Source organism: Eurypyga helias, unplaced genomic scaffold (genome assembly GCF_000690775.1).
Source record: "Eurypyga helias isolate BGI_N326 unplaced genomic scaffold, ASM69077v1 scaffold12858, whole genome shotgun sequence".
NCBI lineage: Eukaryota > Metazoa > Chordata > Aves > Eurypygiformes > Eurypygidae > Eurypyga > Eurypyga helias.
The window spans coordinates 1-60614 of NW_010265083.1; the positions used below are offsets into that span (position 1 = coordinate 1).

The 60614-nt window shown below is 37.7% G+C and overlaps 1 protein-coding gene across 1 annotated transcript; it reads left to right on the forward strand.

Annotated features, from left to right (window-relative positions):
- Positions 1 to 3548: 3548 nt before the first annotated feature.
- LOC104513294 (biotin--protein ligase-like) lies at positions 3549 to 44793 on the forward strand. The gene is made up of 5 exons (XM_010156602.1): positions 3549 to 3698; positions 8791 to 8953; positions 12915 to 13864; positions 17329 to 17511; positions 44518 to 44793. The coding sequence occupies exons 2-5, from the start codon at positions 8902 to 8904 to the stop codon at positions 44791 to 44793; spliced, it is 1461 nt and encodes a 486-aa protein (XP_010154904.1). The 5' UTR covers positions 3549 to 3698; positions 8791 to 8901.
- The last annotated feature ends 15821 nt before the right edge of the window (positions 44794 to 60614 follow it).

Below are 60614 nucleotides of genomic sequence, written 5' to 3' on the forward strand. Positions count from 1 at the left end.
TGCCACGGCCCTGCTTGGCAAGGGCTTAGGTAAGACCCAGGTGACTGCCGTGGTGGGAGGTCTTAGCGCGGTTGTAGTTACCGCTTGTCACTACTATGGGCTTAGGGGGTGGACGGGGGCGTGTTTGTTACTATATGCGTGTATAGTGCAGCATTGGAAGTACAGCTGTGGCTATAGGAGCCCTTAGGAGAACTTCTCCTACAAGGAAGCTGTGGGGGGGCTTTTTACAAGGACCTGTAGTGACAGGACAAGGGATAACGGGTTTAAATTGAAAGTGGGGAGGTTTAGGTTGGATATCAGGAAGAAGTTCTTCCCGGAGAGGGTGGTGAGGCACTGGCACAGGTTGCCCAGAGAAGCTGTGGATGCCCCATCCCTGGATGTCTTCAAGGCCAGGCTGGATGAGGCTCTGAGCAACCTGGTCTAGCGGAAGGTGTCCCTGCCCATGGCAGGGGGGGTGGAACTAGGTGGTCTTTAAGGTCCCTTCCAACCCAAACCATTCTGTGGTTCTGTGTTTGTCAGTATTCCCGTGCCGGTAAGGTACTTTTAGCACGTGCAAGGATCTAGTCCAAAAGTGTTTGCCGTGTCTCTGCGTTCAAGGTTGGTGACGGAGATTGAAAACGTAGCTGAACCCGCAGTGGAGCCTGAGCTTTACGTTATGGGGAGCTGCGTGCTCCTCCCGCTGCAGAACGTTTCTCCGAGTGAGGAGAACGGCACGAAAAAGAAGTGAAAATCACTGCGGTGCGAATGGGCAGGGGGAGGGGAGCGTGGGGCGAGGCTGTGGTAGCCCCTGACAGCGGGGAAAACGCGGTGCCCGAACAAATTGCACTTGCCGTCTCACGCTGTAAAACTGAAAGCAGGCTTGCCTATGACTTTCAGGTTTGTCAGGGGAACTCCTCTGGCACACCCCCACTCATCTGAATTTAAGTGAATGTTGGATTTATCTAAATTTGTCACTAAATACCGGCATTTGTGTGATTAGGAGTTGTCTTGGTCTCCCGTTTTCTGATGTTTATATGTGGGTTTGTGGAAATTAACTCAGTTGTTAAACATTTTACCTAGATGGTCGTCACTGAAATCCCTTTATGAAGCATGCCGTTGGATTGGCGTTACTCTTGAAGAAGCAGAGCAGCTTGCCTAAATTCAGTGTGTAAAGAGGTTGTTTCCAGTGCAGTGAGAGTAAGGTTGCAAATACTAATGGAGTTTGTTCAAAACCAGTCTTTTTGCTATCTAATGACCAGACTGTTTCATACTTAAAAGCAATGGTGACAGTGTTAGAATTTCTCACATGGAATTAAATACTTAATACACATTTTGATAAAGCTCTTAAAAACAAAACTAAGTAATTGACCATGTGTTTAGAGGAGTTCAGCTGCACTTGGCCTGGATTATTATTTTGTAAATCATATTTTAACTAACTTATGCTGTTCTTTGCTCCACTTACGTTCATTTCTGAAATAGCTTCTCCTTGGTCCTTGCACAGTAAGCACATTTTTTTTCTGTCTGTCATATTATTTATGCAGACTGACTTTATAAGCTTGTTAGTTTATTTGCGTTTTTTGGGAGTTGGAAAGCCCTTTGGGGAACTGTTGTTTGACTTGATGTTTGGTGTAAAGTCAACACTCTTACTCAAAATGTATTTGTTTCTTTAAAATATTTCTAGAAAGTGACCAGTTGTGTTTGACTCTGAGAATCCCAGTGGAAGATGCCTGCCACAATGACCTTTGGTACTTGGCCATATAAGGGCTCTGATCTGGCTTCTTTAAAGGTTGAGGCAGCTATAAAGAGAGGTTAACTAGCATGCTTTTCTGGCTTCTATGAAGCTGAGTGACTGCTGTCTGAGTAGGGCTAACTGCCTCTGGACTGTAATCAGTAGCTTCCTTAAGGTACCACCAAGTCATAAATTGTAACCTGTGAAGCTTTTTGTTTGGTCTTTAATGACGTTGTGTGCTTCAGATAATATAAGGCTTCATGAGTTCAGTTCACCTTCCTGTGGAAGGTAGCAATGATGACTCTTGATTACAACTTCTGTGCTCAGTAAAGCTGGATAATTGGCTCTATACTCGTAGACTTAATGTTGTGTGGTTTCATTTTGGATGTGGAGTGATATACACATTTAGTGTGCTATAGGGAGATTCTCTTACGCTTCCATGTAAAATTGCTGAAGGTGTGCAAAGCATGTGTTTCTAGTATAGTAGTAGCAAAATATCAGTTTCTGCCGTATTTTACAAGTGGGAAACATTAGAAATAAAGTTCAATGCAATACCTGCATAATATCTGGTGTAATATGCTGTGGGATCAGACTATGTATTGAGAAGTTTTCAGGTTCTTAATACTGTTCGTTGGTCTACTGATTCCAGCTATTGAGCTGTATTTGCTCATTTGTGAGGACGAGAGAGGGAACCATTTTATGACTTAATGAAGAGAATGTTTGTACAATGGTCTGCTAAGTGGATAGACTAACTTATGGACAAATTTATTTTGAATAAAGTATTTCTTCAACTCTAAATTTAGAGTTACATAATGAATGAATAATTTTGGTGTAAATTCATGAGAGCTTAGTGTGTGTGTGTGTGTGTGTATATATGTATATATATATATAAAAGTACCCTCTCCTTTTATTTCAATTTTTTTTTAAGATTTTTCAAATCTCTTTTTAGCAAATTTGTCCTGAGGTTTTACATGTCCACAAAACATAACTGTCTTTATGTAACTGGCTTTATAAAGGCTGGAATTTTGTGAATTAGGTCTAAAAATTAGACCTGTGTATAGTTCTTGGGTTACTCATGGCTAACAGGTTGGTTTGTCCTTTGGATGTAGAGACAGGGTATATGTTTTAGCAGTGGGACTTGTTACCCAACCAGAATGAATGCTGCCCGGATTACTGTCTGGCTAGGTGGGCTGTAGTGACTGACCGGGCAGGCTGGGTGTTGTGACTGGCTTCTCAGTCCCTGCCAAGTAGCAGATGGTGCCCTTCAGCCCCCAGAACTGAGACAGCAGTGCCATGGGTTTGTGTAGTCGAGGAAGAAGGAAGAAAGGAAGGGAGAGAGGCAGGGTGAACTGCAGTGTGAATGAGAGGGGAGAATCGGGTTGAATGAGGGATGTTGCCAGCAGCAAATGGCCCACAACAGTCACAGTGCCGATGACATCGTGGTCTTGTGGCCTGCTCAGTTGTGCACTCTTCCTGTAAAGCTGAAAGTGGAGTCCGAGTTGGCTTCAAGGCCAGGCTGGATGAGGCTTTGAGCAACCTGGTCTAGTGGAAGGTGTCCGTGCCCATGGCAAGGGGGGTTGGAATTAGGTGATCTTTAAGATCCCTTCCAACCCAAACCATTCTGTGTTTAAAAACTTGGTTGTCACTTTTAGTTTCACTTCCGATGTGTTCCTGCTTAGTGATTTAGACTTTTACCCTTTTTTTCCTCCTGGGGAGCATGTACCCCTCATGTATGGCTGAAGGGTCATATTTGAAATTAGGCTAGGCTTAATTTAAAAATTAATATTAAGTCAGATGCTTGCTATACTGACTTATTTTTCTTTCTTGTCTCTTTCAGTTCCTTGATGACTTAAACAGATGGAGTCTGCTTCTTATTTCTCCTTTTATTTATCCTGATAAGGTACTTAAAGCAGAACATATAGCTTTTGTGACAGAAAGCATTTCATCACAGACAGATACTTCGCAGGAAGTACCAGGCTCTTCGAAAGAGGTAAGTAGTTCTCTTTGTTTCTTGTGTATAAAGTAATACAGGTGGGTTGCTTGGTAGGTATAAAACTAAAAACTTTAAGAAAAAAAATTCAAGGGCAGATAGATTTTGTATTTTTATGTTACTGGGAATAAAAAGGTAATCTCTTCATTAAAATGCATCAGTGTTATTATTCTAGTTATATTTTATGCTTCAAATAGGCCTATAGACATTTTATTGATTTTTTTTTTTTTTTTTTTTAATATCACACTTCTCTGGATGTGGATGGAAACTGCAGAATTCCATTATGACTTTGGATAAGGCATGTATGGTTAGATGCACTGAATAGGGAAAAATGCCTCAGTAAGAATATACAGAACAAGCATATATTAAGTTATCTGAAATGCCTTTCAAACCTTCAACCAAGTCGTTGTGAAAAGTTGTAACTGAAAGGAAATCTCTCTTGGAAGCATCTTTAACTTGTACTTATAAATCACAATGAAAAGTGTTATACACTTGGAGAATTTTGTCAGTCTGCAGGAGTAAGGCCAAATCAAGCTTTTAATCTCTTTGCTTTTCTATAAATGCACTGGAGGAATGGCAATCCTTCTTGGTTGGAATTTTATAAATTTTGCTTGCCTTTTAATGCATAGAACTTACAAAATGTTATTGAAGCATCCAAAGATATAAATTAAACTGGTACAGAAATCCTCATGGCAAACATACTTAAAAAATATTCATGTCCTAGATACTTAGAAATCTAAAAGCTGTCTTCTCCACTACTGTACTGAAAGTGTGAAGATGTGAATTTAAATGATGATGTTTTAAAACTTGGATTACTTGGAATGTATAGTATCTCTAAACAGATTATGCATTAAAATAGTATCCAGATGCTATCAAAACTTACAATGTACTTGAGGTACCATAGGATCACAGAATGGTTTGGGTGGGAAGGGACCTTACAGACCGTCTAGTTCCAACCCCCCTGCCATGGGCAGGGCCACCTTCCACTAGACCAGGTTGCTCAAAGCCTCATCCAGCCTGGCCTTGAACACTTCCAGGGATGGGGCATCCACAGCTTCTCTGGGCAACCTGTTCAGTGCCTCACCACCCTCTCCGCGAAGAAGTTCTTCCTGAAACAAGTCTCTCTTGCCTAAATTTTGTTGGTCTTATAACTTTTTCCTCACGTGAGGAATGCTTGCTGCCTAGGCATCTCAGTTTGGATGCAGGTCTGAAGGGGGAGGAAGCTTGTAACCCAAAGCAAAAGATAGACTTACGTTCCAGGGAGGAAAAATCTTCTAAGAGGTAAAGGTTGTCATGGTTCTTTCCTAAGGAAGTCAGCTGTGTGTGCTTTCCATAATGGACAGGACAGAACGGTCCTCACTGCTTAGTGGAAGGAGGAGAAATGGAAAGATGTGCAAGCTAGGAAATCACTGGGTTGGCAGTAAAAAACTTCTGGCCTGGTCGCTGGGGTACCATAAAATCGATGGAGCCCTCCCATTAGACAGGCTGGGGGCCATCAATAGGTGCCTTCCTGAATGGCCCCTGTGTAGCACCTACTAAAGGGCCATCTGTCATCCTTTTGAAGTTAAAGGACACCTGTCACATACGCAGGTGCTTGTGGCCTGTCTGTTTCCCTGGATGAGGAACCTACATTTTCCAGGCCACTTGTTCTGGGAGATGATCCAGGAGTCCTTTGCTGGAGTGAACATTGAGAGCAAAGTGGTTGGTAAATAGTCTTATCTAACTTGAATGCAAGAAGAGAAGGACAGACTAGGAATGGGCGCAATTCCAGAGTTGTGCCTGCAATCAAATTTTTAGTACTTTCGCCCTCCATGGAAGCCTGTCAATTCTAGAACAGAGCACGCTTTTGGAGCATGTTGGTCTTTGCCCTCTAGAGGAGCAATGTCCAGGTCAAGTGTCAGGCCAAAATCGTTAATTCCATGAAGGTCAGAGTGTGAGGAGGACTGGAGTCACTGAAAGCTTTTTGAGAACTCTGAGACCTTTTCTGCCGAAACCTGCTGATCTTGCTTCCCCTGGCCGCACATTTCCTTGGAGCATGCAGGAAATAGCCCCATTGGCTGGTTTGTAAATGTTTTTATTGCCTTTGCTGTAAGGCTGTGCACTCCACCCAGGTGGGCCCTATTTCTAGGAGGTAAACTAGAGTGCATGCTGTGCTCTCGACATTGTCTCGGCATGCACCTGGTGAGTGCTGGGCCAGACAGAAGGCTAAGGGAGATTTTGGTAGCAGAGAAGTCCACAAGAACATCGGAGTTGAAGCTCTAGGTTGTTGTTGTTTTGGGTTTATTCTTCAGCAGATTTTTTTTTTAAATCTTGTTTGTTCTGTTTGCATTTTATTTAGAATGGAAAATGGTTGCATTCTTATGTATACATTAATAATTTATTTGATTATTTGATTATTCAAGATCATCTTCGATAGTCCAGGCAAAAGACTGAAACTAAAAGGGAAGAGGACTGCTGATTTATTTTGTTTATTGTTCTTCTGTGTACATGTCACTTCTAGCAAAGTGTTTTAATTCTGCTTCCTCTGGCAGCCAGCTGTTGACACAGACAGGGGGCTGTAAGAACAGATTGCTCCAGTGACCTATGATAATTTCTAGACAGAAAAGCCAGGCTTAGTAGGGCTCGCTGTGATCTGTGACTGGTTTCTGTTGAAACTGAGATGGACACAGAAAGCAGGAGTATAATAATTTCTCATCTCTCAGTAAGAGCTGATGTTTCATTTTGTATTCTGTCAGAATTTTGATGATTTCTAGTCATAGCCTTGGCCTGTTTGAAAGTAGTCTCTGAGGGGTTTTGTTATGTTGTGAAGCAAATGGATTGTTGCATGAGCAGGATTACAGGCCCTCTGTCTTGGCAACAGCCTTTGTGAGATTCTTTTGTGGATTTGCTTTATTTGCACTAGACAGCAATAACTACTTTTTACTTGCTAGCATGTCTAATGTTTTGCTTGGTGCCAAGAAATAAAGCTCAAGAGCATCCATATGTCCTCCTTGCAGTTTCCAGGTGATGTGTGGGTGTTACCTGTTTGTGCCTGTTCAGTGGGTGAGAAAGGATATCCACATGCGGTGTGAGTCCCTTATCCCGCACCACAGAGAGTAGCCCAGAGTCCTGTGCTGAGGAGAATAGCGAGGAAAGCTGGCAACCTATACCATAAATGTATCTGCCATGTTTGTCACTGGTGATTGTGGATTGCGTGCAGTTCGCAGCAGGCCCTTAGAGTTTTGTGCCTTATGACTGAAACTGGACACTTGCATTCCATCTGTGGATGTAACAATAGACTAGACACAGTTGGGAATACTTTCCATCTGGAAAGCGATGGTGTTGCCTTAAGTGATGACCTGGATAGTTTGCTGGGGAAATTCTGGCTGATTTGGTCAAAGACTCCCCCAGTGACAGCGTGGTGAAGTCTGGTGATCCAACTACAGTGATTCACATCTATCAGGTCTGGTGTAGCTATCTTCCAGCAGGAGATTTTGTTGTGCTTCAGAACTGGTCAATACTAATGTGCCCAGAAATACATCCTCTAACTTCGGAGCTGGTATTTGTGGCACAGTTATGGACATGACCTTTCAGAAGGTCATGGAGGTGGAAAATCGCTGTTGTTGCTCTTACTAGTGGGTGATTATGTCTAGGAGTTCAGGACCCGAGTGATACATGTGTCATAAATTTGGGGCTGGCTCTCGCCAACGGTGTGGCTGATTTGAAGCTGCCACTTGGCAGCTGTATCACTATGAAAGTGGTTTGGTAATAGCATGAGAATTGTGCTTTGTCTCCCGGTATTTGGAACATTTTACATGGCAAAGGCTAATTTTTTCTTTTAGGTCATGAAAACAGGTGGTGCTTCATTGTCTCTAAAAATGCCTTCACATGAGAACAACTGGTCTATGTAACTCCTATAAAGGATAAAGGCTGTGGTATCATTTGCACAATTTTTACTGAATTTGGGTGCCTTATTTGTTCTTTTTTTTTCTTTCAGAATTGACTCATATCAGAGTGTTGTCAATTGTCTGCATATTGTTTTGTTAGGTACTGTTGTTTTATAAACATGAGGTTTAAAAGGGGTCACTTTTAGTTATCTGTCAGCAGACAGATTTGTAGTCTTCATTTAACGTCTCCCCCTTTCACCTACTTTTCCTCCATCTGTGTCTCTTATAGTTAAACTTGAAGCTTGTTCTCCAAGATGGTACAGCTGTTTAGTTTGGGTTTAACAAACCTTTTGAAGGTGACAAACCCAAGGTTGTGGCTTTTGTAACGCTTCTTTCCTGGACAGTGGAGTTTTTGATGTGGATAACCAGCTTGAATCTTGTGTGTTCAAGTAATGCTTCTGATAGTCCTTTTGTTAAACCTTAGTAGGTTGCTTTTGCTCTTTTTTTATTGGCCTTTTTTTTTTTGTTTGTTTTAGAATTTGTGCTGAAAGCCGTGTCTTGGAAATAAATACAAATTTAATTTTACTTGTAGAACTTGATAATGCTTTCCTGACATTTTGTGTGTTACTTGAAGCTTTTATAGCCTTGATCTTTGGGGAAGATGTATTTGTACTTCCAGCTGGTTTCAACACTTATTGCGGGCGTTGCTTTGTTTACTTATCTCTGGACTGAATCTTGTAACAAGTATTGCTTGCTACACAACCCTTCCTCAGTGGTTCTTTTGGTTGTATTCGGTCTCATGCCTTTGTAATCGTGAAGGGCATGCTTTTGTGTGAAAGGAACTGTCAACTGAAAGCATTCTCTAGTTGTCTCATGATACTATTAAATGTGGTACTTGTTTTAAACACATCAGGCATCACAGAAACAAGTCTTAAAAGTAGTTCTGCCAATTTAGTATTCTATAATCCTAGTAGTTGCATTTTTTTTTGAAGTACTTACTTTAAAATCACTTCCAGCACTTGGGTTTGCCAGTTGTACCATTTTGGTTTGATAACGTCTCTCTGGCTCTGCCTGCTGTTGGGCTGCTTTTTAATAGAAGAATCCTTTGGAAAGGAAGGGTAGTTTTTATTTGCAGTTCATCTTGCAGACTCCTAAGACCATTGGTATTTTGATATTTTTTTCTGTAACCTTTTCAAACTGAAAAACATACATATGCTTTGTTCTAGATTGTGAAGTGGTCAGACTATTGTTCACCATTGGCGTATAAACCTGGTGAGCCTTATAAGTTAATTGCTGAAGCAAGTGTAGATAATTTCAGTAACCTTGGAATAGCATTCATGGAAGACAGGCTTCAAATGGATAATGGAATGGTGCCACACAAGATTGTTTGTAAGTATCTTCACAAATTGTTTTTAATGGTAGAACATGTCTGTTTCATGGTTATTTTAGGATTCTGTGTATGGTCATACCCACATAAAACCCGATGCTTTTATTTTGGCATGATGTTTGCTTCCTGTTGTCATTCTAGGAAGTTAATCACTTGGTTGCACTACCGTATTTTGTAACAAATACTGTTAAATATAGAGAACCTTGAAAAGTTAGACCACTTTTTGAGTGAGTTTCTCTCTTTAGAGAATGTCTTTCAATGCAGCAGCAGAAGTAACAGAAAATTGGATCTAAAGACTTGGAATAAAACCCCCTCTTTTTCTTTAATGCCTCATAAGCTACTGCCAATAATTAATCACAGTATGATGAGATCTCTGAGTATCCAAGATAGTGTTTAACCTTCTGCTGAATGTATAAATGTCACAAAGGTGGTTAGAAAATATTGTTTCTGTAAGTTTCGTCTGTTAGAATAACTTATCTATTTAAAAAAATTACACAAGGTTTCAGGCAATTGTTCTCTTTCTTCAGATCTGAAATAAAAATGTATCCAAAGCTAAACATAGGTTGAGAACAGTTGCTGTAACTTGGGCATCTTAATCCTTTAGATCCCTGAGAGAAAAGCTCACAGATGCTCTCTAACCAGAAGGATATCCAGGGGAAGAAAAGGAGGATGGTGTCATTGCTAATGGAATGTTGAATTTTTGGTGGATGATTTCTTTAAGGAGTGATTTTAGTGATATGAAAACTATGAGCTATTGTGTCCTCATTAGTGTACTAGTTTCAGCTAAGGCAAGGAGGGAGTTCGTGGCTAGTTCCGCAGAGAGGCGAAGGTAGTAATCATGGTTGCACTTGTAACATCGTTCTTAAATAGAATTGTTGTCTGGGCTGTGGGAAGTCCAAGTTTCACCTCAGGAGATTTGAACTCTTTTCCAGCACTGTTCTAAAAGTGCCATAATATGCAGTCTGTAGGCTGTGCTAGAGTAGTGGGCTTTCCGGGCTAGAGCCACGCTTCTATTTTTTGCTTTTGTTCAGAAACAGTATAATTTCTTCCTGCCTAGGGGATTGGGTTGTGGTTTTTTTTTTTTGTTTGGTTTGGGTTTTGTGTGTGTGGTTGTGGGTTTTCTTGTTTGCTTGGTTGATTTGATTTTTTTTTTTGTTTAATGTAAATCATAGTGCATTTTGAGAACAGCTAGCTAGGTGCAAGAGGGTAGGAATACGTCCACAGATGTATCTGATGTGAAACTCTGTCTCTTGTTGCTGTTCTGCAAAAATAGTCACTCAAGGAGGGGATGGAGGCTGAGAGAGTGCCCAGTCTTTTACTTTTCAGAATGTTATCTGGCTCATTTTGCTTACTGTGTGCATGTTAGAACTGCTCCAGACCAGGCTGTTTGAGCTGTTGGTGGAATAGCATATAGGCTGGTAGCTGTGAAATTCGCCTGGGATGTGAAAAAAAATCTTGCTTCAAATTTCATATCCAGCCTAGGTAAATGGGATATAGTTTCAAGGGAATGCCGGTGTTGTTCAGCAAAGAAAGCGACTGAACTTGGGTCTGGTGTATTGTGCACCAGTTGGTTGTTTTGTTAAGTGTCTCACTGAATTTCTTTGAGAATATAGAAACAAAACCATAGTAAGTTTATTTGGCCTTATGGGAGTGGAAAAGGATTCAGCAAAATTTTGCAAACTTTGATTTGAAGTATTTTCATGCCTCAGCAGCTGGGGAAAAAAAAAGAAATAAAAACCCTCATGAAGAGTATTTTTTCTTTGCTCTGGAAGCTTCATGCTGACAATAATCATCTTTGCCCTTCTTTTCTCACTTATATTTGCCAGAAGTTATTTTATCTTTGCATTTACATCCTTTTCAAGGGGCGAAAGGGGAAGGTTTAACAGTTGTTCTTCTTTGCTAGTTTTCCCTCAGATTCTTAACTCCCAAATCTTGCTATGGGTGGGTATGTCTCTGTTTTTGCAGACTGAAAGCAGTTTGGATTTTGGCACAAGTGAAAGGGAATAAAAAAATCCAAAAAACTTATATACAGCCTTCTGCAGAGACATGGTTCAGTGTCTCTGTCTTACCCAATATCATCACACCATTAGCTTATTTCAAAATAGCAGCAAGAAATTTTCCACTCTGCCCTCTGTCACCAGGGAGAGTGGTTTAGGCTGCTTAAAAGATCAGGGTCAAAAATATTAGAGGGAAAAAGCTATTTTTAATATGAATTTGTGAAAAGCACAACTTATCAGAATTTGATGGCAAGGTTCACTCTGTTACTTACTCGACATGGGGAAGTGTGCAAAGGTGAAATCAAATTAGCACTGGATTAAAATGGTTTATACACGAATTAAAAATTATTTACACAGGGTCAGGGGAAAATGAATCCAAATTGGGTTAGTATGATTTTTTAATATATGTATGTGCACATATATATATGGATTAGGGGAAAAAAAAGGTAAGGAAATCCCTCCTGTTGGGTCACGAGGTTCAGAGTGGACCCCCTTGCTATCTAAACTCCTCAAAGAGAAGCCTAGATGCAGCTGAATCCACTCCTAGTCCCAGACTTGGTCAACAGTTCATGTCTGAGGGATTAGGTGTAGGGATCACAGTGTGGTGATTTTTGTTTTGTGTAACTTTGGGATAGCAGAAATTTTAAAGTATCAGCAATTCTAAGTTCATTAACACTATTAAGATACATCACACAATTAGATTCTCTAATTTCCTAGCGAAAACTAACTATCAGTGAATCAATACAGCAATTTAATCAAGGACTTAAAGTTATTAGCATAAAAGTTGCATACACACACAGATACAGAGATGGATACATACAAAGGTACCTGTTAAAATTACCCCTTGAGTTTGGCGAAATTTTTCACATATGATACCTGTGCATCTCTCTGGGCAAAGATTTGAGTCTCAAAAAGGTTTCAGCCAATGTTGTGAGACCTTCTGATTCCACAAACTTGAGAGTGTGTGATGGGGACATCTCCAAGAGGTGTCCCCATCAGAGGGAGATGCTGGGTGCACCCAACTGCGGTCCAGGAGAGCTCAAAGGCCCTCACTTGGAACCGTTCTTTATAGGATTGCGACAAGATTGACTTTAGACATGAGTAAACTTCCAACCCAGTTACAATCTGGGTTGGTAATTACTGGCACTCTCTAATTGCCAGTAATCACTGGTGCTGATCTTTCCGACTTGTCTCAGGGCTGTCAGCGAAATGATTAGTTATTCCATCCTTATTCCCCACTGAGGCAAGGTAACAGAATTTGTAACCAAATTCCTGGTACACACCATGGCCAGTCAACTGAACGCTGGTATGGTCGGTGCCGTTCCCTACCTTAGCACTGCAAGCGTGTTTGATGGGATCAAGGGACACTTAACTGCCAAACTCCCTGCACAATGGCCAAGGCTTATCAGGAATCTCTAAGGCCATAGAGCGGTCCAGGAGCTGGAGGGGGGAATATGCACCACCACACCCTCCTTAAGAGACCAGTATTTTTTCAAAGGTACTTCCCTTGCTTCATTTTGTCCTTTGCCTGTCCCTCTGTCCCCAGCAAAATAACAAGGTGATGAGACGATGATGAGCGCCGCCTCAGCTTCCCACCCATAGGCTATTGTTCCATTAAGAACAGCTCGGCATTGTGTTCGGTAGCAGTCATGTTTTACTTGTGTGCAAATACTTATGCACTCACAGTAAATGTTGGTTTCTGTAAATGTGCCCTGTAAATACTGTGTTGTGCTCTCAGTCTTCTCTGAAGCAAAGGGTCATTAGAGTAAATAACTCATGTTATGAGTGCAAATTTATTATGTTCTTGGGGGAGGGTTAGGATTTGGTATGTCAATCAAATGAAATTCTTGCTATTATAGATGATTCGTACTGAAATTAAATCTAATTTCTGCTGTGGCAGTGATATTCATCATAGCTCTTCATCTCATTTTTATAACCCCTTTTTCTTATTCTTTAATTCTTCCAGCTGTCCATTTACAGGAATCTACTCTGAAGGAGTTGGCACAGGTGGCACCATCTGTAAAAGAGCAAAGTGTAAGCAGCACACAAATGGATGAAGTAACTCCTGCTGCTACTTTTGGGACTACTGATAAATCAGGATTAGGAGTAGCTGAGTCTGCAGGACAAGGTGAAGAGGAGAAATCCAAGCTAGAAAAAGAAAGTGAGGATGGAAATGAATCTACCAGCGTATCGGACAAAGACACAGGTGCTGGAGAACATCATCACTTGCATCTTTCCAGCTGTCATGAATGCCTGCAACTTGAAAACAGTACTATTGAATCCGTCAGATTTGCCTCTGCAGAAGACATTCCAGATCTTCCTGATGATGGCAATAGCAAACTGGAAGAGAAGAATGATGACTGTCTAGCAAGAGGAATAAAGAGACTAAACCTTGCTGGAAAGCCCCCTAATATATTGATTTATCTTGGCTCTGAAACTGCAAAAGTGAAATTTGAGCAGGTAAAATCAGTGCTTGAGGAATGCCTTGACACAGACAGCTACACCATCTACCAGCTGCGTGAAGAACAAGTTCTGCAAGCACCATGGGTCAATAATGCACTGCTGTTGATCGTTGCCACAGAGGAACCTATTTCAGAGGAGAACCACAAACAATTTATGAATTTTTTATCTAAAGGTGGAAAGATTCTAGGGTTTTCTTCATCTTTTACATTTGATGGCATACAAATAAAGAAAAGAAAAAACAGACTGAAGACTGTTTGTGAATTAGTGGTCTCTAAGATGGACAGCACTGAAGTTAAGTTAAATCTTTTGGTCAGTGGCTGTGTTTTTGAGGAGGTGATGAAGGACAGTACCAGCAAAGTGAAGACATTGAGTCGATTAAATAATGCTGATAAAGATCCGGTTATTGTTTACCTGACTTACGGAGACAGTGGAGGAGAAGCAGTTCTTTCTCAGGTAATGTGTATGCGGAAGCATTAATTTGCTCAGTGCTACATGATGTTGTGGTACGCTAAAAAAGTTCACTTGTTCCTGTTGCATGCTCTTGGGGATGTTTGCCAGGGGCAGGTCTCGTGAAGATGGATGCCTCAGTGAACGTGTAAGGACTCAGGATGGTTTTCACTTGATCCTCAGGAAACTTAAAGAATGGTGGAGAATGTCACTGCTGTTCCTTTTCCTTGTTTTCACCATGTAGCCATGCACATGTAGATCATGCAAGACCACAGTGGTGGTAGAGGAGAGAATCGATTTGGGTAGTAAGCAAGCTTCTTCAAGGGCAGAGCTATCCTTTTCTGCCTGCTGCAAGTTGTGCAGTGATGCAACTGTGAGTTTTGCAGACTTTGGGAGGTGGGAGCAGGAAGAGCAGAGTTGTTGGTGGCCTTGGGGTCCCAAAGCTTATACTGGCAAGGTAAAAGAAGAAACGTCCTGACAAAAAATATGAACCATAGTGAAGCAGAGAGTCAGGAGAGGATGTAAAATAAGCCTTGCAAGAAACTTGGAAGACTTCTCCTCCTTAGGGTTAAGGTAACCAGCACTTCTGGAAATCTGGCTAGTGAATGAAAGTCCAAGCCTCTATTACATGTTGCATGCCATGTCTAGAAAAACGGCCATACAATTCTTGCTTGAGCATGTGACCACAGAGTAAAGGTTAGTTTCTGACTGCACTGAAATGGCACTGTTCATTTAATTCTCTTGGTTATTTTTTTGCTGGTATTGCTGCCGTTTTCTCAGTTATATTCTGTTTGTATCTTAGTGTTGTTAATCAAGCAAGCCATTTTATGGGTTTTTTTATCAGTGTTTTGATTAAGGCTAACTTCTAGATGGATGCTAGGTTCATGATGTTGGCCTTGCTGTTCTGTCATTTAAAAAAAAAAAACTTTTATTCAACTTCAGTGCATTTTTTTCTATTTAATAGAAAAATTTAAATTCTAAAACTTGTTTTTTGTTTTCTAAACCTTGACGTGTTTTCAGTCAGAGATGTTGCTAGGGTGTTTTTTGTTGGGTTTTTTGGTTTTTTTTTTTTGTGGGGAAGGAGGGAGGATGGGCCAGGGGGAGGAAGAAGTGGGGAATGTAGTCTGCTGGAAGCTTGCTTTCCTGTTTTCTGAGTCTTCCTCAAGACTTTAAACTTTTAAATGCTTAAATGTTTCTGTGCCTGAAAAGAGCTCAGGGTACCTTGGGGATAGAAGTGGGAGAGTCTAGAATGAGCCAAAATTTAATTAATTCCACTTAAATATAATAATATCCCTTTAAATGGGTACTTTTCTGGAATTATGGTTAGAAAACTCACAGCCTCTCAAAAAGTTACAGATAAATTCAAGTATTTATAATAACTTTTGTTATTATTACTCACTGTCTTCATGGTTAATGGGTAAGTTTCCATGGCTTTGTTTAATGGTGAATGCTGGTCACTGATTATGTAAATATTCACAGATACCTGGCTAAAGGTTTGAGTGATAGACAGGCTGATAAGAGGTATCATGAAGTTTAGAAAATGTCTATGCCCTGGACGTATGCATCTACCTGGGTGTATAACCTGTGCTGTTTAATCTAGAGAGATTTCAGCCATTTCTTCGTAAAACTTCTAAAGTCTGCCTGAAGGCAGCTTGCACGTTTTGAGCTAGCCTCAGTAGGAGCAGAGGTAACCATTTTCTTTTTAGCATGGCTAAAATTGTATCACTTTCCTACTCTGTCTCTGCTACAAGCAGCACACTGAGGAAAGAGACCAAGATTTATCTACTAGTATTTAGGCAGATGAGGAGTATAATGGAGACATAGCTGAACAGATGTTATGAAAGATGGTGGGACCTATGTTTACCAATATTTTAGTTACAGGAGAACTTTCTCAGAAGCCCAGAGCACTTAAATTTAACTGCTCACGTATCAGATGCCACGTGCTCTTGTAGCAGTTACGTAATTCAGAAGTATTCATCTGGTTTCTTAGAAGTGTTTTTCTCTCTTATCAGTTTATCAGATTAAACCTGCTAGCTTTTTGGAAGCTCTCTTATACATAGTAGCATGTTTATGGCTTTATGTACGAAGCTTTGCCACCCATGTGCTGTATGTTTGTACTAGAAAATTGATTAGATACTGTTGCTATCCATTTCTGCAAGTTCCACGGTAAAACCTGCTTTGCTGTACGGTTTAAATGGACCCTTCTGCTGCAGTAAAACTTAATACTGCAGAGGTTTTCCCCAGAAAAAGGGCATTACAGCATAGCTTCAAAAATCAGATTAAAAGGATTAGTGTGTCATTTTATAATTCTAAATGACTTCCAGTCTGGATTTGAAAAGCCTTATTGTTTTCTCTTCAGGGGACTGGTAGTGACATCAGCCATTAAATATTCTGTCACAGACCTCTTGTTTCCCTTTCTTCTGCATTCCTTTGTCATCCTTCCCCCCCATTTCAGCATATATCCCTGAATTTCAGTAAAGTAGATCGAATATGAAAGATGAAAACATTAAAATATGCAAAATTGGAGAAATTAACAAAGATAGTAACTTGTGATTTTTCGTTACATGAATATACATATAGCAAGTAGATCTAATATGAAAGATGAAAACATCATTAAAATATGAAAAATTGGAGAAATTAACAAAGATAGTAACTTGTGATTTTTCGTTACATGAATATACATATAGCAAGGTACAAAGGTTTCTATGTATCTCAGAACACTTATTTAAAAAAAAAACAAAATCTCCAAAACCAAAGAAGAAATCCCCACACCATACAGAAAACAAACCATAAAGGAGGTGTAGATGGGCTTTTTTTTTTTTCCTTCTGGATTCAATTTCTACTTTTAAGCATTTGCTTCAGGCTTGGGATGTGCTTCTCTACAAGGTGCTGGTCTAGGTTTCTTAGTCCTCTCATGGACAGAAGCTTTTCTTTATCTGCACTGACTGCAACTTCATTCTTGTGACACAGTAAGAACTTGCTCAGCCTGAGTTCTGCGTATCTTGTGCAATCTCTGATAAAGCTTTTTCAATTTTGATGTAAAACTGCTCTTGTACAAGCCAGAATATGACCTGCTGTTGGTTCTAGGTTGCTAGCAGGCACAAAAAGCAGAAGTAGTTGAAACTTCTAATAGCTTGCTTAACTCTTCCAGGAGAAGACAAACTTTACTAAGAAAGCATATTTTATGTATGTTTTGGAAAAATTGTAGTGTACTGGCAACTATGATCCCTGAATTGGAAACTGTAAATATATAGGTATTCCTTAGCTTATTAGGATAATAAGGCCCTAGTTGTGTCGACATGATGAAGACATGAGAACCTTTTATATTGCACTAGTAACACTGGATAGTTCAGCAACCACAGCCAGGACAAAGCTGGTTTTGGAACTGTTGTGCTTATCTCTCTGCCACGCTAAAATGGGTAATACCAACAAAATCTTTTTTTTTATTCCCTTTGCACGTATCCTGCCAGGCACACTTTGAACTGGATATCAATTCTATGGATGTCCAAACTGAAGAGGATTTTAATTTGCTTAAGATAAGCAATACCAAGAGATATGAAGTTCTCAAGGAGATCCTAGTATCACTTGGCCTGAGTTGTGAATTAAACGAAACTCCTATGCTAACACCTATTTACCTTCTCTCTTCTGATGAGGTAAGGCTTCCACTTACACTGCAGGTGTTTGAGATTTACCTCACAAGAGAAATTCAGTGTTCACTTAAATAGACCTTGTTTCTTATGTGGTATTTTTGTTTGGAGGGGTTTATGTATGTATAACAGGTAAGCAAAAAGTTGTATTTCTACTCTGTCACTATTTTCTTACCTGATAGTAGTGGTTTTGATTTTAGCCACGGGGGTCAACTGTTCAGATATATTTGCTGTATTTCTGTTAAGAACTCTTATGCGTATTTGCATGCTTCTATAATATCAAAACACAAGGCTGTGTAAGCTGGAGAAAGAACTGATTTAAAAGACAGGATTTGTTTTTCTTTAAAAATGTGTAGTAGAAAGTTCTGTATAGGCTGGCAACAAAACCCAAATTATGGAGAATGGTGTGTGAGACCAGAACTGAAATACCCGAGTAAGTAGAGGAGTGTGTGATTACACAATTAAGAGCTTTATTCCTGAGGAATCTGGAATGTTTACTGGAAATAGAATAACTTCTTGTAATTCAAATAGTCACCTGACTATTCCGAATGTCTCAAGTTGAGACATTTCTATAAAGAATGGTGAAGAACATATAAGGCAGTAATTTTAACTTCTTTTTTTTAAACATGACTTCAAATACATGAGAAACTTATTACAGTGATCTGAAGGGATGAAGCAGTAGGTGATTAAAAAGCAATACAGGCTAATCAGACTCTTTGAGGTTGAGGTTTCCAACCGATATAGTGCTGTCACTACTTGTCTCTAGCATGCTTCTCTGATTCCTGCTCCTTTTCTGTACCACCCTTACATTAGTACCAAAATGAGATGTGTGTCTTTAACTTCACAGAATCACAGAATGGTTTGGGTTGGAACGGATCTTAAAGATCATCTAGTTCCAACCCCCCTGCCATGGGCAGGGACACCCTCCGCTAGACCAGGTTGCTCAGAGCCTCATCCAGCCTGGCCTTGAACACTTCCAGAGATGGGGCATCCACAGCTTCTCTGGGCAACCTGTTCCAGATAGGAACTTATAGATTGGGAATATGCAATATGTGACTATATTGCATGGCAGGCAAGTCAGTGGTAGATTCAGGCAAACTGACTAAAATACTATTAATAGGTGTATCTGTAAATGCAAATCTGCATTTGTCTTCTATGTCTGAAGATACTGCTGAAACTCTGCTGGTGCATTAAGTAATGCCCTCGTATGGCAACTCTGATTGGATGTAACAGTTGATCAAAATTAGGCAAAATGCAGAGAGCCTTTTTTTTTTTAATTCCCCTTTCACGTGTGCCAAACTCTGCCAGATCTACTTTACAATGGTGAAAATGCTAGTTGAAGTGCTTCCATCTAGCCTTCTGCTTGAAGCAGAGCTGTTGCCTGCACTAGATCAGGTCAGCCGTGCCCTTAATCTGGTTGACTCTTGAAAACTTTGAAGGGTGTGTGCTACAACCTGACTGCAACCTATTCCAATACTGCTGTACCCTTCTAGTGAATATTTTTTTCCTGATGTCCAGCCTGAACCTCTCAGTCTGCAGTTTATGGCTGTTGTAACTTTAATATACTGTCTGGCACTACAAAGAAGCATTTGGCTCTGTCATTCTTTTAACTCTAAGTAGTTACAGGTTGTTATTAAATCACTCCTTAGCCTTCTCTTCGCCAAACTGAACGATTCCAACTTTCCCATCCTCTTCTTACAGATGTGTTGTGTACCCCTAACCCCTTTGTGGTTATTTTCCAAGGAATTATAATAAGCAATTCCTTGCATAAGCGCAAGTCTGCTTTCCCAAGACCTAACTCTGCTGCTTCCCTTCTCAGCCTCCCTCCAGATCTTGGATTCTCGTGCTTGCTACAGCCAGTGCTGCTGTCTGACCAAGTAAGAAACAAGTTCTTCCCTGTCTGGGATCAGGAAATCTGTAAAAATTATCTGTTTGTGTGGCAGATGTGGAAACAAAACTAAAACCTGTGTAGCCTTTTTGACTAATATTAAATGTGCTCTATACAGAAGGCTTGTATTTTATTGAACTCATCCTATTTTGTTCTCTTCCTTCACTCTTTTTCATGATTGTTTTTCCTATGCACTTGCAGTTTTCAAACATGCCATGCATAAAAACAGTTAGCTAATTTCTATCCGAACTTGCCATCTAGTGGCATATTACAGGTTGCAGGCTATCTATTAAAGATACTTTTGCAGTGTATACTGTATAGTTAAAATTTATACCAAAAATAGGTTTTTTTAAATCTTGTGGGTTTTTTTTCAATATGGTAGTGTTTCTGTGCTTTTATGTGTAGTCATTGAGACGATGTCTTTCACTTTGGCCATGATCTGCTTCCAGAGTATTGTGTGAAATGGAAGTTACAACTTGTGTGTAAAAACTACAGTTAATAATGAAGAGATAATGTATTAAAATAAATAAGGTGTATGTAATAGTTCAGCTTTATAACAGGTTACTTCTTTTTCTCCATATATCGCGTTGTACGTAGGTCTTGCTTTCCTAGAGAGCAAGGAGGTACCATAAATGTACCTGACCAGTGAATAATTTGAGGTAATACTTGAACTTGTTTAAGATCAGAATGAGTAGTATTGGAAATGGAAGAAAATGTCCTGCAAGCCCTAGTACTCTTGAACTTCCTTGGGTTTTTTAGCACTGTTTGTTTGGAGACCCTGTCCAGTACAGGTTACTGGGGTTGTATTGGATAACATGTTCCTTCTCTGAGAGATTATCCAAACAATGCTTATTGACAGCAAGTGATTTTTCTTTGGGTTTTTTTATGCTTCCCTGTAATAAGAAATGTCATAATGAGTCAACTAATCCACCCACCAAAGGGGTGGATTGGAAACATTTTTCCTCCATGGGATTCATATTCTCAAGTTTTATTTTCAAGTTTATGTGGTTATCATGTATCTTAAAATTACGGTCTTACTACATGGATTAAAAAAAGCCAATAAAATATGAGCAGAGCTGGCATTATCTTTCTGGAAATCAGTGTAACTTTAGAATTTAGGGAGACAATTTCTTTAATTCCTTAAAAAACCCAAACTACCTCTGAGGAGAAGAGTTGAATTTTGACTTTGTGTCCAGGATTTAATATATGTTATCTTTTACTTTTTTGTAAGTTTATATCCATTAAAAAACTTGGGCCTAGTTTGATGTATGAAAAAATAAGTGAAGGTGTAATTATACATAATTTAATTTGAATGTAGTCTCATTTTCTTTGAAAAAAGACTTGGAAAGGCAGATGTTAATGTTTCATGAGGAGTTGTGAACTTTGTAATGCACTGCTTGCCTTTGGCATATGAAAAGAAAATTTTAGTTTAGGGGGGAATGTAGGAGATCTGTGAAGAAATATTTAAACCTTGACAGTAATTAAGTTGAAAATTACACAATTAAATTTTATCATTCAAGAAAAATACATTAGGAACAGGATGGTCAGGCTTTTAAAGAAGTGATATATTGGCTGCATATGGCTTAGCCAGACTAGATTTATGGTGCAGATACTGTTCTAGATTTCCAGCTGGCAGAGATTTCCAGCTGTGGTCTATTCAAGTTGGAGATAGGGTGAGTTGGAGGCTGTACTAAATAGGCACTGACTCTTACTTTATCTGTTGAATATCTTTCTAAACAGCAGAAATTAGACCATATTATTACTGCTGTTGGGGTAACAATATTTAGGTTACTTGTCAGGTAAGAGTTAGAATGTCAGATTGAGATGTGAAACTATAAAATACAATTTATTACTTTTTTGTGTGTGTTGCAGTTCTTAAATAATGTTACTGCTATGATTGATTCCCCTATCTTGGGGATTTTCAAGTTGGTTTTTTTGCGGGGGGGGGTGGTTGGTTTTGTTGGTTGTGGGCTCACCTGGCTTTTTCTTAAAATGTCCACAGGCTCCACCAGTCTGAGATTGGAAATCTGGTAATGTTGGGGTTTTGAAATCAAACAAAAGCTCTCGTATCTGAATAATGGATGAAAATGTCCATCTGTTCAGGGGTCTAGATCTACCATGTAGCATTATGCTAGTCAATCCTCGGCCAGTGCTCGCTGCTGTTGGTGTTGAATGATTGCTGTGAAAGTGTGCACTCTATTCCTGATCTACTTTCTTGCAAATGGAGTATAAGGTAGAGGGCCTGGAAAGTAACAGCACTTGAGGCAACTCTTTCATCACAAGACTTTTTTCACTAAGGCTTGCAAGTATGGTGTGCTTCAGATACACATATATGGATATTTTTAAATTCAGTTGACAGGGAAAAATCCTTATTATATTGATACAGTGCTACAACAACAATGAAGGCAGTGTTTGAACCAAAAGCAATATACTGTGACAGGCTTTTGATGGTTAAAAGTTTAGTTAAATCTGCACAACTTTTTGGTGTTAAATGTAGTTTTAGAGGCAAATACTGTTATTGAAACATAGCAACTTCTTTTTCCTCTTGATCTGATGTAAAGCAGTTGAGCACATTGTAGACTCATACACTGCTATAAAAAGAAAATTCTGTGTCACTGGTGCAGGGGGAACTCAAACAAGGGTTGATCACTCTAAGCCTGTTGTCTGGCATCCATATGTCCAGTGGCAGCTTCAAGCATAGAGATCTGATTTTTTTCTGCAGCTTTGCCTTTAAACGCTCGAATATTTACTTTTTCACATTGCCATCTTAAAGGATAATTTTTCAGACATAAATGCTAGGTTTGTATTTTATCGCCATAAGTTTCAGCCTAACATCTTCTAGGTTTCAAAACGAGTTCACTCCTTGAAGAATGAGAGAGATTTGTTAGAATAGTGATTATTTCCATTAGCAAGGGTACTACTCCTACACATTTGCTGATCTGAAGCCTCTTGAACTTGACTACTAACTCCTCAGGCTGTGTAAGGCTGAGTCACTTTTTTCAAATGGATGGCAGCCAAATGATGAAATGTAATCTATCTTCATTATTTTGACTCAGCTAGTAACCATCTTTTAAACAGTCTGTTCTTCCAGAATAATAGTCAGTGCAAACAGAGTGGCTTAAGCTTGAGGTTGGGGGTTTTAACTCTTCTTTATTGGAGGCAGAAAGAATAATTAAAAAGCACAAATACAAGTACCTCTTGAATCTCAAACTTTCCTTTAGAGGACACTGAGATACAGAATACTGCACTCGCAAGGGTAATGCAGTGCCAAGATGACTTTGTGTCTTTGAATAACTCTGTAGACTATAGCACAACCAGAATTTAGTTGGACCAAATTTACGTGTTTGGGGCTGCAGTTTTGATTCTGTGATGGCATCGGCTGTTTTTAAATTCCAAGTCCATTATGTCAGCAAAGAGAGTATGAAGTTACTTTATCCTGAATAAATCTTTCTTTGAGGATGGGAAATTTGAGCTCTTAGCTAACACTATAATGAACCTAGATTTCAGGGTACATTTTGAGACAATTGTTTCTGCAATATTTCCATGCATATTAATGCGTATTGTAGAACTTGAGATTCAGCTGGGAAACTTCAGTGTTTCTTTTTTTTAAATTTCCAGTGCTAAAATCAGGAATTGTTATACTTAAACTCCAAAGCTTTATTCTTGTTGCTATCCAAATTTTTGTGCTTAAAAGTGAACCAAAAACATTTAATCTACAAGATAGGAGAAAATAAGTAAACTCTCTATCATCTTCAACGTGTAAGCATTGTCCCTGCCTTTTTAGCCAGTAGACAAAAAGCCAGAGCCCTTTCGAAGTCTTTATTCCAGAAAAGCAATTTATTCTTTGCTCTAGGTTGGAAATTAACTCAAGAGCTGAGAAAAATGTTGAATGAAAAGCACTCTGTGTGAGAGATGTTAAAGAATTCTGTTGATCTCTGATAAATGGTTTGTCTGGCATTTTTTACTTTTGTTAATGTAGTCCATGTATTATTCCAATTGAGCAGCTCATTGTTACCGGAAATCTTTGTCTGTACATGAAAGCTTTGCCAGTTTGTTTCTTGGCTAGGAATAAAAATGTCTTTTATGGCAATGTTGCTTCAGGGGAGAAAAAAAAAAGATAGATACAACAATGTTAGTGCATCTGTACCAGTAAAAATGTGTATTTGCTGGAACAACTTAGTCTTTTTGGTAAACAAATGTAATGTATGCCATGTGTAGAACTCTTTGCTGTTAAAAGCTGTGTTTCTACTAGGCTGCTTAGGCAGTGCAGGGCATTTAGTAAACTGCCTTCTGACAGGTAGTATTCTTTTTCTCTTAAGTGGCTCTCTGAAGAGTTTCTGTAAAACTTAACCCAATGGACTGATAACCAGGTACTATCAATTAAAAAATATTTGTAATTTAAGTCTGTGTGTTTAGGGGTTTTTTTCAATACTAAATTCAGTTATTTGTTGGCTTGCGAGGCTTTGAGTTGTTCGTGTATTCAGGGAGGTTGGGTTTGCTTTTGTTTGGTTTTGTATTTTTCCTTCTCCCCTCCTGAAATTAACTTTTGTTTCTTTATAACAAAACTTGCAAACCCAGAGGGGTCCCACCAGTTGTGAACCAAAACTTTCAGTGTTGTGGTCTTCACTGAAAAGCTCTTTTTATCAGTGTCTGGATTCTAATGGTAATCCCAACTGTTCGCTGATGTGGTTCTGAAAGGAATGGCCCTCTAAGAGGTGATGGTCAGTGGCTCTTGGTGGGTTGGTGTTTGGTTTTTTTTTTTTGGGGGGTGGTCTTCATCAGCACTCCAGATAATGAAGGTACATTGGGACCTTCTCCTACGTCAACAATTCAGAGCTCTCTTGGTCAGAGGAAAGCAGAAAGCCATTTTCAGAGCTAATCCCACCCTGACTGAGGTGTGAGCCCCTGCAGGTTCCTGGCTTGTGCTCACTTCCAGAGGTGAGAAGTTTGCCACTTTAAACATCTGCAGGTACAGCATGGAAAAAGGCCAGTCCTAGAAGTGTTTAGGCTGCATAGGGCTTTTAGGGCACCAGCTCTGTGATAGTGCTGAGCGTCTGCAGAGAGAATTCGATGGCATGGTGGAATAAATTGTAGGGATTTAAGATGTGTTTCTGTTTCACACTTATGAATGGCTAAGAGAATTATTATGGTCACTTACTGTGACTTACCAAACACAGGGTAATTTCCTAATCTGGTAATTTAACAGAGTAGTTGAGAGGAGGGATGCTCCTCTGTTTTCATTCCTTACCTTCTTTACAGAGGGAGGATGAACTATGGGACTTGAAGGTAGGTGCAGCATGAGTGAAGATGAATAGAAAGGGCTTATGAATGGCTAAGAGAATTATTATGGTCACTTACTGTGACTTACCAAACACAGGGTAATTTCCTAATCTGGTAATTTAACAGAGTAGTTGAGAGGAGGGATGCTCCTCTGTTTTCATTCCTTACCTTCTTTACAGAGGGAGGATGAACTATGGGACTTGAAGGTAGGTGCAGCATGAGTGAAGATGAATAGAAAGGGGAAGAGCAGAGGAGCCAAGCTACTAGTTCTTGTTTCTCAGTGATATTTCTTCTTGTATGTCAGTGAACAGTTTGGTAAAACTTGTCATATAGTCCTGTATTAGGTGAAGGTGGAGTAGGTACTGTACTTCTTAGCATGTCTTTCATCTTTCTCCTCGGTCTTCTATTTTCTTCCTACCTTTAATAGTGTAGTTTCCTAATAGATCTGCCAGTTGTTCAGTAATATATTTAACCTTTTGGGTTCTAACTATTTGGTAGGGGTAAAAGCCTAAAGAAGCTGTGTTTCTATAGGAAATTTTATAACATACAGTCCAGGGCAGGATGCTTATCAAAGCTAGTTATATGCCAAGGCTGCCTGTCAGTCTTGCTTGGCAGTAGAGAGATGCTAGTGGGACTGGCAGTCTACTCAAACATTGCTCTGACAGAAACACCCACCCTCTCCTGCTCCCCTCCCAGCTGGCAGGGCAAGCAGTAGTGAAGAGGCAGGAACTTGTCAGGGGCTGGGTGTGTTGCTGTGGAGGGAGGAAAGGGACTTTTAGTGCAGGAGCTTAGAGTTACAGGGTAGGTGTGGTGGAGTGATACCAGCTCTGTGTGTAGCTGTACAGGTGATCTTAGGGGAGCTGCAATGACATGAACAGTGATAGATAACTATAGATATGCTTTCTGACACCTGTGTTCTTCCCCATAGCTGGGAGAGGTAATGACAGCATGACAAGAGGAAGCAGCAGACCACTGTCACAGAAAGAGCACTGGTGCAGTATTGAACTGGGTATTTCTTCTCGTAACACCTCCTCACCCCCAAGTAAGGGAGAGGAGCACAGAGGAGAGCAACACTTTCTGAATTTTCAGGTTTCTGCTGTTGACTGGAGCATTGCTGGTCTCACTGCGTAGAAACAGGAGCAGTCTTCCCTCAAGAGGCTGAAGAGTGTCTTTTCTTGGCTCCCTTCAGATACAAAGGGCTTGCTTGGGTCAGTGAGGATCATTAAATTGACATCATGCCTTGAAAAATTGTTTTGTTCTTAAAAAAAACTTCTGCCTAGGCTGCTGAGAAGCATTTAGCTGGCCCCGTTGACAAAGTGGAGAGGGAGAAGAGATGATGTGGGAGATGCCAGAAATAGTAATAATGACTGTATGTAGAGGGCATGGTGAAAAAGCTGATGAGGGCGCTTGCAGTTAAACTATGACACACAGTTACAGGAAACTAAGGCTTTCCTGGCTCTCTGCTCAGAGGCTGCTTTGTTTTAACTAATCTTATAGTACAAAATTTCTATGAAACTAAGATTTTTTTTTTTTCTTTAACTTTTGAGGCAAAATTAAAATATTCAATAGAGCTTGGTTTTCCTGGGTGCTAACTCAGTTGTCCAAACTCAGGATCTGACTGGCAGCTGAGCTTTTTTCATGCTGGCTTCTGTAAGTATTAGAAGGCTAAATTATCTTTTGATTTGTTCACTCAAAGAAGTTTCTTCAGCCTCCTCCCTGGAGCTCTTTATTGATGAAAGGCTTGTGTGCTGCAGTTATATGCAGTGCATTCACCAGCACTGTAAGATGCTGGTGTTGATCAGCGTCCCTGCCCAGCTGAGCTGGAACAGTGTTGGCGTTACATTAAAATCACTGTGAATCTCTTCCTCTCCAAGGCTGGGTGCAGTTGCAGCTTGTTACACAGTGGGGCCTTTCCACTAGGCGTCACTTATGAGCTGTGTTTAGAGGACATTGTAAAGCAAAAAATAAGGAAGGGATGGAAAACATCTTGTGCAGAAGTGTGTATATAGATTTGCACTAAAATATCTTTGCATGTTTGCAGTGACTGCCCTGTATAATATTTCTTCAGTTTTAAAATGGCATTTTAAATTGCACGGGAATCGATGGTATGTAGTGTCGAAATATGCTAAAGCATTTTCAATTGAGAAATCTTGATGGGAGGTGAAGGGGACTCCAGATGTGGAGCCAAGTAATTCCAGGTTGTTGCTAAAGCTACCTTTTGCTTTTTATGTTGTTTATCCTCAGGGAATATTTACCATGTATGAGGGGGAGTGAAAAAGGGAAATCTGGCAAACCTTCCCTTTATTTTACACTTGCATAGTTAAAAACATGTTTTCCTTCTTGCATGATAGCAGCAAGCATGCTGTTTATGTTAAACAACCATGTATCACGTTTGTAGGCACATAATAAAGAATAGCATACTTACGTTGCATTATGGTTTGTAAACAACTTTTTGACTATGTATTGATTCAATATATATTTTTGACGATCATTTGGAAAATGCAAGAGGCTTTGAGGAATGAAAGAAAATATCTTGTTTATAGCAATCTCCATAAAAAGGGGTTTTATGCTGTTGTGAGAACTAAAATTTAATGCCTTTTGTATTGCGTAACATTTAATCTTATTGTAGAGCTAGCTCTGATATGAAATCATTATGTACTGACGTCTAACCAAAGTACAACTCACTGAAGTGTATTCTATCATCTTTCAAGGCTTGCTTCAAGTCAGTGTGCATGATACTTCACAAGCACTTTCCTCAGTAGGCATGTTCCTTCTGTACTGCAGGGAATGGAAAATTTTATTATCCTTTCAGAATTGCTTATGTAATACAGATTTAAAACATAAGCTTGGTATTCATGTCGTCTGCTAATTTCTCACTCCTGAAATGACAGAGAACATCATTAGGGTGGACTACCCTTTCTTGAGCATAGGTCACTCAGCAGAGAGCGTTACTAGCCAGTGTGTGAGGCTGAGTTTTCTCAGTTTCAGTTTATCTTGGAGTTTGTAACAGGAATCTAAATAAAAAAAGTAAAATCCACAGTGGCAGACTGATCCAAATTCATGTTGGCTCTGTGTCTAACAGAGGCACACATTCTGTCTTAATGGGAAGGCTGTAATTAAAGTGACTGGTCTTGGATTTTCTTTCAGCGCTCAGAAGTTGTAACCAATAAACCCTTTTGAGTCAGGGTTCAGGGTACTGCTTTTGAGCAGATGGGTGACCTTAGTTAGCAAGAATCCATAACTGGTGACAAATGCTCTGGAGATCCGTGGCAATTTGGCATCAGTTCATTTACTATGACCTCACTGGTAAAGACCTGACAAAAGTGGAGTATCTCCAAACATAAAAAACTTGAGATTCTCTGACTGTCAGTGGGGCCTGTGGCTAATTTGTGTAAGTGAGACTGGGAAAATGAGAACAGGCTTGGCATCAGCTGGAGTCCTGCGAGATGCTATCATGTTACCACCATTGCTCAGAAATGACGATACATTTCCACAATGAGAAATCGTTACAAGGGTTATCTGTAAATTTAATTAGGGCTTCTTTTGTATCTTTACTTTTAAACAAGTTGTGGCTAGATGATGTAAGATTATCTATTTTAATTAAAGGGAAAGGTTGAATAAAAATATATAAACAAGAGGAAATAGAAGTGTCTCTCATATTGCCCTTCAAAAAAGGCGCAAACTTCAAACTTCAGCTGTTTTTGAAATAGTGCATTTACCACATTGAGGTCTTCTGAATATATTTCTTTGGCTCTTAACATTTTCCTGACAATTTAGTTACACAATAATGTTATCAGAAAAAAAACACCCACAGCACAAAACTGCTTAAATAAGTTTATCAAGCTGAATTCATTCTGAAAAATTAAGATGGGAGTTTAATTAGATTTATCATTTAATTAGATTTATCATTTTAAAAGACATTCCAGTATTCTCAGAGGTTGTTGTCAAAGAAGAAGACGACTGCAAAAAGAATTATCAAGTATGACTTGTTTCAGCAGTTGATAGGAAAGGGGCTGACTTATAGATTCTGTTGTATTTATCATTTGACAGTTCATTTTAAGAAATGATTCAGGGTTTCTGACATGTTGGGGAAATCCTGAAATTCCAGGTGCAGTGGGAATGAAATTTGGCATGTGACTCTCTGGCTGACATTATGCAGTTCTTATAGTGAAAAGCTGATTAAAGAACAGCTGTTAGCTTAAATCAGAAAGTTTGCTATAGTTTCTACTAAAACTTTTATGTGGATGCTTTTTTTTTTATTTAGTTGGTCTTCACAACAAGTAGAATATGTTCCAGTTTAGTAAGTCACTGTACTCAGTTACTTGGCAATTGTAGTGGTGACATTAATTACAAAGGATTTACATGAATATTGAAGCAAGTTTTTTTCAGAAGAAAAAAAAATCAGAATAAACCTTGTTCTGTCTGTTTTCATGCTGCATGTATTTTTCTTCTGCCAGCAGAGGTATCATCTGTAAAAGTGCTGTGTGGCTAAGTCCATGAGGGCAACCTATATTCTTATAGTTATACCCAGCTGTACTTCACAGGATTACATGATTTAATTTCAAGGATTTCAGTTGCTCACCACTTTATCTGTTGCAGCATTTCTTCGTGCAAGCACTAGCAGTTCTACAACAGTGATGAAGTTCTGTACTTAAGTATGGCACTACGTCTGTATGTGTATATGTGTGTTAACTGGTATATTTTTTTAAAAGTCTGTATATAATGTTATTTTATTAGCATTGTTGGCAACCTCCAGTTTCAGAATTTGTCTAGTCTTCCTTCTTTACCTCTTCCCTAATAAATGCTTTACATAGTAGTAGAAATACTGAAAGTGACACAGGCCCAGAGGAGACATCTGGCCCTGGAGAAGAAGTCCAGCTCTGAGAAAAGTTGAGATTGGCTTGTTCATCTAATGTGTAAATTGGAGCATGTTCCTTGCCTGATGAGGGTAAGAGCTTTTTTGAGAGAGAGAAACATCAGGAGGAAGAGCTGGTGGATCTAGTTTGATACCACATGAAAGAGAAGACAGACACTGTGTGGGAGGAGGAGAGAGGGAAATAGGGTAACAGCTGAAGAGGCGGAGGTAAGGAGAAAGGCTTGGCAATATAGAAAACAACCTCCATTACTGCATTTTCTAGCATTCCCTACAGATGTTAGGTATCCTAATGCATATCTGAAAATTTTAGCTATAAAATCTGTGCTACTTTGGACTGGTGGTTTCACTAGGATGTAAGATATAGGACATCTGATTTTTACAGCTTGCGTTATTGAGAATCACTTTCCTTCTCTAGTGTGTATTGTTTTTCAAGTGTTTACTAAATTGTACTGTTAACTTATTTAAGAAATAATTTAAGGACTACTTAAGAAAACATTTCAAAATATCCTTCCTAATTTGTAAAAATTGAATACATGTATAATTAAAATAATTAAAACTAAACCTTAGCAGAATCAGTGTTGAAGAAGCTAGTACAGGCTGTCCCTACTTGTTTTAACATGGATAAGAATCCCTACTGCAGTTTGAGAGCAGTAGTGGCCATAATAAATCTACAATTTTTGTACATGGTGACAACTAAGATTTGAAGACAGAACACTAGATCATTTAATAGCTTAGATCTTTAGAATTGGGTATACAGACATCCAAGTCTCAAAACATTCTTTGGACACAACTGAACAACATATTTTTAACAGCTTCAGAGAGAGAATCTAAATAAAGTTAAGGTGATTTTTATTTGCTAAGATCCAAATGTGAAAGGAAATTATAGTGTGTTTTACTGAATAGTATGTGTCTTTTTTTGGGATGTTGATGTTACACTTGCAACAAAGTAACTGATCATCAGTTCTTTGTAACTTTGTAACCTCTCAACTCATGAAGTAGGTCATAACTTGGGTAGAAACAGTTACATTGTTCTCCAAAACTATTTGAACATTTTTTCTTTCCAAAATGGGATTGTTGGTATTATGATTAGTTCATATACCACAGCTACCTGACAGGAATAGCAGTTGCAGAGTTAACTTTTATATAATTAGTTTTTGGGTTTTTGATTGTGTTTTACATGTTGATAGATTAGTACAATATATTAGCTGATGGAAAAGAAAATACAGTAGCTGAAAGCAAATGCTTATTCTTACTTTTTGCTTCCAATAGAGGGAGGGGCACTTTCCCAAAGTTATCATAAGCAGTATGAGCTGCAAATTCCCTTAAATATTTGAGCTGCTTATTTAAATTCCTGAAGTTTTGTTGGAAATACCTGAAAACACTGGAAGTTGCACTCTTGTCTTTAGAATACCTCTGTCTTTATCAACTATTCTCATTTAAAATATCAGGAATGTTTTGAAGAGAGTTCAAAAGATTACTTCTTTCATGGGAGAACACTTTATTTGGAGCTGTGAGGCCTCTGCTCTTTGGCTCTCAAATCCTTATGATGTAGATTGCTACAAGAGGAAATAGCTACCTTATGCTGCTGTGTTCTTCTCTTGTATCTGCTGCTGGCCACTCTTGGAGAGTAGGTACAGAGCTAGAGGGGCATATTATATTGATATGGCTGCTGCTTTGTCCTTGTACTCATATTGTTTGAGCTGCAGTGGCTTTTGACAAGAGCTGCTCCTTTCCACTGTTAGTTATTCTGTCATTTGAAAGAGAAGTTCATCAGCTCTTGCAATTACAGGAAGCTTTTCTACCACTTCTGTTAGCCATTGGCAACATCTGGGAATAGCTACATGAATAGCTAGCAGTGATAAAGATGGGCTTTTGTTATCACTGCAGCAGCTGTTTCCTTTTGGAGGTAGGAGTGGACTTCAGTCTTCTCTAAATATTTTCAAGCTTCTTTCTCTCCTATACAATCCATTCTGTCTAATGATGGCCTCCAATTAGCAGTCCAGGAATAGCAAATTAGACATCTTTGAACTGTAATAAACCTCCCAGCAACTACTGCTGTCCTTATTGCTACATACCAAACAATTTCTCCATCTGTTCAAGGATGTCTCTTCCTCTTAGAAGCATATGATAATTTTCTGGTAGAATGTTACTTTTGCAGCCTCTGTCATGTTTCTGATTTTGTGTAATAACACTATCTTGATGAACTGGAAGTACATATCAAACTGTAAACTCAAAATTTAAATAATAATTGCTCTCAGTCTCCTACTGTGTTCAAGAAACAGAGACCCAAATTGTCCCTATTTGACCAAGGATAAGTTAATCACTACGTGTCACAGACTTAATCACTTGAGTTCATTCGTTTCTGTGGAACTATTCTGGAAATCTGTTTTAAACTTTTTTTTTTTGCATTTGAGTACTGATTGAAGTAATCCCTGAAACTTTTCTTCCTCAAGAAAATTTGATATTAGAACTTAACCCACTGGTTTGGGACTATTAATTAAGAGCCTTCAACAAAGGTGGTTCATATGTAATCAGGTAAAAGTTCGTCTTTAGAGTTGATATGTGTAGAGATGATTTTCGGTCTTTCAAAGTTTTTGCTTCATTCTGGTCAGGTTCTTCACTTCAGGAGTGAAGTCTGGGTAGGATGTTGCAGCCTTAGTCTTTATTTCTGCAAGACTCGCTTGCCCAGGCCTTGGCTATTTTTTCTTTTCAGTATTGCAACAGGGTTGAAAAGTTCTACCACTTTCTACGGTCAGTCAGGGGCTAGGGGACACACAGTACAGCCATATGCCCTGGGAGCTGGAATCCCCTTTCATTCACTGGCTGCTCAGCTGGAGTGAAAAATTATCTTAAGCTCTACTGTTACCCTACTTAAAAGCCTTTGTACCTTGTCAGAAGTTTGAGAGTTGTGCTTCAGCCACTAACATTTGCAGTAGACTACATTAGTGCCTGTATTCGGCAAACATTTACTGTTTACATGGTTTTCAACAAGTATTTCTGTAAGGCTGTATTTTGTTGTCCCCTCCAGACCACTTCCCTCCCTACACATGCACCCCCCCCTCCCAACATTTCCTTATGTGAGTTAATACTAAATTTTCATGGGAAAAGTCTGAAAAATAAAGCCACCTTCTTTTTTCAGGTGTGCTATTCAGCTGAGTCTTAAAACAATGCAGAAGCATGTTTCGAGCATTGTGGTTAGATTTTTATTACATAAGGTCTGTTTGGGATGCATTCTACACCAAGTGTTACCATTTACATTCGTGAACATTGCAAAATTTTGTTTGACATACTGGATCTTCCCTTAACTCTTTTAACAGTAATAGAGCATAATATCCCTAAGCACAGAAACAGGTGGTTATCCTCAGTGTCAAGGGATTCCGAAGTCCTTTAGAATAAAGAATGTGCCATTGTAAAAAATGCTCCTGACTGCCTGTATTTGCTTCTGTTGAGCACTTCTCATACACTGCTTCAGTGTGGAGTCTGTTCGTGTTTGCTCCTTTGAGTGCCTTGTTTCCTAAAGTCACTCCTAAACCCCTGAAATTCAGTCATGGGCTTTGGCTTCTGCTGCGTTGTCTGCAATACTGTAAGTTCCACATGCCAAGCGCATTCTTTTGGAGTAGAAGTTAGTGGTGTATATGACTCGACTGAAACAAACTCAGCACTGGACTAGCTAAATGGTCTGTTGAGATGAATGGTCGACCTTATCCCTGTGAGGATTCAGTAGGTTGTATGTCCACCTTTAAAGGACAAATTAAATGTGGGGTGTTTTCCCCATTTATCCCTGACAATTGCAGAAAGGCTTTCAGGTGGCAGCTTTCTAAGGAGGTTGGCTCTGAAGTTAGTTCTTGAAGCTGCATGTGTCAGGACCCGTACGGCTACGAGAAGCTGTACTGTATGATTTGCTTCCCTGTCTTGTTTTTCCTTTTGTGGAGAAAAATTTTCCTGGTTTGTTCTGAACAAGGTTTCAATCCCAGCAGAAGCAAGTGTTAAATCTGAAAGGGATGAAAAAGGGAGAGAAGAACTGTAATGCGTTAGAAAACGTGCAGCTAGGATAACGTAAATGTAGTTTGCGTCGTGCACTCTTACAACCTAGACTCGTAGTATGTGCATGTGAATACTGTATTTTCCCTCATGTTTTGTAAGAAAAATGAAGTTAATTTATGATAAAATGAATATTATTGAGGCCTCCTTCAGAGTTCTAGATTTGATACTTAAATTTTACATTGCTGTATATGGATATGACATATTTTCAAAGCATGAAGTTTAACTTTTCTGATAAATTTATTATGCTAAATAAAATGCATTGGTTTACTTTTTAAAAATAATCCCATGCTGTCATGCTAATTTTTTTTTTTTTTTTTTTTAGGATCCTTGATTAGCAAGGAGATGGTACAGTTACAGTGAAAGTTGGTAGTCTTTATCATATACTGGTTTTTATCTTCAGGCTAGGTATACTATAAATAACATATCAGGTGTGTTCTTACCATTATAGCATATAATTTTCAATAAATTCTTCCTTTCTAAGATGTTTCTTTTAGTATTTTTTTTTTATTTATGTCAACCTGAATATGTTTAAGACAAGATTATAAAATAGAATATACATGCTGAACATTAACAGTGCAACTTGAGGGACATAACACTATTGTAATCTCTGAGTTGTGGTACATGTGAAAATGTGTTGTGGTTTCACCCTAATGTTTCGCAGCCTTTTCATTAGCTCAAAAAACCCTACAGTGTGACAGAATTGGGGAATTTTTGCTTAGAAGAGGCAAAAATGAGGTACAGCTGAAATCTCGTCGTTGAAGTTTAATGCATGTTTGCAGTGCTAAGAGGAGAATCTTTGGCTCCTGCTCTACTATTTCATATTCATGAACACTAAATTCACTCACATTTTAAGTATATAAACCTGTTGAAAAGCAAAACAAACCTGATGGAAAAATCTTAGACTAGAACTGTGTATTATCAGTGCTAAGAAAAAATATTTTCATACGTTTTATTTATTTAACTCATTCTGCTAATAATTCCAAGATTTTTCAACAAACAATTTTATCCTCAGTTAAAAAAAAAGTTTTGCTACCAAATAAAAATACTATTATGTGATAGCTGTTTAACAGAGCCAGTTCTACCAGCTGAATATATTTCATCTAATTTATTGCCCTATTAGCTGAGAACAAAATTCTTCTGTATTTTTTTTTTTAGTGAATACAGAATACTTTTGAGAGTAATTTAAAATAAATGTGCACAACATTTAGGGTTAGATTTATATCTTAGCTTATTCTTCTAAATGTGACTTTGGTTTTTTGTTGTTTGTTGGGTTTGTTTTGGTTTTTTTTTTAATAATAAACAACCCAAAACACTTTAATATGCATAATGTTCAGAATTCAGTGCAAAAGTGGAATGTCTTTTCCCTTCTACCTGGTTTCCCTATACTTATTTTTAGCACAGTTGCACATATGCTCAATTTACTGTATACTTTTTTTTTAAAAAAGAAACAACCCAACGGTTTTGTTACAAAGTAGGTGCCATGAAGAATTAAATGGTCAAACCGTAATTTATCACGCCTTTTTCTGGTAGGATAAATCAACACCTACTAGTCCTCTGATTTATCAGCCTTTTCATTGCAATGCTCATTTTTGTGAAGTGTTATGTAGTGATGTTATGTCAAAGGTAGACCTTGTTCTTCTTGATCCTTTACCCTCAAAGTCAGCTTTATAGTCTGTTGCAGCAAACATACCCCAATTACTCTGCTATGTTATGATACCAGTTTACCTTGCATTGGTGGTCATATACTGTTTAATTTCTGAGATTAAGAGCTATAAAATACTAAATGAGATTTTGTCCTGTAATTTTTTGTATACTTAAGTTTAAACTAAAACTTTATTATGGATGTTACTAAATTATGCTAAACATGAGGGAGTTTTGATGCATATGTTCTTTGTTCCTTTCTTTTTGTGTGTTCACATGCTTGAACGTAGTTATATGGTAACATGCGTTTACAATTTTTTAAAGTATGTTTGCCTTAAAACCTGGTTAAATCCAGTCCTTTAGTGATTCTTGACAGAGATGGGAATTCTGGAAGAGGTTTGGATATCTGAATACAGGCTGCTGCATTTAAAAGTTTTCAAATAAGGTTTGAAATTGACTTGGCAAGTGCTTGTGAAGGATTTAATACACATGCCTTTAATACACATACCTTTAGTATGTCATCTTGCTCTGCTACCTGCATCATAAAACCTGCAAAATTTTTTTTGGTAGAACCAATATTGAGTCTAAAATTGTTTTTCCAACTTGTGTAGTATGTTGATGGTACATTTCAGATGTATTAGAGGAGTAGTATAGTTGTTGTGTGTGAATGTGGAGCTAGCTTAGTGTTAATAAATGTTAATGAAATATTTTAGAATATTTTTTAATACTACTCTATTTTTTTAACAGTAAAACACAGATTGAGTGTTAAATAACTTCCATTTTTATTAGAAACCTTGCACGGGTCTCAAAATCGGCAGAAGCCACAGTAAATTAGTGCAACGTTATAAAAGTACTACTTCATCAAATTAAGGAGTTTTTGTTTAAGTAGACTTTTGGCCTTTCAGAATGGAATATCGTTTTCTTTCATATGTAATGTGCTTTTTTCACATGCATGGACGGCTTCAGGGGTTTTTTTAAGATATGCTTTCAGTTCTGGATGATGTTTAGCCTTTGACCCAGCCACTTTCTTACAATAAACAGTTTGTTGATGAGAGCAGCTGCTGGTAAGATTGCTTCCAGACTGTTCTGTTGCAGCTGAGTAAGAAAAGCAAGAGCCAGGATGCACCTTACAGCCTCGCTCTGCTGTCCTTGCTCCTCCACTCAGCTCTGCTTTGCGTTGAGGACAGTGCAGTGGGGCCTTGTCCTGCAGCTGGGAAGGCTGTCACCTAGACATGGACCGTAAATGGTAGTACTTTATCAAAATTGAGAAATCAAAACAAATGTGCTCTGCTTAGGGCAGTATGCATTCAATAATTTCTTTAATTGTTCCATCCTTTTAAGAATTTCTTGATACTTTCTTTTGTGTACAGCAATAAAGAACAAAATGCTATTGCTTCATTTCCTGTATTTGTTCGCATGATTGAATAACGTGTCTTCTAGCAACCTAACACCTAATCGTAACACTGTGCTAAAAACAACAGAGATACTAATGTAAAAAAACTTGACATGAAGACCATTTTTCATTTTCATTGCTAGTTGATTTCTTTTTATCTTATTTTTAACCTTATTGGCAGCATTTTTTCCTCTACAGCACGTAACATCTGATATATCTTTCATTAGCGCGTGAATTCTGACCTGGGCCCTGCAGCCTGTTTTTAGAATGGACATTGGATAAATTAATTTTCTGCCTACATACAGTGCTTTTTAAAGCTAAATTTAATTTTGGATTCAAATTTAGGCACAGATTTATGACCAGTTGCTAGACATGTAGACTAGGAGGAATGGGTTAAAATCTAAGTTGCTTTGTGTTCAAAGAAATGGAACTGCAATAAAAAGGGTAAGGATACCTTGCAACACTGGAAAAACTCTTGCCCCTTTTTGGACTTGGTAGTCCGCATCTCAGTTGGCATAATGGACCCACTTCTATATGTAGCTGATTCTACTCTCGCTACTGCTAAGATGATGCACTGTGTAACTGTCTGTCTATGTAATGTAATACTCACTTTCAAAAACACGCTTCAGTGTGTTTTTAAAAATAAGGAACTTGGTCTCTGGAACGATCTTTTAGAAATGATTATTTTTTTTCTGCCTCTTTTGAGAAAAGCATATCGCAGGCTAAAGTAACTACCCAAACCACTAGAGACTCCTAAAAATCCAGTTGGTTGTGAATTACAAAGTTACCAAGCCCTGCCATCTTTCTAAGTGCCCTTTCATATTTTATGCAATCAGCTCATGTTTTGCACAGTATCTGGGTTTAGGAAATATAAAAAGATTATTAAGAAACAGAAACAGATTTCCTAGTTATGTTGTACCCTGAGAATGTATAGCAAATATCAGCCAAGTAACTCAGAAGTTCATGAGGACATGAAATGGGAATGCACCTCAGCTGTACTACAATAAAATCTTTATGTAGTTCTTGGGGGATGGGGAAAGGAGGGAATGGAGAGCTGGGGATTTCTCTCCTTCCTAAGATTTTTATACTATGAACTCAAACATAGAATAATGAAAATAATGGCCCTCTGAATGCTGAGTAGAGTAAGACACATGCAGATTCTCCTCTGACAGCCCAGAGGAGTGACTGCAGCTAAAATATGTCTTCATGTTAATAAAATATGCAAAACAAATGATAATATTATAAATAATTTGAAGATAGTTTCCCTCCATGGACCCACTGGCTGATTTTAATCTATCTAGCTAGCTCAATTTTTATCTATTCCCTTGAACAAGTATTGAACTTTAAAATTAATTATAAGCAATTAAGAGAAGTTTTGTATATGCTTCCTGAAAATGAAATAATTTGAGTACTTTATATATTTCAAATCAGATTTCGAATGTGGTGTAAATAGCCTTTGTGTTTTACAGTTCTGATTATTCTTTTCATTTCAGTTGTTGCAAAATCCATCTTCAAGCTTATACTTACTTAAGTCTAAAAGGGCAATTATTCAGCACTCCAGGTGTTGATATGTCGTTCAGTAATGTTAGTACATATTCATGACATCTGAACAGTATTGAAGTAATGATTATGACTATCTAAGAATCTCTTAATCGGATTGTCTGGTTAGAGGCACTGGCTTTGACACATGAACACAAATAATACATCCACCACCTACACCTTACCCAAGTCTGGCCGAACTAGTAGAAGATGGCCACTACATCTCAATTGCCAGTACTGATTTTCTTGGCAGATGAGAGCAACCTTTCTCCCATGTCTGTGAGTGTTTCTGTGGAAGAGGTTACAGCAGGCCTATTCTTCATTCTCTTGCAGTTCCACTGTCAAGAGTGTGATTACCAAGAGTTTATCTCCTTTTCTCAGCTGATCTGACAAGTTTTTGTTGTTTTGGTTTGGGTTGTGGGTTTTTTTTTTTTCTTTCTCCAATCTTTTTCTAAAGAAAAAGACATTGTGCTGAGTAGTTTCCCACCCCCTTGTAAAAGAAAATAGTACTTTTTAATGAATGGTTATGATACTAAGCTTAGTATTTATAAACTGTTTTACAAAGACTCAGTAAAACGTAACCTACACATGCTAGGGTTTGAAAGCAGTAAGAGTAGTATACAACTTAACTCTTTTTCTGCATCTTCTTTATATTTACCCTAAGGTGTTTTGGTGCCATTTAATATTTATTTATTTATAGCATTTTTCTATATTGACCAAGTATGAATATAGTTTTAAAATGGGGTTGTGGTTGTGTTACGAAACTGTCATCTGCTTCAGATCTCAAAGTATGGCATTATTACAGGAAGTAAAAACACAGGCAGGATCAGAAAAGCATTTTGTGTGCCTCATTAGTCAGAAATGTCTGCCAAAACCTTGCCCTCTTGTGCTAATAGCTGACTTCTCCTGCTGCTGGCCTCCTAAGTCTCTAGCATTCGGGGCTGGAATTGCCACTGTAGGTGTGTTCTTTGCTGGCGCCAGCCTACTGCTTACTACCACGTTGGACTTCAGTTTGTTTCTATTGGATTCAAGAGATGCTATGGAAGCTCTCCAGTGGCTAATTTAACACCTTTAAACTTGTAGGGCTGTTGAGGGCTGTGTAATACAAACAGGATATATATATTTTTTTATGTATATGCATGTTTGTATTTTTGCAGTATGAGTTTAATATAAGATTCCAAATGCTGTGTACTCTTTATTAAAATGTGTTCTTTTTCATCAGTGATATTACAGAATTTATATGAATTCTATACATTTAACATCGTATCTGAACCAAATAATACTCATTTGAAAACAGCCAATTCAGGGGGATAAAAAAAACCCAAACAGGTTAGCCATATTGAAGGGTAGTGTCTATAAATGTGGTTATGCTCCAAATGGGCTATTCATGTTCTCTAAAAGACTGATAGCTTATGCCTGCGTAATCTTCACTTATTTGCAGTTTATAAACATATATGCAGATGTGTTTTCATCAGTGCATCAACTGATATGTGAATCAATACATCAACTGTAAACTTCAAAGAAGTATAGTGAGGCAAAAATAAGGGTAGTTCCTTGGAAATTATTACTTTTTATGCAAAGAAGGGAGAAAAATTGTTAAACTGTGTTCAGACTATGTACCCAGAAAGTGAATATGTGGTCTCACTTACTCAACAAGCAACAGCTAAAATAGTTACAGTATTGAGTCATCAGTTAGAGCATCAGTAGTGAAAACTGTCTCATTTTTCCTCCCAAGGAAGGAGAGAGCAGACTGATGTATAATGTTTGTTTGGTTTATGGCATTATATTTTTAGCTTTCATTTAGTTTCGCCTCCATGTTTTTAATAGAAACCAAATGAATTTAGTCTGTGACTGAATTTTGTCTTAACAAAGAATTCCATTGATACAGAGTTTAAGATCTATCATCAGAGGGTTTGGTAGAAAAGAGCAGTTCCCAGATACGTCCAGTGAGAGAGATACATAAATCTGTGTGTGGATATGAACATACATATAAAAATAAGAAAATACTTCAAAATTCTCTATATAAATGGAATGTAAAAGTAAAGTCCTGGATTTGGGATTATTTTGAACTATTATAACTGAAAGTTTATGTGCTTTGTGCTTAAGTCTCATTGGTTGATAGAGCCCAGGTGCAAATAAAATCTTCTCCATTAGGACCTGTAATTTTCTGTTATTTTACGCCACAACAGAGAAGGGTGCATATGCAGCTGGTTTTTGTCTGCTGTGTCTCCCTCTTTTCTCTTTTTTTTTTTTTTTCAATCTCAACCATAAAGTAAGCGTTATGGAAAAAAAAATAATTTCGAACAACAAAAGAAAACTTATGTAGCAGTTTCTTCACACACCTGACCAAATGCTTAAAAATCATAGAAAACAGATGTTAAATAGTAAACAAAGTACAGCTTTTATTTTTCCTTCTTTGTGTTCACATTATCATTTAAGCTTTTGTTCAACACCTTGCAATGTCAGACCTCCAATCCTTGATACAGTGACCCACCCCTAATAAGCATTTGTGCTGATCAGTGGAGGGGAGGAGGGTATGTAGTACGCAGTAGCTTAACTCTCTGTATCAGTGAATTTTGTGAATTAGCATCCACCGTATCTCCCTACCCACTCACAACAGCTTTTCATTTAGTGATACTTTCGGTCTGACAATCAAAATTCTGCTTGTTGATCTGTTTATCCCTGGGTACCAGATCAGCGAGGCTGTCACTGCTTCGAAATTTCTTCTCTCCGTGCTTCTGCCTGGGAGGATTTAAGTTGTGCTTTGGAGTGCTGAGTGAGAATTTCTTAGTAAGAAGTGGTGGGTAGTTCCTGTTGGTATAGTGCTTTTCTGCTTTTGGTGATTGTTTTTTTAGAATGCATCGAGAATATATTGTGCTTTTACCATTTAAAATATGGGTAGAAAAAATTCTTGATATAAATATTAAATTGGAAGTTGATTATTTTAGCTGTGAAAAGCTGATTAACTCTCATCACCAAGTGGCTTGGTTGACATGTCAAATTTCATACTTCTTTGAAGAAAGAAGGCAACACTTTGGAGAAGGTACGTATAAAATGTGATTTGCAAAATGGACAGTTTTATAGGAAATCAAATTTGACTTGACTTCAGTTCTCCTATCCAAAACTGGTGCAGTAATGATGAATAACGATTTCAGAATGTATTTATGCCACCCTAAAACAAGTATAGTTATATTTACCAAGTACGTTACTGGTAACATGCGTTGCATGGATTTTAGTGTGATTGTCTCTGTAAGTAACTGCAGATGGTGGTGGTGGTGCCTGAGTATGTAACAGCTACAGCTTTTTTGATTGCAGACTCATTTAAAGCTCATACCTGCATGTGTGTTGATAATGGTCGGGGTAAGCGGTGGCCAGGAGTTTGGGTATCCCTTAGCTTGTGTTGGGTCCCTCGTTTGACACACCAGATGTGGTCCCAGGGGTATGGAAGACCAGGCAGCCCCTGACCCGACACTCTTCGTTTAAATGGCCAGCAGAGGTTGCTGCAGAACAGCGGACGAGGCTGGCAGAGGTTTGATTTCAAAGCTGAATCCTGAATTTAGCAACAGGACAAATTCTGATGTGATTATATTCCTTTCAAACGGAGTTGAAGCAGAGGTTAACCCTGACTCCTTGTATCTGTTTATTTTATTATAGAAAAATGTACTTCTCTGTCTGCCAGTATAATTGTGGGGACTGAAATGCATTGGTTCAGCATCCGTGTTTCTGTAACTTCGTGTGAGGGAGGTTCTTCCAGTGAAAAGTAATTTTTCTAGCATGTACTTGGACAACACTTGAAACTTTGCCTTGTTAAAAATGTAAAACCATATTTTTTAGGAATTTTTAAAAAATCAAATGCTGTTCTTCATTATGTATTGCTCATGTTTATATTTCTGATCAGCTCAATAAACAAGTGTACGTTATGGGAAAAATTAGCTTCATAATTATACACATGTAACAATTCTTAAATGGTTCATTATGTGTTAGAAAGCAGAAAATTAAATCAAGAAGTAAACCTAAAAACTATGAGAAATAAAATCACGTGAAGGACTATACTCAAGAGGATACATGGTAGGAATTGTGTGGCATACTTGTAATAATCTAATATCACACACACATATATGCCATTTCAGAAAGTCTTTTCAGAAAGTATGCTGGGGCAAAAGTACACCAGACTTTGACACATAGTATTGAGCACTTTCATTGTTTGTTTAGAATGTAATAATACATGAAGCACTTTGAATTTTTAACTTAACGTTCGTTTCTGTAAATCTGTAAACTTGTCCTTATGTGAGTTAAAATCATGCTTTTGTGTCTAGGACTTGCACGCTCAGTTATACTAAGTGAATTTCTGTTTGGAAAGCAGTAAGAAAATGCACTTTCTGATTAAGCACAGTTTCCATATACTCCCTCACAAGAATGAAAGCTGTAATTTTTCTAAGTATCAGTTACAGCTTAGTAAGTTACTCTGTGTGTGTAAAACAAGTAGGATAGTGTGTAAAGAATTCGGCAGCAATCTGTCAAAGCTATGATTTTACACTAAGTGAAGATACAAGTGCTTCATGCAGATCAAGTCAAAGACATGATCATAAAACCTTCAATGCCACATCATCATTTATGATGCATATGCAAAACAAAAAAAAATGAAGCATATTTTATCCAAGAAGTTAGATGGAAAGAGTTCAGGTGGAGCTTTAGAAAACCAAGAAATGAAAAGTAATTTCTCTGTGACTAAAATTCAGCTACTGAGTCACTCTTGGATTGTCCTGGGGCTTAGAAGCTAGTGCCTGGCTGCATTTGGAAAGAGACTGTTCCTTTCGTCATGTTATGCTCTGCTACCCGTACTGTAGGGCTGCAAACCAGTGAGTCTGCTGACATTCAGCATACAAAGAACGTCACACAAGAAGTGTCCGTGTGAAACTTGAGAATGTGTAGTTTCTGAGGAGGAAAACCTATAGAAAGGCATTAGGAACAGGACCACTCTTCTCATTCCTTCTTAAGATATAACAATGGGATTTGGAAAATAGGAATAATTCCTTAGATAGATAACTGTAGGAAATTTGGTCTTAAATGCAGTTTGTGGGTTTTAAAGAGTTGGGCTGGAGCTCAGGGACATCTTGTTCAAGGGCAAAAGAGCTTAGTCCTGTCTTTAGTACTCGGGGAGACAACGCTCATATTCTGATTCCCAGATAATTACAGTATTGGGAAGAAGAGACACATATTTGTTTAGAAGTGTTTTATTTAAAAATCAAATGGTTTTCTATTATCAATTTGAGGGCAATAATCACTGGTGCGTTATTTTCAGTATAATAGAATACACAATTTTTGCAGTATGGTGTATCATAAAAGGCCAATTTTCTCTAGAAGGAGAACTCTTCAAAATCTAAGCTACACTCTTAGAAAAAAGAAGTCCCAGCATCTGTATTCGTGGGCTGTTAACTTCCTGTTTCTAAAGACATGGTAAATGTTTCATATCAAATCTCTCAAAATAGAATTAGATATCTCCAGAAAGAGTTCTGTGAATGCATAACAGTTGTTTCAGGGTGTCACCAGACAGGTAATAATCACAGTAATTCATCTCTTCATTTCACATTAAAAAAAAAAAAAGTGTTTCTAAATAACCTAAAACAAGAGAGGGGAAAAATCCTAGTTGTGATGTGCAGATATATAAAATTATATATGGATGTATATTTTGCATTTAAAATGTTGTGCACAGAAATGTGTGCTAGTTGTATCATTGGCTGGGACAAGGACAACAGTGCATACATACAACTACATACAGTGGTAGTAGAATTTTCTTAGGTGTGAGCATTTTTGAGTTAAATGCTTCTCTTTTAGCTAGCTAATTAGCAGCCGCTTTTGTCTATGTTTAAGGTAACAGTAGCAAACCTTCCGTTAGCTGAAGGTAGCAGCCATTCCTCTGAGATACCAGTAAATTATTTTCTTAGCTGCTGTTTTACCCTTCAAATCAAGCCTTAGTGGTGGACTAATAGACTTCCAGCAAAGAAATTTAGCATGTTGAAAAACCTGCATAACACAGGCAAATGTGTGCATTCCATGCTTCAGTATCTAGGAGGGCTACTACAAACCCTGTTTTAGGGAAAGTTAGATTAAGCCTAATTCATCTGAAAAGGAGCATGGTCTCAAGTCTGGTCAGAGAGTACCGTGTAGTCAAGCCAGGCTGGACTAGGACAAGCAGCAGAGGCTGATCTTTGAAGAGAAAATTGAGTTAATTTTCCTATTTTGAATTAAAATATGATTGCTTAAATAAAAATGTTCTTGGAAGAATGTGTTTATGTCTTTACATGTGGTGGTCCATATTTTTATGCCTTATTTTATTTTCCTTGCCCGCAGGAAATCCATCTTGCTTTTTTGAAATGGCTTGAGGGAAATGTAGATGCTGAAGGATTAAGAGCATCCAGCAAGGTGTCTCTTAAATTTATTTCATCCTGTGAGTCAAAAATGGAGATAACTCCATCTCTCATGCCAGTCATCACTGAGATGGAAAGCTTCTCATCAGAACATTTCAGCCTGAAGACATATCAACAGAATCTTCAAACAAAGAAGCTTGGAAAGATTCTTCTTTTTGCTGCAGTTACCACAACAACAATGAATCTTCTAGATGGGTAAGATAGTGATCTAGACTATATGCAATAAGCTTTCTGAACTGGAATTCACAATTATAGTAAAACACAAACAAAAGTGGAACACCACCCCACCATCCCCCCATATCATCTTCTAGACAAGACACAAAGTAGAGGTCTTTGTGTTCACAGAGTATTAATTTATAATGTATAAAATACTAAGTCATAAAATTGGGACATCTGAGTGTGACAACTTTTTACTTGGCAGTGGCGTTTAGTCATTATTTCTCTTGCAAAGCATGAATATTACCATAGGAAAATTTAAAGTATTATTTAGGAAGTTACATGAATTTTCTAGTACAAGTTATTTTCTACACTAGTTATTTGACAAAAGTGATGCTAAATACATTGTGGCCTTAATTTTAACATTATTGTTTTCTCTCATTCCTTTTACCGAATATTTCACTAAAATGCTCTTCAGTGGTTTGGTGGGGTTTTTTTGAGCATTGATTAGGGTTATGCTAGACATTCTTTCATCATCACATAGATGACCCTTGTGAATGAGTTGTGGGATACCTTTGAGAAGGTAATTCATTAGAGTTTTGAATGGGATTAAGCGATATGAAAATCACAGTTACTAAATCTTAGGTTGGAGTTTATGTACAAAGACTGTACTGTTACGTTTCATGAAACAGTCTGATGGAAAAAAAAGTGTTTGGGAAGTTGTTGCTCTTCAGGACAGATTTTTCTATGTGTGTTTCTGCCTGCAGCTGTAACTTTTCTTGACAGCTACTTTTGATTATCCGTGTTAATTTATCTGCAGAATTTGCAGATGAATTTTACTGTTGAAAATAACCTCAGGTATTTTGTTTTGGACTTGGTTTTTTTATCAACATCATCAGTTAAGTCACCTTGAATGTTATTGTAACTCATTAGTTAACCAGCAATAATAACTTTAGTTCTCAGCTAGAGAGCCTAAATTGTGAGAACAGTGGAAGTTACAGAATATGCACTCTCACAAGTAATAAAGGTAATTTGTTTTAGAACATATGCACACAAAATCTGTGAACAGTATTAAAGTAAGTCAATTTATAGTTTGATAGTGTGATAGAATTTAAAAATTATAATTTGTGCTAAAATACTGCAATTTAGAGACAGTTGGAAGCAGAGACAAATCTCTTTATTCCAAACTCTTCTCTGTGTGTGCATATGGACTCATGTGCACATACATTGAAAAAAATGTTGCTATCTAATTTTGCCACTCCCCTTTCCCCAGATCTACATTATCATCCTGCAACTGATTTTGCAATGGCCTTTGGACATACACAGACATGCTGGTTTGATAAGAGGCACAAAGAAAAGAGTTATTTTATAGAGGCATTTGTAGCATTTGCTGCTTAATTTTTAGTATCCACAACATGTTCAGCCCATTGGATTGAAAGCAGAAGTACTGTGAAGAAACCGACAAAGTGATAATTTATTATGTCAAGACCTTTCTTCTCTGACAGTTGGTTTTGGTGGTGGTTGTCAGTTGTCAGTAACATTATTCATGTGTCTCAGTAAGATGAAGTATATAATTCAGAGTTTTGCAAACTTATTTAGATATCACAAGCTAAGTAGAATCATGTCTGGCCAATTTATATATGATTTATATTATCAAGAAAGGCAAGGGAGCTACGAGAAGTGGTCTTGGTTTTCAGTGACTGTGGAACTTTGACTCTTTTGTCTCTGAAGTGCTGTACCAGCAGAGTGGTCAGCACTCAGGTTGCTTTTTTACATTAAGTAGCCAAAATGTAATAAGGTATTTACAGATGTAGTTCTTCAAAATTTGTCTCGTCATGATGCAGCTCGATTAGTCAGTTTTCAGGTAAGATGTAAAGTAGAAGTCCTGGCTCTAAGTAGCTTATACTGGAAAGATGGCCCTAGTCACATTACAATTTGAATAATTAAATTTATTTTACAGAAATACCTTTTTTTTAATAAGTTAAAAATCTTTGTTTAAAATATTATGGTTGATGTTACTGTAAATACTTGCCATGGGTCATACCATCATGTAGTCCATGGGATTTGCAATTCAACAAAGTTCCTTGAGACTTCACAGATGATTAAATTTTTATAAATCACTAGAAATTGATACAAATACCTAATAGGTAATTTTTATTGAAGAAAAAAGTTGACAGGTTTTTAAAGTACTTCCAAGTGAACCAATATGAATTTGTTAGGATATGTATATGTCACTTTTTTTTCTAATTGCTGGTTCTGAATGACAGGAAAACACATCTCAGGAAAAGGGAGTTTCTTTGCTTGAACAAAAAATACGTACCTATTAAGCATTTGCGATTCCCAGAAAAAAATGGCAGTACCATGTTTCTGTAATCATATATTGCAGTAAGCACATCTTACGTGATAGACTGTATTAGGTCTCTCAGATATTACCGAGTTTGTGATGATTGAAAATATGATACAGAAACCTCAAGAACTTAATTAGTGTGATTAATAGTAAATTTAGTTAGTAAGTTTATAAATAAATTTAACATTTAACTTTTATGACTTCACATTTTCTTATACCTTTCCCACCAAGTGAATGTCAAACTTTGGTCTTTCTTCCTTTCCACTTGCCAAACCTTCATATCCCCCAAAAATGAAGACATGGAAGGAGAAAGTGGGCTGGAACTAATTTAATGGCTGAGCGACCTCACAGTAGAGAAACAGCCGGAGCCTAATAGGGGTCTTTGTCTGCATTTCCACCCTGGCTGGTAACGTGCCAGTCAAAAGTCAAGCAAGAGAAACAGGTGGAAACTATTAGACCTGTCATAAAGTTTGAAAAATTGATTCTGGAGGCTAAGTGAATAGATTGAACTTGACAGTGTTGTCCTAAAGATTCTAAGAGAAAATTCTGTAGTTTAATTTGGGATCCCTTGATTGTTCATTAGCTCTCCAGATGGTAGGTCTTGGTGGTTTGCATATTAACATGCACACTGTATTATCACTGGCATACATTTATGTGGCCTAAGGTAACAAGCAAAGTGTGAATTCACCTGTAGGTATGTAAAACTACATGGCATTTGTCTAATTGTAAAATAAAGATTTGTTTCAATGTCATATAAATGATCAATATTGCTTTTATGATTCCATGTTAAAAACTTTATTTGAATCATTTGAGACCATTTTTAAAAGCATTTCCACTTTTATTTCTTAAACTAAAATTTAGAATTACCAAAGATTAGAAGCTCCCTTGTTTTTTCTCTAAAAGGAAATTGTTTCTATAAGTTTCATTTCAGAAACCTCGTCTTCAAAGACGTTTATCCTAATGTCAGCTGAACAGGTTAACCTTACCAGAAGCAGTTCCATTTGCTCTGTCTCCTTTTCTTAGGCTGAATGATTTAAGATGAAGCCAGTATTTTTGAGGATGCATCTGGTATAGTGATACAAGTGTTATATTGCAGAGACATGCATGTTAGACTCATAGGACTTGAGATTGATAAAGAAATATTTCTACCTCACTCATAATTGGCCAGAACGTTTTTACAAGCATTTAATTAAAAATAAATTAACTAGATAATACTTTTCAGTTTTATTCCTTACTGGCATTTTATATCTTCTTTAAATGTTTAAGTTGGAAGAAGATGTGATTCATACATGATTAAGCCAGCATGTGATATATTCTGTATGAAATGCCATTGTGGATCCCTTTTCCCCAATATTTAAGAAGCACAAAGTGCCATTGTTAGGAATAGTTTGACACAAAATCAGTGAATTTTTGTGGAAATACAGTGAGGGATGAAGTTGCTTTCATAATTGCTGAATAGGATATTTAAATAAATTGTTATCTTAGAATGAACACTTTCTAAACAGTTTTGAAAAAGAAAACCCTTTACATCATTGGTGCCCTTTTAGTTTTTCTTTATGCTTTTCTATATTCTTACTGTTGATTTTTTTAAAAATTTTACTACAGCTCTAATTTTGGAAAGTGAGAATTAAGACTCATTTTATTTTAAAATTCTTTATTTAGTTGCATTCAAATATGCATGCTTCCAATGCAGGTATGAGTTAGTGAAAAGTTAGTTGAAGGCAGTTCGAATGGCACTTCAGAGGCATAAGCAAACAAGTTGAGACTGACAAACTGTATTTTGTACTTAGAGATTTATTAATTTTATTTCAAATCCTTGTGATGTTTTGCTCTGTGTAAACACAGTGACATGGTGTTCTGTCACTCCATGCACCTCGGAGATCTCCCTTATTTTCTGTTTGAAACATGTTCTTTCAAAACCAAATTACAATCAGATAAGTTGTGGGGGGTGGGTTGAAATGTGTTTTGAAGACAGAAACCTGGCATTAACATAGTCTTTGCCAAATATGCCGTACAGTCACAGTGTTTTCATTCCATCATCAGGCATACCTGTTTAAAACCTCCACTCAGATACTTGCTCCAGAATTCCCCTAGGACTGTAACTACAAGCCAGAATTATGCTTCTTGTAACTATTGGCTCAACTTGGTCGACTGTTTTCTTAAAAGTGATGAAAATTGTTTAATATTATTTTAGCTAGCCATGTCTCATAATCTAGGCTCAGGTGGATGGACAAAGCCATGTTGCAGGGATAGTCAAAACCAACTGCAAGCTGTGTTGCTGACCTCGCAGTTTCCTCTCTTGAAGGTGTAGTGGTTGTTGGAGAACAAAGTCTTCAAAGAGTAATCTCTGTCTTTTAGCATGGTGAGGCTGGCATAGTGCGTTAGTAGTCTTCCATAAAGAAATGTTTTATCACCAACTTAACAGTTTCTAAAAATTAACTTCCTACAACCTTCTCCCGCAAGAATGTGTGTTGGAGACCTGGAAAATACCGTGGTGGGCAGGAAGGATGCCTTTCTCTCAGGAAACAGGCACTGCCACTGGATATTTTAAAAATGTGTGCCAATAATTTGGTCAGTTGCATTTAAATGGCGTATGCATTTTATAAATAATCTTTTCTACAGATACATAACCAAAAATATCTTCTTAGTTTGGCTAACAAGTACTTTTTTGTGTAGAGAGCTCTCACAATAGTTTGTACTGCTTTTAAAGCTTAGATCCCTTGGTTTTGTTTGTTTGTTGAACTGTGGTGTGAGATAGGAATGCTTTGCTTGATGATTGTCTAACCTTACAGCTATAGTTAGGCACTAGTGGTGATAGATCTGGACTTTAAGGAATTTTATGCTTTTAGTCTATATCCCTCCCATTTAACTCAGCCTTGGTATGGTAACATCTTCCTTTGTTCTTCACATCATTGGGATTACTAACTTTTAAACTTCCATTTTTATTTATAGGCTTGAAAGGCTTTTTATTCTCAAAAGAATGAAGTTAGTGTGTTGGAATAACTGCTCCTGTGCTAATTTTCTTCAAGTGTTATTTTATATTCAATATTTTGTTCCTTCCTCTAGTGATAAATATTAGCTCAAATAACAGAATACATTCGTTTTCCTTACATAAAATCAAATTAATTTCAACAGTAATTTTTGCTAATTTATTGTTAATTGTATTTTGTATTTTATTCATCCATTCACTTATTGGTAGTGTTTTTCATCATTCAGTATTAGAGAAAGCTGTCCTTCAGCCTGATAACAAAAGATCATGCAGGAATTTTTGTAATGCAGCCAAGAGTCTGTTCCCTTCCTTGTCTGTAGAAGGGGAGGAATTCGGAAGTTTTTGGCACTGATTTGGTTCTGTGCCATTCCCAGATTCTTCTCTATAATACCATTTTTCATTACATGCTTGCTGAAAGATTTCTGTATTAGGATTTGTCATCTCCTTTGCGTCAATTTTCCGTGCCTTTCTTTCCACCTGTTGTGAACAGTTCTTGAGGGCACTAAACAATTAGGTCCCTATTTTCCTGTCACGCACCTTGTGTGTCTGATTTTTCATGGAACTGAAGGCAAACTATGTTTCTCTCTCTGTTTTTTGTTATGTAAAATTAGTAGATTTTCTTCCTGTTAATGAAGTGGGCCCCCCGCTTGCACGGTTTCTGTCAGTTCAAGCAGGAGGTTTGGCATTCCCAAAGGGAATTGAGTCATAAAAAAAAGATACCCGTTTTGCAGAGCAATTAACCCACGTTGAACTCTTACAGTATATTGTATTGCCCTGCTGCTGGAAGTTCCTGAACAATTCGCATTGTCATATGAATACACGACTAGCCTTGGAGCACTCATCATTCTTTAAATATGAGAGGAAACCCTGTAAGACTGCACAGTTACAACAAGAGCTAAAGAATGGAAATGGAAGGGTTTGAGTAACATTTTACTGTTTTGTTTTACATGGTGCTGTTTACATGTACACATTTTAAAACAGACTTCTTGTATTAAGATGAAAAAATTGAATGCTGAAGTTACAAATCATCACACTTTTTTGAGGAAGTGGATTAACTTGAAAAAGTATATAGGTAATAGAATACAATATATATAATAATTTAATATATCATTATATATTTACAATATTAATTACAATGTGTGTATTATTGCTCTTCATTGGCTAATTTCATGACTGTCAATTCTGCCTTTGAATGTTCACTTTTATTTAGTGAAAAGAAATGTTGACACAATGTGTCATTTGTGTAGCGTCAGCATGAATGTGTATCATGTAGGGCTACCATGTTCATCAAGTAGCTCTTTGCGCACTGGGAAATCTCCCACCATATTGCCACTGCTCTAGTCAGTGTAGGACATAACCCATTGACTTCAAGAGCGGAGGGTAAGGTATAGCAAAACTAGATAGGCTGATAATGTGGTCAGATGAAACAACCTCCCCGCCTACCTAATTAACCCCGTTGACTAGCTCAGGGCTTGGACAAGTGACAGATCTTCATTTCTTCTCCATACCTTTTTATTGTAATTGTTATAATCATCAAACTAGTAAAACGATACATTGAAGAAGTTGTGTTCAAATAGAACAGAATAGCAGTTAGCTAAGTGACTTGATAATCTGTTTGATTAATGAGTTGCCCATGTTACGTGTGGCTGAAGAAGCCCCAGTTTAGGAACTAGTAAAGAATCCACTTGGCTGGGCAATGCACACGTTTCTTAAACTTGACTTATGAAGGAGATGTGCTGGAGACACTCAGCACATGCAAGTTCCAAATGGACTCCCCTTTCCCGCCCCACCCCCCCAAAAATGGGCATTCTGGAGAAGTGGAGCCCAGTGTGCATTGCTTCGGCAACTTCTGGGGCATTACACTTGCTGTAAGTGATGCATAGGGCCTACCTCAGCCTTGGAATTACGTCTAAAGAGTAATTTTTTTTCTGATCATTTTAGGAAACTGGTGGGAAGAAACACAGTTGTCAGTCACAGAGAAAAACATGCTGTATGCTAGGTTTTGACTTTAACTGCATTGTTCAAAAATACTTCAAAGATCTGAAAGCTGAACTACAACTAAGTGCAGTTGTACAAAGTCTGAATTAATCTCCTTAGATGCCAGTTTCTCATTCTGACTACACAGAGGAGGGCGTAATCAGATTTCTTAGAAATTCAAAGTTAGATCATGGCTTTCAGTTTCCATTTTGCATATTTCCATCTGTTTGTCCTTGTTAGAGAAAAAAAAAAAGAAGAAAAAGAGGTTGGATTTACAACAGTATGGCAGCTGGGGTAGGAGCTAAGAAACATGGCATGGCTGTTTAGGGAAGTTCAAACAGCACCTGTTCCGGTGGTGGTACGAATAAATACACTGATACTTGTTTGCTCTTATGCTTCCAGTCAAAAGATAGTGATTTAATTTCCCAATAATTCCCTGATTGTTTCCAGAGCCAAAAACTTTCAAAGCTTGTATAATTTCTAACTTAAGCAATAAACTAAGAAAATCCCACAGAATCTGAATTCTTTACCTAAATCCCACTGGCCTAATTTATTTTCACTTATACTCCTAGTTAAAATATTTTAAGAATCTGTTTGTATTCATACGAAGGCTTGCATTTATCACACCTCATATCATTTAGCCTAAAATGTCACGGCCTGTAGAATGGTGTTTTTAAAAAAAAAAAAGTGAGGTTCCCCCACTGCAGTTTTGTGATTCCCAGGATCACTATAAAATGCTGTACCTCATGTTGCTTTCAAAAGAATTTACTGGCATTGTTCTTGTTGCTTAACTGTTAAATGTGGATGAACTTCCAAATGCTTTTTGTAAATTTGAACTGACACTATCTTTACTGATGATATTATCTTGCATAAAGAATCCAAAAGTATTTTAAAGGATTCTTTGCAAACACAAAGCTTTCATGGCGTGTTACAATAAGCAGTCGTGGAATGCGGTGATGTCCTATAGACATTTTTCATTTGATTTGTGTTAGAATGGATCAAAAGTCTGTCCATTCACAGAGGAAGATGAAGACATACTGAAGAGAAAACAAGAGGACAAAAAATAGTAGGGAGATGAAGGCTGAGATTTAGGGAAAAGGAAATAAAAATACAGCAGTCAAGGGAAACAATTCTTATCTATATTTACTGAGTATTTCTTTAGCAAATATGCTAAGCCTAAGGTAAAATAAGTGGGATGTAAGAAGATTGCAGTATTAATTTGGGAAAAATCTACACGTTGTTAGAGTGCTTAGCAAACCAATTACTGATCAAAAGCCTAATACTCCCGTGTTCAAATGGCAAATTGTCTGCTGAAAGATAATTGACATAGTGATTGGGCTTGATTTCTTCTTAAGTCATAAAGAAATGGAACCACTTAAGCATGTGGTGGTTCCATTTCTAATTTTTTTAGTTTGAAAATTAGGAATGATGAGGAAAGCAGGGCACTTTATTTTGTTGAGGCTAAATAATAATTCTGCTTACAATCCTAACTGAATCTGCAAATTATGATGTCCTGCTTTGCTTGTTTCTTCCTAGTCATCCTCTTAATCTTTTGAATATCTAATCAAGAATCCCACAGATTGCTTATATTTCATGCTTTTAAAAATGCAGCTTACTTATTACACTGTACTTTTTGCATGTTGTGTAATTGATTAAATTGCATGTTACATCACAGTAGAAAAGCTTCAGAATTAATTCCACCTGTCTATAATGCTTTTCATCCATTAACTTACTATCTGTATTCGAATATTTGGATAGGCAGTTAAAATTTTCAAAAGGAAATTTCATTCACCTGTTTCTAAGCCCCTAAAACTTATTGGTAGACTTAGATGGGTTGTGGGCTTAGTGAAAGAGCACAACATATTTTTATACTGCTTCGTCATCTTTCAGCTGAAATATTTCATCCATATAATCAGTTTAAACATAAGATTTGATTTTTGTCAGTATGTCTAAAGGAGAAACTAATTTGGTCTTGCAAACTAGTTGCTACAGGGCCTGCTTCCTTTTAGGGATGGCTATTGCACAATGTGACTGTTGCAGTAAAACTGAGATTTATGAACGCATGCAGATAATGCTTTAGTGGCTAAAAATAATATTTCACTTTTGACTAGAGTAAACCAGGACAGTAAAACAAACCACTTTTACTAGAGTAAACCTTCAGAACAAATAGTTGGTTAATACAGGTGTCAGGGGTATCGAACAGGCTTACAAACCATTTTAGAACTGTTTATTACTGGCGTTGGATATAACTCCCTGATGAAGTACTGATCTTGTACCAAAAAATTTTCTTTCCTTGTTGAATATGCATGCTCATTCCAACCCTAGGAGAAAGACAAAATCTTCTATCTGTTTTCTTGCAGTTTTTTTAAACTTTTTCCTCTAATAAGCTCTGCTTGTTCTACTGGCCTCTGAAACAGAAGTTTTGTCAAGATGATACACTTCTGTGTTAGTACAGAAGAATGCTTACATCATCTCAATAACCCATCTGTTAGGCTTCACTGAAACAAGAAAATACTGTCAACAGATGCAGAAAAAAGGAAATAATATTATTTTACAGCTTTTGAGTTTCAAGACTGGAAATTAAAGAGTTCTCACTCAAGTCTTGATATATTCATAGAATCATGGAATCGTTTGGGTTGGAAGGGACCTTAAAGACCATCCAGTTCCAACCCCACTGCCATGGGCAGGGACACCTTGCACTAGACCAGGTTGCTCAAAGCCTCATCCAGCCTGGCCTTGAACACTTCCAGGGATGGGGCATCCACAGCTTCTCTGGGCAACCTGTTCCAGTGCCTCACCACCTGCTCTGTGAAGAACTTCTTCCTGATGTCTAACCTAAACCTATCCACTTTCAATTTAAACCCATTACCCCTTGTCCTGTCACTACAGGCCCTTGTAAAAAGTCCCCTCCCAGCTTCCTTGTAGCCCCCTTCAGGTACTGGAAGGCTGCAGTAATAAAAGATGGCCTGTATACTTTATATGGAGTATGGTACCTGATGTGAGTGAGAAAAGAAATTTCTGGTGGCCACCTGCTTTGATGCACATTTAGAGTCTTGTGTGGTAGTTGATGTCATGTAGAATTCACGTGATAGAGAATAATTTTAAGTTAGTAGACCATGTCAGGTTAGCAAGGTTCGATGCTTATGGAATGTTTAATATTTTCCATCACAATTTATCCGTCCATTTGAAAAAAGGAAAATTAAATAATCACCTTCTGCCAAGGTTTTTGAGAAGCAGCTGTGAGTGACTTGGATATTTCTTGTGGTAGCCAGACACCACAGAATTTTTAATGGGAAGGTGTTGGAAAGTAAGTAGATCACTGTGAATTCAGCTTATTTGCCTGTCATTTTGTTTCTATCTTAGCATCAGCATTCTGCCACCATTCTGTTGCTACATTTACGTGGTTTTCTTTGGAACTGAGTGCGCGTTTCTTCTTCTGGGGCACGCTTTCTCCATCAGAATACTGACAACGTGCTGGCAGAAAATGCCCTTCTGCGCTACGGTACCAGCATGCTATAAAGGATCAAGGAGGAAAGAATCCTTATCCCAAGAAGCTTCTTGCTTTTAGGAAGTAATGGCAATTAAAGATTCTTGATGTAGCCTGTTGAAATGCCTGCTGTATAGAAACATTCAGTCTAGAAAACTACCTTCAGTCACAGAGTATCACCTTTGCAGTGGATTTAACTTGCTATGCTAATCTTGTCCCTAGGAACTGAAATTTGTTTGATGAATCGAGATTCCCACAGACCTGTGTGCTGTAGCCACAGAGCTGGAAACTGATTATAGAATATATCGTTATAGGTGTTTCACTGTGCCATGTTCCTGAGGAGCTTTTTCAACTCTTCTGGCAAAGGAATATGAGGAATTATTTTGCTTAACAGCCAAATGTGGCCTTCACAGCAATATACGGTATTATTAAATGGCCTTAATTTGATCTAATAATTTATCTACACAGTTATAAATTCAGGTATACAAAACATCTTCTAGGCAAATTTATCCTATTTCTTATCTCCATTATAGACAAGGATTGCAAATTCATGCTTATCTTTTGAGGACAATAGAAAGAGGATTTCTTCTTATATTATGTTTATTTCTGTTTGCAGTAGTTTCCTCACACATTTCCAGTGTTTTGCTGTTATGAGTAATTTTTATTTCCTTTTCTTTTGGTTCAGTTTCATGTTTGAGATGGATAAGGTATAGCTTACAGCTAATACAATTTAATTCAATAGTACCAATTATTAAAGCCAGAAATTGCAGAACTTGTGTCTTTCTTATTTTTTAAATGTAATTTCACATTAAAATAATTCTGGTAGTTGCTGACTGGTAAGCTAAAAAAAAAAATGGGAGAAATCAATCTTATTTCAGTTAAGAATTCAGATCTTGCCCAGCCATATGCTGGAGAAAACCTTTGTTTTGGTAAACAGTATTGAATTTAGCTTTTCCTACACTTCATTGTCTTAAAACTCTTCATTGGTCTTCTTTAAATCCTGCAGTTCTGAACATAGAATCATAGGATCACAGAATGGTTTGGGTTGGAAGGGACCTTAAAGACCATCCAGTTCCAACCCCCCTGCCATGGGCAGGGACACCTTCCACTAGACCAGGTTGCTCAAAGCCTCATCCAGCCTGGCCTTGAACACTTCCAGGGATGGGGCATCCACAGCTTCTCTGGGCAACCTGCTCTAGTGCTTCACCACCCCCTCCAGGAAGAGCTTCTTCCTGATGTCTAATCTAAACCTCCCTGCTTTCAATTTAAACCCATTACCCCAACATGGATTGGAACAAGTGAGTTGTAATGATTAAATACTTTGAAAAGAATGAGTAATATTCTAAATCTCCCCTTCCCTTTTTCTGTAAGTGTAAGCTGAGCTGAAATGTTTAAATTGCATGTATTTCTGATGTGTGCCATCAGGAGTTTCCATGCTGCCTTCTCTACCTTCTCTTGTTTTTCATCTACTTGTTCTTACTAAAACCAGTTAAGACATTTTTTACACTAGAGAATGGATTCAAACATCTGACTTTTCACATTATGACTAAACAGTAGTATCAAGTGTGAAACTCAGTCCAATTCCACCTTCTTATTAGCTAACAACATAAATAGTTCAAAAAAGGAAAGAGCGAACTCTTAAAATTGAGTGTTTTTTCAGCTATGGGTTGCAGAAATTGGAAATTTTTTTTCCTACTGTTTTCTTGTCTATTCCCATTTCTGCATACTAAATGTCTTTCTGGGGCATCTGCAAGAATAGGTGTAACACATTGTATACTTAGTGCTAGTTGATACTATTCTTCAAGACTCACCAGAAAATTCATCACAGAATTCTGTGGAAACCAGCTAGTAAAGGGAACAGAGAAACATTTGCTCTGAAGACTTTAGATACAAGACAGTCAGATTTGTGAGAGGAGGGTGGAAGGAAAAAGGAAGAAGTAAATTTGGAGTAAAGTTGAAGATTTCTTTTCTATGAAGTCCAGGTCAATCAGTAAGCAGGTCCTCTTACATGTTGGCTCTAACGTAATTCAATGCAGGACAATGTCTGCTGGTCATCGCTGCAGAAGGTATCCGACAATTCCCGACTATTCTCCTTTTTATTTCAACATGGTATGAACATAGAAAACATGGTAGGCATTTTTGAGATTACAGATAATTGGAACATCAGGATTCTACCCGGTAACCTGTTTTTTTTGTCTGATCTACTATTTGGAGGTTTCAGCATTCAGTAGTCATCAGAACAGATAATATTTAGTCATTAAGAAATTATATTTCACTGGTGATTGGGGAACAACTGGACAGAAACTGTAACCCTTTACCTGTGAAGGTGATGAATATTCTCCAGTCGGCTGAAGCTGTAATATAGGGTGTTCATGACAACAGAATTATATTGGTTTAGGGGAAAATGGTAATTTGCTATGAGGCATTAGCTTAATAAACTGGTGTGCCAACAGAAGAGGTTCAGAAGGGTGAAAATGTTCTATTTTGATGTTTTGCCAAGTTAAGCAGTGAAATATTATGAACATGAACCAAGTGAAATGGAATGCTTTCGACTTGGATTTGAAACCAAAAATCTTGGTGAGTGAGTGATAATTCAAAAGTGGTGGAGTGTAACAGTAGATAAGTAGATAAGTACCCTTCCTTGCCTGCTTCCTCTCCCACTGAAGAAAAACTGCTGAGCAAAAATCTGAAGTGCTGAGGTGTTTATTTTAACACTGAGAAACACTTATTACTTCCAATATTTTCCTGCTTGTATATCATATCTATTATACCAGATGTGTCACATAGAAATTAGACATGGCTCATAAAGTGTGGTAACCCTAGATTTTTCAAGATTTTGGATGTAAATTTTCCTTTTATTTAACTGTTGTTGAACTCATGTCAGGGAGACTTTCTAGTGATGGAGGGCTATAGCTTTTTTAATTAAAATCCTCTGCAGAATTCTTCCCGTACATTAAATACACACTTTATTCAGTTCTTAAAAAGAAAGAAAAAATAAAATAAAAATCTTTAGATGGTGTTAAAACAAGAACTGTAGAAAAGGAGGTTGCATTTACTGGATTCAGAACCAGGTTCTCTTAATTACTTGGCTAGGTCTGCAGCTGCATTTATTTAGTACCTAGCAAAGCCTTCTTGGAAATAGGGAAGTTAGGTTTTTTTACAGTGATGGTAACTATGCAAAGAAAGTCTAAGCTATATTCAGATTAAAAAGTACTAGATCAGAGATGAATAAAATATAAAAAATAATCCCAAGAATCAAACTGTGCTGTAACTTCTTTTTCACTTTTCCTTGTACTATGAGATAATTCAGATCAACATTTTCTGCATGTGCTTATCTTGTACTCTGTATCTAATGGATGCTGGCATAGGGACTTCACGTATTAATTTGATTGAAGAGAAAAGTTGAGGTTTTTTTCACAACAGTCCTTCAGGCACCCTACTCTGGACTTTACAGAAGAGATGCCGGGCAGCTTTGCCGGCTAGCCCGGCTGTGGAGCAAGCTGGCAGTCACGCCCAGTACAACGCTAGGTGACACAAATGAACTGCTCTTCAGTAAACTATGGGGTTTCTTCTGTGTGTTTAACAGGATCATTAAACACTGAATTCCAAAAAATCATGTTGTGAATGTCTCTACAAGCTTCAACCACATAACTATTTAAAAAGCTAAATGGTGAAGGTTGTGTATTACAAACTGTCCTTTTTTTTTTTTTTAATTACAAACTGATTGTTTTATTTTCACTCTGTCATGTACTTCAGTATTTCTAAAAGTCTTTTTTTATTTTGTGATATTAATATCATCAAGGGAACAAGCTGCAAGGCAGAAGTATTTGCCTAGTCTGTGTTTTCAGTTTTATGTGTTCTAGTAAATCTGAGGTGCTTCGTTCTGGTTTTCAGGTTTCAAAATACATTAGCCATCTCTCCATCTTATGCAGTGGCTCATACCCACCTCATTACAAGAAGGGTAGGAATATGATCCCTAGATGTGGTTTTTCCTAAGTAGGTGATTATTGGTGTGGATGCCATTTGTGTGCAGATTTCGGCACTGGACCATATTACATACTGTATTAGGTCTTCCTAGCATTAGTTACATTTACATGTACGGCTTTTTTTCTGTGTGAACACATTCTGGAGGGTGGTTTTGAAACACTGATATTCGTGTTACTAGGGATATGTGTGGTGTCTGCATTATTTGCCAGTAATCTGAGTTGGATTTGGTTTCAGAAAATGTGAGCTAGTTTTATGTCCGCTCTGATTTTACCTACGTCTGTTTTAAAGCACCAGCTGTATGGCAGATGCTCACATTAAGGTTTTGTGTTTCAAGCAGAATCAAGAAATTCTCAGGATACCTTATTTTCTTCCACTAGAGGTTTTTCTCCTTCAGATTCAGCCAATCCATAATCATGAGTGTATAACTGTTTCAGTCTTCTGTCGAAATCTACTGACTAGAACCCGTTTCCTTCCTTAAATTTCTCCTTTTCTCTGTACTGCTTGTCTTCTGCCAGACCATAATTGGTGAGTACAATCTACAGTGGAAAAGAAATTCTCTTCTGCTTGTTCATCTCTGCCAACTCAAAATTTTATCACTACCTGCAAAAAATGATATGTTTATGTTTTGTTTTGCTATTCACCATATCCAGGTCCTTAGTTCTTTTGATTGTTCAGGAGTCCAGCCTACTGTTTGTAAGTCTTACACAGCTTGTATAAGCAAATGGCACAAGTGTTCTGATCCTCTAACTACCAAGGTCCTTATCCTGTTCTTCTTGGAGGACAACTTGGTTTTGGGTGTTTTTTTGTTTGTTGGTTGGTTGGTTGGGTTTGGTTTGGGTTTTTTTTTGTGACTGTGATCAGTCTAGTTGACTTTGCTATTTTTTGTTTGTTTCTGAAATTAGAACCCTTTTGCCTTGTACCTCTTCCCCCTCCTCCCCCACTGAACTGCATATCATAGTTTCAAGCCTTTTTTAGGTGGTACAACAGGTCTGTGTGGAAGTGGACTCATAAATTAAGGCCAGAAATAGTACTGGCTATGAAGTACTTGGTATAATATTTTCTGTGCAGTATTCCTGC

Excerpts from the sequence above, each read along its gene's own strand:
- LOC104513294 (XM_010156602.1), top strand. The coding sequence starts at position 8,902 with ATGGAAGACAGGCTTCAAATGGATAATGGAATGGTGCCACACAAGATT. Across the intron at positions 8,954-12,914 it reads GGTGCCACACAAGATTGTTT|CTGTCCATTTACAGGAATCT; the intron begins GTAAGTATCTTC and ends TAATTCTTCCAG. Across the intron at positions 13,865-17,328 it reads GAGAAGCAGTTCTTTCTCAG|GCACACTTTGAACTGGATAT; the intron begins GTAATGTGTATG and ends GTATCCTGCCAG.